Genomic DNA, 72,089 nt, shown 5'->3' on the forward strand with positions numbered 1-72,089 from the left:
GTCAAAAATACACGGTAATTGACTTTGCATAAAATATAGTTAAGAGATTAATTACTTTTCTGTCAGCTCAGGAATCAATTCGGAACCAATTTGGATCGTATTTAGTTCATTTTAAGCCTAGCTGACCTTTTTTAAAACGCATTAGGTTGCTAATCTATCACAGGGAAGTTTATATTGTCAACTCTAAAAGCTTGTTGCGTCGTGAGCCTGTGGAAAGCAGATGATTGATAAGTCGGCCTCCACAAAAAGACTCAAAGTTTTTTTTATCCATATGCCTCTGTTATTTAATCTATTTGATTTCTTTGATATAAGCTTACTTTCTGACATTTTTTGTCTTTTATAGTAATATTTAGTTATTATTTTTTTTAGGTTACAGTGGAGATGCACTGCTTATTAACTGGCAGACAGCAAGTAGTCTACAAATCGGCAGCTCGCTGTGAATGTTTAGCATGCAGGTGATTGGTTAGCGCCAACCTTTGAAATCGCCGACTACAAGAACTGGCAATGGACTAAAACATAGTCTCTCCCATGATTCTTTGCACAATTCAATGGCGGGAAGTTTTGGGTGATGTTGGGCTATGTTGTGTGATGCCTGGTGATGCCAAGTGATGCATAGCTACCTAAAATAAACAGAATTACATCTACTTAAGCTATTCAATGCTCTAACGCTAATTCTGTTCTCTACTGAAATACTCAATTTAAGAAATGACACTCTTCTCTATCATCAACAGTGTTCTCCGTCCACAATACGTTGTGTTAACTCATTTTTCATTCCAAACTAGATTTTCCAATCATAAAGTTGAGCTGCTGTTTAAATAAATGAATATATTTATTTATTGTTATTTATAATAATTTGATGCTTCCTTGGAGTTTTTTTAAATTGGTTTATTTTTATATGTTGGAAATATATATATTTACATGAGCAATACAGATGTAGCTTATATGACAAATATTACGAAAGTTTGAGTAAAAGCTTAAATCCCTCATTACCGAATCAATTTTTTACCAAGACGCAATAAACTATTGGATAAGACCTAATATTTCACCAGGGTGCATATAATTTGTCGTTATTTAAACCACACGGTTTATAAAAAAACATATTAATACCGAATTAATCAGCATAAAACTTTACATCGGCTGATGCCTTAAAAAGAATACAAATAAGTTACAAAATGAGCCCGGATAGTTTGTCAGCCACTTTCGCTACTACCATGAGCGTGTTATGCGTCGGATGAGTTATCAATATTATAATAGTTTGCGACAATATTATTACTGCCAAATATAAAATAATCTCTTACAGTAGTATTGTTGTTCAATGATAATCACCAGAAGTTCATTTATCGAAATTTAGTAAAACCTCCGTAGCTAAAATGTATTTAACACGGCTTGTCAATGCGAATACAAAATTGCAATAAAAACCATTTTTGCAAAGATAAACTAAGCTCAGGATGGGCTGCAAACATACATGTACTTGCTATTGACCCGTTTCAAGCAAACGATTGTTTCTTTTGGTTTAAGCACAGACACGATAGGCTTACTAATATACTATTCACTAATCAGAAAACATTTGTGCTAGAGCCTCACCAAGCGGCTGTTGGCCATAAGCAAATGCTGGGTCAAGCCACACCACGCGGCTTGTGGCATGCAAAGAGTTGAGAATAGAACAGAAAATCACAGACTTCATCAATTTTATGCTCTAAAATCACCAATATTGGTCCTGCAACAAGCTTTTAAGTTTGGCTGAAATCACTGGAAACTAGCTTTAATATGAAACCTGCAAACTTGTGCTGGACACAATATGGTAAATAGCTAGTTACATTTATGCCTTCTGAGACTGATGAACAATCTATTACTTTTTATAAAAATATACTGCCCGTTAAAACTGTTGCCATTGCAATTTATCCAAAGAAATTCATAATGCGACTTCAAATTCTGTATGATGCACTCTTTTTTCAACCAGCGACCGCTGCTATGGACACAGACAGACACGGCTCTATATTATAGTCAAGATTTTATGTTGAAATTATGAAGAAGTTAAATAAAAATAATTTGTGATGCTGTAGGGTACTGATTCACACACGCACTTGTTCCTTTGACTCATGACCTAGCCTCAGGAACCACTGCTTTAGAACAACTGCTGCTGTTTTTGTTCTGATATCATTGAAATTGATCAGAGCTAACATTAGCTGAGACATTTCTATTGCATTTCCTAGTGGAACAAGGATAAACGACTCCGTTAACCATTCTTTTTCTTGTACACTCCAAAAAGTGTTGCTTGCAAATTCTCTGTAGAGATTTTTGTAGATTAGCAAAATAGCATGCCTATTTTAAGACTGTAATTGACTCAGGTATAATATTCTTTGTTGACTGCAACAAATTGAGTACTTTCGGAGTGCAAACAGTCTGTATATAGTTTTTGAATGTTTTGAAGGCTGTGCTGTCCAGGTAGATGCGACTCAGTCTGCCTCACAAAAACTCGACTCATTTTAGCAAATAAACATTGACTTGAAACTCTCTACGCATGTAACTCGCTGATTGATTAGTTTATGAAAAGACCTAGTCATCTGCAACATTTTTACAAAACGCATGAAAAGGTTAATCGAAATGGCAAATGACCGAGCTGTTTTTCGTAATTTAACCAATTCTGGCTCAGAAAATATCTCCTTAAAATTTAAACAGTGTACAAAGTTTGGTGAATGGTAAATTGCCACAGTTTTTCTTTATTTCAAACTAAGCAAAAATGACCACAATTTATTTCATTTGTTATACTAGTATATAGAATGTATATGGAATATTATAGAATTTATTAGAATGCTATAGCATATATAGAATATGCTATCATAAAATATGTCATCATAGAATATACTGTTATAAATAATGCTATCATAGAATATATACTAAGTTTGTGTAAATATTAGCTAGTAAATATCCATAAACTTACTTTCAGAAAAGTATCAAATATTTATTTCTCTCCCCTTGGCATGATGAGAATGATATGATTAAAATGGTTTTTAATTTGATCAAATTAATTATTATAATCTATAATATAATGATAGTATTTTAGGTAATTTTTTATTATTATTATTATTGTTATATCCCATCATTTAGCCCGTAATTAAACAAAAATTAAAAATAACACGTACTCTCTGCCACATGAAAGGTTTGTGCCTTATCTGCTGTTGTTCTCCCTCACAAAGAGAATACATGAGCAGCAGAGTTCAGTTATATAATAGCTTGATACAGTAGTAACAAAAGCAGTTGATAAATTAGTTTCATGCGCATTAGAAATAACGCCATAACCAGTAATACTTTTTTCTTCTGGTCACCTGTGGTTGTTTTATCTTTGAATTCTTAAATATAACCCTGATACAATACACAGAACTAGTGTAGCGCCCCATGGAGACATGATCCGCTTGTCAGCCAAGTGTAGTAATTCAGCACTGGCGTATCCGGGTGTAGCTACACTATCACAGTATAGAAACTTACCAGTAATATTATCATAAAATATGCCATCATATGATGTACTACCCTTGACTGTTCTCATATAACTTTATGCACACACAGGGATCATAGGCTATTTTAAGTTTTACTCTCGTCCTGCTCACGGTGAATGCTAAACTTGTTTCCAATTATTCAGCGGCAAAAAATATTTTTTGGTGTTTTTCTGGTAGCTATTGTAGTAAAGGCTGTGTGAAAAAATTGGTTTACCATACGGGTGACATAGAGAGTTAAAAAAGCAGTAACAGGCTATCTAAGATCATAGACTTTTGTGGAAATGATCATTGATCTTTAGAGATCCTCAAACACCGATCCGTCGGTTGCAGACAAGGTGCTCTATTTTTTAATATTGTAAAGGACAAATTCCTGTTAAAAAATATTAACAACAGTTTTGGGTTTTAATATTTTTGATTACAATAAAAGGAATAACCTTGTTAGGTTGTTATTAATGGTGCTTTTAAAAATTTCAAGGCTAGGATTTCACTCTCGAGTCTACGAGCAATGAGTGTGAAAGATAATAATGATGCAGAGAGCTAAAAGTTCTGTGTGTTCTTGAGAAAATATTCTCAAGGTAATACAACTGGTATGGCAGCTAGGTAACTGCAGCTGCCAGATACATGATATTAACCGCTTCAAAAGAACACTCTTTAAGGTTACATGACATAATGAGTGCAGCCAAGCTAATATGTGGTAGATGTATGCAGCTGTGTAATTGATTCTGTGTAAACATGTCTCTCCAGGTAATCTTATTACACTACAGATTATAGGTTTACTATCAAGGTGTTCAGCAATTTAGAGTACAGAGTGTCAACTAATTCGAAGAAGATGTTCGCATAGATTTAATGTATTCATTTGCACTGAGTTAAATTGAAAGAGTGACCGGATTTAACAAAACAATGATTTACAGCAGTTAATTGTCTGTAAAAATGTGCAACCGTAACTGTATAGAACTTTTTTATAATCCACCACGTGTGAATTCTGCAGCTACAAGTGTTGGCTGGTCAGTGGCAACATTTTTGATACTAATATTTACAAACTTCAAAATTTTTTAAAAATAAATTGGTTAAATAAATTTTCTACTTCGCTTTGCTCAGTTAGCTGTTATTAGCTTTAAATCCTTGATCAGAAAATTACTGCGAGGAGACAAACCTCACTCTTCTCAGCTATTTACTTTATGAAGATTCTACCGCTCAACGAGTGGTCTGAGAATTTGTCTTTAAATGAATATGTTCTAAAATTTTGGTTGGTAATTTCTTGCTTAGTCTAGTTCGAACTATAATTTTTGGACCTACACATAGCTTTTCAAAGAATGCTGTGCAACACGTCTCTATTATAGGAAGTAGCAGTAAAAGAATAGGCAACTCCGGACCAAGGCAAAATCACTCCGTGCCTAAATAAAATTGAATCAACTTGCCAGTCTTAGGATAAAATAACAATTTGATTTCTCAACATTTCAAAAAAGTCTGCGCCCACTAATAGTCATAGAATGCCTAGAATATGTTTTCAATAAAAACTGGTACAGCAGGCGATGGCCAGGCACATGGTCAAGAGGAGCCAGCATGACCAGCTGGCGATGCTGAGATCAAGAATCCGGCTTGAATGGAGAGCAAATAAGAGACTGGAGCTGGTTCTTGACCTGGTACCACTATATCTTAACGTGCTACAAAGCCATAGCCAATTACGTATATGGTGAGTCTATGTCCTATGTTCGCAATGAATTTCATATTCTAACTAGATAAACGCCCGGCATTGCACGGGTAATAAAAAAGTTTTTGTACAAAAAATTGATTTTTAATCAACATATTCAACATTTACCATTCTAACTTTTAGACAAACCTGCTAGTTTATTTCTGTGTACTCCGTTTATTTCTGTTTACTGTGTTTATTTCTGTGTAATTCATACCATACAGACTGCATTGCCTCCTATAGATCTGTCCTGATTGCAATAGTATTGTTGGCCATATGAGTTTAAGCATTTTTCTTTACCTATTGGCATGTATTTCTTTCTGGCTTTACTCATAACACAAGCTGCAGTGTTTCACGTGAAGCCATGAAAAATTGGCCTTTATTCCAAGTATGTGCCCAATTTACTCCATGGTATAGCCAGCTGGAAAATGCGGTGCATTGGACAAATGGATGTACACGGAACTGGAAGTTGTGAGTTCAAATTCAGTTCGCAGTGAGTTTCGCATTTTTAAAACTTTATCTCTATAGCTGGACAGATGGATGTACAGATGGACAAACATTAATTTTTATATAGATACATAGCAAGGGTATGTCAATATGATGCATCTATAATAATCTATTATAAATTAAAGATTTGTCTAAAAAGTGTATCTGTCTATATTATACAATAGGAACACGTATATGGAATATTTATCCAAGTGCCCTAAATTTCGACGTATAAGTTGAAAATTTAGCCCTAAATTTCAAGCTTAAAAATTCATCCTTGATGTATAAGGTGGTCACATTTTTCATGGCACGAATTGTAGTAAAATTCAACATCAAAAAACCATCGCAAATCAAAATTCCATGATACGACATATAGGGATTTATTTATAAAATAGTAAAATACAACTAATCCTACTGAAAATTAAATGGATCAAGCACAATGTCTCATTCTCTACCATTCAAACATCTTTGCTTGAATTCTTTTCTGAAAGAATATGTTTTTTTTTCAAATTTAATGCTTTTTCGTAGTATTTTCCCATAAGCCCACCCTTCGGTAATCCATTTGACACATCCTTTATTGTCCATCAATTCTTTTTCTTGTACATGAATCATGATTCATAGAAAAAATCTGTGTTGCGGCTTTTCTGTTACAAAGGCACATATTATCAAATATGGCAGCTTAATTCTGTTGGGACAATATGATGACGAAGTATTGTTTTTTGTGCCTCGTGGTCTTCACTAAAACTGCCGTATTTTGTTAATTGTCGTACGTATTGCCAACGTCACAAAAACATTGGCATTTTGGTGATGGCGTATTTGAATGCCATTTCCTCAGCTACACATCGGCCACCTCGGAGGCCAAATGAACTATTAGCGAACAAGCAATTTGAGCCAGAGAAGAAGGTTGACATATACCGCAAGTACATGTCAAAACCAGAGATTTTTAACCAAACTTCAAATCTCGACTTATACACTGGGTCAACTTATACGACATTATCTACGGTATATATCACCGGTATATTTATAATAAGTAGGACCTATACCTTTCACGTTACAAAACAAAGAGGAATACATGAAGTAATTCTTTATAGTGCACATATAAAGATATGTATAAAGTGCAAATATACTTAAGTTATAAGCTTAACACAAGCTAGAAAGAGGATACAACAGAGACATATCTATAAGGTGTCACTATACTCCATGCCTACAAAGTGTTATTTAAACTTTCTATTATGTGGTAAGAGCCATAAGATGTATTTTGATTCTATATGTAGTATACAATCCAAATATATTTATAAAATGTAGCAATGAAACAATTTAAGTCACAGTCAATTTTTTATTCAAAAGGAATTTTGTTGGCACTAGAAAGTTACAAGCACCCAGTTTTGAATACATACCTTCTTGTTCGTTTTTGTTTAACTTTGACCTTTACACTGGCTGCCTGATTCACTAGACAACCTTCAAACCACATTCCTGTCATCACTGAATGATAACAATTCCACACACCACAATGCTTTAAAAATGTCTAATCCAAATATCACCTTTGTCCAAGCTCATATAATGAGCATTTATAAAATTATGAACGTAGCAGGCAGCAAAGCATTGTATTGTTGTGCAGCAAAAAACCATGTCTAAGTACATTTTTGTGGTGAAATGGTTAAACTGTGCACTGGAGTTGATTGTTGTTATCAACATTGCAAGGCGAGTTTGAAGATACTTTAAAACGTGTGTGTAAATAAAACAGTCTTACTTCATATGGGTTGCATGCTTAGTTCATTGGACAGCTTCCCACACGGATGTGTATGTTCAAAGGAAGAGCTTGCTCTCTTGACTGGTTATGCTACTGATAAAAGCATTGTACTTACCTAGTCTGATGGTGGGCCATGCCTAAATATCTCTATTAAAGTTTAGAGCAGAACAGAGGAATAATGTCTCCGACAGAGCAGAATTATGCCTAATAATTATGGTGTCCTTATCAATGTACCTGAAGAAACATTTCTCTGTATTCTGTTCTGACATAAACGACTTGTGCGCAAAAACACTCATTACATTTGCTGCTCAGACTCAAATCTTTTTAATCAGCTTAAAAATTGGTCTTTATAATATATTTTTATTGTAGCTTGTTGAAGGTAGATATTTTATCATTATTGTTATTCTTTACTCCATTCTCACAGAGCACAGTGCAGAAAAAGTAATGTCACAGGAAGTATAAGGAGACATATTGGTTCCAAAGTTGCTACCTTGGTGACATTACTTTCTTTGTACATTGCTCGACTTTAGCTGTGATTGCTGGTCTTTGAAGAATAACTAGTCTTGTTTTTGGAGCTGATGCTTGCTGTACTGATCTGACTTGAACCAGTTTAATTTTCAATTACTTTAATTTTTTTTATTTGTTTTGTAGGCAGTATTTTGCTGACTCTGAGAAATAAAGGAAATAATTTCAACAGTCTAAAACACTTAAGCAGTCCCTCTTACACCTGAGCTACCTTTTTCACACAGTTCTTGCAAAATTAACCTGTTAGAAGTGGTGTTAAAAGCTGTGTTCTCTCATTTAAAATCTGCTTACTAGACGTAATCAAATATAATTTTTTTGCTGAACAAGTTATAGTAAACTATATACATCACACAATGTTCCATTCAACAAAATGGCAGTACCAAAACTTGAATTAAATAGTCAGCAAAAATAAGGATAAATACAAACTAAAGTTTTATTTAAAATGGTTGGGAGTGGAAAATAATCACTTTACTTTGTATATTTCATACAAAAGTTTACTAGAGTCTTTCTCTGGTTGAAAACCTGACTTTGTCATTTTACCAAGAGAAGTTTGAATTTCAACAAGAAGTGAATGCATAAACAACCCAAGAAGATGAGAAGTTGGATATATGAGAATTAGTGATACATATGTACATAGCAAATCATCGCTTGTTTGGCTGAGAGTTTCTACTATCTATTATTCTGGCACTTCTAAACCAGGTCTACAAAAAGTTTAAGTGATTCTTAAGTGATTCACCCCGTGTTGCTGTTTTTAGATCCAGCATTAAGCCAATTGAGTTCATAGAAATTAGTGGGAAATAATTGTTGTTGGAGCCACTCTGGCTAATTGCATAATTGCAGATGATCCCCTAACCAAAGACAAAATCAGCTACACCGACAGACGAGGTAGCGACCAATAGAAAATTATAGAGGTTATTGGTCGTAATTTTCTTTTAATCTTGCACTTATTTCAGAACCCTGGTTCAATTTGCAGGCTTTTTACCACAAATCTTTAATATCCTACTTTGTTATTACGTCTAATCCAATATTTCATGGAAAGCTTAATTGATTGCCTAATCAATAGAGTGCGTTTATTGTTTTCCTTGCCAGCATTACAACTAAAACTTCAGGAGAATCAGGTGAATAAGAAGATATATGTTCAATCTTTTAGTTATGTGTATTTTTAGAGTGGTGGGGACCGAATTATATGTATGTCCAAATAAGTATTCTAATCATATAAAGGTAATAGTGATTTAAACATGCACAATGATTACAATAGCTCATAATTGACTTTCACCAATGAGTTGAAGTGCGAAAAGGCTGGTGAGTTGGCTCTGCGGTGAAGTTTAGACTGAACATACTAGCTTGGCATCTTAGATTTTCTGTGAAACATGCCACATCATAAGAATTGTATCTACATGTATGTTATAACTTCTTCGTATGTGCTAGGTAAAGGCTGGTTCACACTATTTGTCGTATGTCAGGGTTGTCCTCTCGCTGATTATTTGTCGACTATGTACACCACAAACCTATGACATCACCGAGGCTACACAGGTACGTTGGGAAATATTGCAGAGCTATCAATTCGCAGCTGTTATCGCAGACAATCACCGATATATTGAGAGATTAATGGCAAGATACTGCGATACAGTGTGAACCAGCCTTGAACGAGGAAGCCTTCTGCAAACTCATCTTAGTAAAAAACAAATTTACTCTCCGCTATTAATTTAATGTGTTGGCTATTGTTTTAAGAGATTTAGATGAAATTGATCTTATTAAAATTTTTTTTAAATCAATTTTAGCTATTTCCTAGTATTTGATCATGTGTACTAAGATGATCATAGCAGGATTTACAAAAGGGGTTTTCATAAAAGGGCTATTTATAAAAATGGCTCTCTGCAAAATAATGCCATGTGACATGATGTTTACTTGACACTTTTTCAGGGCCTGCATGCAGCAAACCGAAGGTATCCAAACACAATGGAAAGTATCTGAGCCTGTGGTCAAACGCAATCTGTTATTTGAAAAATAGTAATAGATTACTTTATGATACATGCTTTCCCTAAACATGGACGACCAGCTTGTCACGAAGAAATCGCAGAATGCCATTTGGCTTAATTAATGCTTTTGCTTAAAACCTGAGAGTCACTTGCGTCAGTGTGAGCAAGTAATCAGCATTTGATATAATGATATTGCGCATGAGTGAATACGATACAACTTGACACGCATGCAATTTAGTGTTGCTAGCTACTGAAAAATACTTCATATGAATGTTCATGATGTATGGAAAGCTGTGCGAAATTTAGGCTATGCTAAAATCATTGAATTGTTTAGACCTGAGTAATGTATTAAGTTTTTATTGCATGTGTGCTTGTTGTTTCCTAAAAAATTGCTGCTTCTTCAAATATGCTAATTTCTACAATAATTCTTACTGCTACAAGAACAGCTTTAGCTAGTTTATCCTCATCTTTCACATGTTTCTTTGAACAGTTCGACAGCATTTCAGTTTATTGTTGACATTGCTTCAAATTTCACAACAAATGATAACGAAGCCAATCTCGATTGTTTTAGTATACTTAGGTACACTAGCTTGCAGCAACAAGCTTGCCTATCTGTTGTACAGTGGAACCTCGGTTCTTGAACGCTTCGGTTCTCGACCAACTTGGTTTTCGGCCAAAAAATTTAAGATTTGTTCGTCTCGGATCTCGACCATAAATTCGGTTCTCGACCAACTTGGTTTTCGGCCAAAAAATTTAAGATTTGTTCGTCTCGGATCTCGACCATAAATTTGGTTCTCGACCAAACCAAAACACGCGCATTTGAATTAAACACTCGGAACAGCTCAGGAAACAGCATGTTTATACGTTTAACGACGTTGTTATGAGCCACTTTCAGAAGGTTCTCAAACAAAGGGAGAAGTTTCGCGTCATAAATTCTTTACAAAAAGGAGCCATCTGGGATGACGCCACCTCTACCGAAGAGGTTTTTAGGGACACAGCTCCTCCAGTTGAGTTACCCAAAAAACTGTTTTGGAGGAGGACTTTTCTTCAAAGATTTGAAGTAAACGTGTCATTGCTGTTTCTATTTTCTTTTACACACAACTTTTGATGTAACTGATCTGTTGCATTTTTGCTGTGTCATTATCAATTTCTACGATTTTTGGTATTGTATCGTAATCTTTAATGTTTTCGATGTTAAAGCAAAGCATACGAAATGTTTACTTTTTGTTTTCTTTTTTCATCATCATACATAAAAAATATTTTATTAAAACTAAACACAATCTATATCTACCCGTTTTTATTTATAGTATGCAGTATACAGTACAGTTTATGGTGTAAAATGTTAAAAAATACTTTACCAAAGTTGTTAAATCGACTTGGAACGGATTAAAACTTACATACATTAATTCTAATGGAAAAATTTGTTTCGGATCTCGAACAACTCGGTTTTCGAACAACCTTCTGGAACAGATTGTGTTCGAGAACCGAGGTTTTACTGTACTTGTTTATGGTATAAAGACCACTGAGTGTTTTTAAACCAATTATGGTTAAACTTCAAAAGAGAACTGACAAATGGGTTAATTATTTTTAAGGAGGCTCATCTTATGGTGCCGTTTTTAGGTACATTATTGAGCCACTTAAGTGCATAGAAGTTTGTGGGAAAAAGTTGTTGATGGAACCCCTCATCTAATTGCATAACTGCAGAATCAAGACTTAAGCAAAAACCTGTCAGAACTGCAGCTTTGGTTTCCATATACGTAGGATTACGACCCATCATTCCATCCCATGGTTGAACCTGTGGAGTTGGTCACAAATCTTTTTTACGATTTCTCCAGAGTAGAGTAGCATTTGTGAAAGTCACGTTTATAGGGGAAATAACAGAAACCTAGGAGACACTTGTTATGTGCTAAGCGCATAAAAAAGTAGAGGGTTAAAGGGAAGGGATAGTGTAGTCCTGGTTTACCTCTGCCTTAAGTTAAAGACAAAACATGGATAGGGTCTAGATCATCAACCACCCATTAGAATAGCAAATCTGATCATAACCTGCTGCTAAATTATGAATTTTAATGGAAATATATGTTTTTTGCAAATGCTAATGTCATTGAGCCTTTATTTAGAAACAATTTTTACCAAAAGAGAGACAGCATTACTTTATAAATAACAAAGCAAAACAATGTACAAACGAAAGGAAAAAATATGTGCACGGAGAGAAGGTGAGTGATAACACAAAACCTTACAAGTCTACGAGGAAGTCATCTAAAACCTGCAATGACAAATGTGGGAACAAGTTTAAAAAATTGGGGTACATAATCTATAGACGCTACTCTAGGTCAGGGTCAAACAAAGTAGATCATTATGTATAAGGCTAACCGCGTCATAGCGAATCTCTTTTTTTCAAAACAAGCCAAAATGCTGACTTTCTCATGACTAGGTAACATTTTGACCAGGGAAACCTCTATGAGCACCCCTAAGTAGCCCATTCAAGTTATGCAATACCACAAAATGCAAAAGGCTCATAATTATGTAGATCTCATCCAGTAATAATTTTACTCCCAGGGTGCTTCAGGCTCCATCATGTTCTAACGGTCTAACCAATTACATCGCACCAAACTGGGTGAAAGCCCATCGAATAGAAAAACTTCAGCACTTGTTTGTTGTACAAACAATAGGTTCAATATTACGCAAATAGTTGCCATACAGCCCGTATCTTCTTCAGTTTACTGGCTAGTAGTTTCCTGTTAAAGAACAATATAATCTCATTCTGTTTCTAGGAAGGCTTTCATTACCTCTTCCATTGCTTCCCAAGCCTCTTCTCTGCTAAGTCCTTCAAAGCTTAGATCATCCACATCTTCACCCGCAGCCTCCTTTCTAGCTTTTTCCTCTTCCAGCTGCAAAATGGCTAAAATCATGTAAGACGTTCCCATAAGCTACTTCAACTTTCTAGAACTTGGAAAGTTGGAAAGAAAAAATTTGGAAAAACTTTGTCAAAATTGGTTTCTTTAAATTTATTATTACTACAACTCTGGCAGTTTGGTGTGCCATGAGAGATCATCATGCGCACCGATAAATTGCAGAGAATAAGTGTGTTCATAGTTATTCATAAATGCTAGAAGGTGGTTGATTGGTGTGGTTGTTAGAGTGTCGGACAAGGAAGCCAAATATCACAAGTTTGATTCTTCTATGAAGCAATATTTTATTACAGCATCTAACAGCAGCTTCAGATGGACGGATATAGTTCTTACTATAATAAAACTAGTATGCTGACAGCCCTGCATGCCGAGTCAGATCATTATGTTTGATCGATATGTTCATAGTTATTCCAAAATGTGGTAAAGCTGGATATCCGAGTTCAATTCCCTTGTGACACATTTTTTTAACAATCTTAGCGTGGCTTCAGATGTATGAATATGGATCTTATTATAAAAAAATTTAATTTCATTTGAAACAAAAAATGCAACTACAAAATTTCATGAACGTTTCTCTTTAGTGTTTCTTGGACGTGCTGAACACTATTCACCATTTCTTTTTATACTACAAAACGAGTTCATCTTTGGCAATGATTCAAAATACTTTAACTTTTTGTTTTGAACACTATGGCCCTATACATAGCACTACCCTCAATCATATGCCCTGTTCTGTGCAATGAATATTATCCTATGGCTGCACATCTCTATTAAACCGTGCAGAGCAAATATGACACATTCATGTGAATCATTTATTTTTCTAATTAAACTCTTACACCCAACTTGTTTCCACACGACTTCAGGGTTGCTTTTTTATTAACTTCTGAGTTTGTGTAAAGGTGAAATGCTTTATATTAATATTAGGCTAGCACCAGAAAGGAGCTAGTTGCGTTCATTCCATGACTACCACACAGGCACGCTTCTACTATAGCAACTTGTAATGTGTTAGGTTAAAACATAATTTTGATATATATATATTTTGGTAAACAACAGCAATATAATTTATATACAACATAATTTTAATATAAACAACGGCAAGTTGTCTCGCTAGTGCCAGCTGATAAATAATAGTGACTAGAGCTCAACTAATGCTTATTCTTTTCGCTTAACTCTACTGCTTAACTCTACTGAAATGTGTTGGCAAGCAAGGCAAGAAAACTCCTGGTGTTGCAAAACATAAATACACCTTGTCTCTTAGCTTACCCTGTTCAGTAGATCATCTTCTTCACTCTATTTTAAAAAAAACACAAGGAGAATATCATAAAAAATAAAGAATAAAAATAATACCTATAGACAGAAATAGTTTGAGGTAAGGATCTGTACCAGAAGATTATATAAAGTTTTTGTTGCACCCTGTCTTGTGATAGAGAGTGGTGGAGACCATCTGACAAGTGAAGATATCATGAAATTGTGCTTCTGTTCTCAGAGAACTAGAGCTATTCAAGTAACTAATGTAACTTTTGCCTAATTATATGAAATATATCTGTACAGGGCACAGTGGCAAGATTCAATTTATTTGAGAATGGAAATAAAGTAATCATGCTTATTTTTATTCGTTAAAAACTAATGCACTGCTGGTTCAAACCTTGCACATTAGTTGTAAACTAGAGAAGGTTTTAGCAATGTCTTCCAAACTGCACGTTGCAGATACATAATGGTGTCTTACGAGCTTGATCATCACTTCTGATAGTTTGATTGCTAATATCCTGCTTAGCGTCAAATGTTAAATTTTCTCCTAAACTTGACTACTTGTACAATTTAAACATAAACTTTATACATAATTGAAATTGCTATAAGCTTTTTAGAACCTGAGAAAAAAAATGTTTTGGCTAATGCAAGTGATATTAAAAATAACGTGAAGCCTAGTGTGAGACCGTATTTGATATAACAGAATATCAAATTGCCTATGGTCAGCGCCTCACTATGTCTTCCTGTTCGTCATTGTCTTGAAAATTCTGTAAGTTTAGAAGCCAAAAAACAATATTTTGAGGCATAAATTAACAACTGAACCTTTTTACGCTCTTCCTCTTCTAATATGGCGATCTCTTTCAGCAAAGCTCTTCGAAGAATCTTATGTTCTCGATTTCCTACTACCAGCTCTCTGCAAAGGCAGAAGCTGATTACTGATCTTTCGATAAACTTATCAAGTACTCACTGTGACTCATGATACAGAGTGAGCACAGACTGATCAGGTACTCACTATGACTCATGATACAGAGTGAATACAAAATGACCAAGTACTCACTATGACTCATGACACAGAGCGAGTACAGACTGATCAGGTACTCACTATGACTCAGGTCACAGAGCAAGTACAAACTGATCAGGTACTTACTATGACTTATGATACAGAGCGAGTACAGACTGATCAGGTACTCGTTATGACTCATGACACAGAGCAAGTACAGACTGACCAAATACTTACCATGACTCAAGACACAGAGCAAGTACAAACTGACCAAGAACTCACTATGACTCTTGACACAAAGCAAGTACAGACTGATCAAGTACTCACTATGACTCATGAAACAGAGCGAGTACAGACTGATCAGGTACTCACTATGACTCATAATACAGAGTGAGTACAGACTGATCAGGTACTCACTATGACTCATGAGACAGAGCGAGTAAAACTGATCAGGTACTTACTATGACTCATGACACAGAACGAGTACAGACTGATCAGGTACTCACTACGACTCATGACACAGAGTGAGTACAGACTGATCAGGTACTCACTATGACTCATGACACAGAGAAAGTACAAACTGACCAAGAACTCACTATGACTCATGACACAGAGCAAGGTACAAACTGATCAAGTACTCACCATGACTCATATCACAGAGCAAGTACAAACTGACCAAGTACTTACTATGACTCGTGAAACTAAGCAAGTACAAATGAGATTATTCCAAATGTGACAGCGTTGAAATTGAACCATAATTAGAGTGCTAGTAAGCCGGACAGTGAAATTGGAATAACGTCAAATCCTTTCAAATAAATGGTCAAGTTATTGGTTTTTGTCAAACATACTTATTTAAGAATGTCAGAAATTCTAAAATTTTTAAAGAGTTGTTCACTCTTTGATTTAGTTAAGACTATGAATATATTACAACAAGATTTTTTATTTCACTATGTCATACTAAAAGCTTTTTACTATTAAAACATGCATCTCGCTTTTCCACTTATGAGCTTTTCCTAACCTCCAAACTTGACTGTCAAAACAGCGATGTTGATTTACAGAGAAATTTACAGCTTTATTTCCGGGATAAAATAAAGTTAATACAAGTTACTTACAATCTTTTGTGAGGAGGCGAGTGGTTATGTTTAGTTTGCTTACTGCTGTGATTTTCCATTGAAAGTAATATTGTTAGCATCTTACTAGCTGAATTGTCAATCAATGCTCAGCCTAATCTAGTAGTTCTTGTGCTCTCCTCTATGACGGCCTTCTGACATTGTTAAAGTGAGTGCAAGGTTGATAAACAAAAATAATTAGCATTCAAAAGAGGAAAGATCTGATCAATATGCTTTTTGCAGGTATAAGGTTTTATCTTGATTCATTTTATTTAAATTGAGTCATGAATCAGCGAAAAAGGTTTACAAGCTTAAAAAACGAGACTTGAATTGGTTAGCTTAAATTTACTAGTCAATTCTAAAGAAATTAGATAGTTTTTTAATGGTATTGCATTTTGTAAGCTTATGGTCACATGCGGGGCCACAAAGAGTGAGAGATGTATGAGCACAACACGTAAGCCAGAAAATAAAGGGATATAAAGGCATGCCATGCCAGATTAGGGAACACAAGCTATCCACAGGCTAGCTCTAAGATTTGTAGCTATGAGAAACTAAGCGTCTAACAAGATTTATGTTCTTCTGAAAGAAACAGCTTTGAAAAAGCATATAAACAGGTTTGCTTCTAGTAAATGGTGACAATGCTGAAAGCTAGGAAATTAGGGTAATGCAAGTTGAAGTACCTGTTAGGATCTGTCACTGACCTATACAGTGAATATACAGTGACATATCAATTTCTAGGTCTATTGAAGTATCAATAAAACAAAAGCACAAAGACTTGTCACTTTTTTCAGAATTTGATGTCAATATCGTCAAGACCTGGTGATAAACAAAACCAATAGTTCCTGCTTATGGTAAAATACGATTACCTTAATCGCTAAATTAATCCTTCTACTAGTTTTGCAGCCAATTAGTGACTAAATCTTTGGTAGCAAGCATAAAGAAGACATTGGCTTTACCTTGTGCAGATGCAGGCTAATGTTCCAAAGCTAATGGTTATGTGTAATGTTGAAATATGGCCAGTTATGCAATCTATTGAACTACATGTAGCTAGCGACACCTCTCGTTTTGCATTGCCTCAGCAACCCATGACTTTAACAAACACGTTACTCCATCAGAATAAAACTACAATCAATCAAACAACACTCACTGAAAATCAATGTCTCCGCTTTTATCTGTATCCAGCAGTTTAAATGTTTTCATGATGTCTGTATCTGAGAGCTCTATGTTGTATTTCTAAAATTAAAAAAAGTTTTTCCGCTCTTCCAGATGATATATAACTTGTCAAAAAGAAAATCAAATGGTTGAAGTGGTAAAAAGTGTAGGACATCAAAAAATATAGGCTCTAAGACAGCAAGACTTTTCATTGAATATAATACAACCACAAACATCTTTTCAGTTTTTCAGATTATCTGTAATGTTGTTATGTCAATAAATGCACTTTTGAAATGTTAAGCTGTCTCTTTGTCACACAGAAACAAAAAGTAGCAACTAGACCAAAAGTAAAAGTAAAGAACTAAGAACCAACATTGATAGAGACAACATGTAAATAACTAGTTTTTCATGTATGAGTAGGTGACGAAGCCCAATGACGAAGCAAACAACTTCTTGCACGGCACAGCGTAACATCTAGGGATCATATACATATACATGTATATCATATACTTGTATCAACTAAAGGGATTTTCTTTGTGGCATTCCTAGCTAGGCATGCTCAAATTCTCAAGTTTCAACCATCCGGGTGGCGTACCTCACAGCCTCTCTTCAGCTCATCATAACTAAGGCTATTAGAGTTGTCCTTGTCCAACTGTTTGAAGAAATCGATGAGCCTGAGTCCATTTTCAGTCATGAAGTCTTTGATCTTGGTGATGGGGTTCTTGAGCAGCAGGGCCTTAAGGTACTCCTTTTTAGCTGCCTTGTTCTGCGTACAACATTTTACCTTTAGTTGAAACACAGTCTGAGTTTTCAGCTTAAATTATGGTAAGCACATGTTCTGTAGAGATTTCAGTGAAAATATTTCTGAAAACAATTTGTGATAATGATTTTAAAAGTTTTAAATTTAAAATAAAAAATCAATCATCCTTTACACAAGGACACAAGTAAAATTTGGTAGGCAGAAGGTTTATTCTGTCTCCTAACATCTTTCTTCAGTAGTTAGCCATGTCTACATGCTATCAAGAATAAGCAAGGCTTAAAAACAAAACAATTTTTCGGAAACATTTGTTGTTTTATTGCTTAGACAAGTGGCCTTCTGTAAAATGTTTTTAACACCTAAGAAGCAGCTAAAGTGATAGTAAAATAAGCGCTGAGTGGCTACAATATGCTACAGTAAAAATGGGTATTTTCCAAGATGAAAAAGAAAAGCAGTTGCACTCAGCTATTTCAAACAATATTTTTATTCAAAATATTTAACGTTTAAAAATTGTATAGATATCTTTCTGCAGCAACCATTGCACTCTATGGCTACGGTCAAAAAGTGTCACGGCCGCAGTGAACCAATCCCTAGCTACAGAAGAACTTTTCAGTATATTACATTTTTCAGTAATTCACAAGACATCAAACACAGACTTTTCAGACTGACACAAAGCAGGGATATATATGACATACTTGTGGCTATTGTGTACACATCTGATGAATAAGCACAGCAAAGGAAAAGTCACTTGTTAGCATCACCTCATGCTATGTATTCTTGTTTGCTCGTAAAAAGATTTTTTGTAAATATTCTTTGCAATTAATTTATGTACATCACACAAACATTGATTTCAATCAGGCACAACAAAATCACACCATAAGCAGATTTTCTAAGCTCTCATAACCTCTCATGACCTAAGATTAGACATGCAAAACCACAAAAGGAAACCAGAGATAACAATTAGTAACAACACACCAACAATGTAAGACAATTGGCTAGTTTCCAGCCAATGGATTATAACTTGGATTACATGCTGAGAATTAGGTTAGGAAGATGCCACAAGCCACCGGGACAGAGTGAATTAAAACAACCATATTTGATCCAGTTTATGCAGCTTTGCGCATGTAAGGAGTGTATTTTAACCTGAAGTTGGAGTTTCCAAACCTGAATCCAAACCTAATGGAGTTTCCAAACCTGAATTTAGTACAACGTTAGCTTTTGGACACAGTTAATAAGTCTGGGTATGAATACTTACCGCAAACAAACCAATATCCGAAAACTAAGGAATACTTTGCAAAGTTACCCATCAGATCCACTCACATGTATTAGTATTTACAAAGGATAGGATAGACATCAGCGTTTAACATTGTGAAATTAAAATAAGAAGTGTTTTTGACTTGGCTTTGAAAGTTGCAGTAATATAATTTTTTGTAATACAGGTTTAAATCAAAAACCATAAACCAAAGTATAGAAGCATGCACTGCACGGCAATAATATATTCATGTATATGCTGAACTTATACCATATATAATAGGCAAGGGAATAATATATTCATGTGTATGCTGAACTTATACCATATATAATAGGCAAGGGAATAATATATTCATGTGTATGCTGAACTTATACCATATATAATAGGCAAGGGAATAATATATTCATGTGTATGCTGAACTTATACCATATATAATAGGCAAGGGAATAATATATTCATGTGTATGCTGAACTTATACCATATATAATAGGCAAGGGAATAATATATTCATGTGTATGCTGAACTTATACCATATATAATAGGCAAGGGAATAATATATTCATGTATATGCTGAACTTATACCATATATAATAGGCAAGGGAATAATATATTCATGTGTATGCTGAACTTATACCATATATAATAGGCAAGGGAATAATATATTCATGTGTATGCTGAACTTATACCATATATAATAGGCAAGGGAATAATATATTCATGTATATGCTGAACTTATACCATATATAATAGGCAAGGGAATAATATATTCATGTGTATGCTGAACTTATACCATATATAATAGGCAAGGGAATAATATATTCATGTGTATGCTGAACTTATACCATATATAATAGGCAAGGGAATAATATATTCATGTGTATGCTGAACTTATACCATATATAATAGGCAAGGGAATAATATATTCATGTATATGCTGAACTTATACCATATATAATAGGCAAGGGAATAATATATTCATGTGTATGCTGAACTTATACCATATATAATAGGCAAGGGAATAATATATTCATGTGTATGCTGAACTTATACCATATATAATAGGCAAGGGAATAATATATTCATGTGTATGCTGAACTTATACCATATATAATAGGCAAGGGAATAATATATTCATGTGTATGCTGAACTTATACCATATATAATAGGCAAGGGAATAATATATTCATGTGTATGCTGAACTTATACCATATATAATAGGCAAGGGAATAATATATTCATGTATATGCTGAACTTATACCATATATAATAGGCAAGGGAATAATATATTCATGTGTATGCTGAACTTATACCATATATAATAGGCAAGGGAATAATATATTCATGTGTATGCTGAACTTATACCATATATAATAGGCAAGGGAATAATATATTCATGTGTATGCTGAACTTATACCATATATAATAGGCAAGGGAATAATATATTCATGTGTATGCTGAACTTATACCATATATAATAGGCAAGGGAATAATATATTCATGTGTATGCTGAACTTATACCATATATAATAGGCAAGGGAATAATATATTCATGTGTATGCTGAACTTATACCATATATAATAGGCAAGGGAATAATATATTCATGTGTATGCTGAACTTATACCATATATAATAGGCAAGGGAATAATATATTCATGTATATGCTGAACTTATACCATATATAATAGGCAAGGGAATAATATATTCATGTGTATGCTGAACTTATACCATATATAATAGGCAAGGGAATAATATATTCATGTGTATGCTGAACTTATACCATATATAATAGGCAAGGGAATAATATATTCATGTATATGCTGAACTTATACCATATATAATAGGCAAGGGAATAATATATTCATGTGTATGCTGAACTTATACCATATATAATAGGCAAGGGAATAATATATTCATGTATATGCTGAACTTATACCATATATAATAGGCAAGGGAATAATATATTCATGTGTATGCTGAACTTATACCATATATAATAGGCAAGGGAATAATATATTCATGTATATGCTGAACTTATACCATATATAATAGGCAAGGGAATAATATATTCATGTGTATGCTGAACTTATACCATATATAATAGGCAAGGGAATAATATATTCATGTGTATGCTGAACTTATACCATATATAATAGGCAAGGGAATAATATATTCATGTATATGCTGAACTTATACCATATATAATAGGCAAGGGAATAATATATTCATGTGTATGCTGAACTTATACCATATATAATAGGCAAGGGAATGCAAATTTGACCAACAATAAATAATTTGGTAGCGAATAATACAACACAAGAAATTATATTGTGGCCATGTACAAGAGTGAGAGCACCTGTCAGTGGGCTGAGGTGACACGTGTAGTTTTTTAAATTTTAAAATTTAAAAAACTTTTAAAAATATTTTAAAAGTAAATAAATTTTTTCTGATGATAAATGTAGAAAAATTGAATTTACATTTTTGTGTAGCTCCAAATTTTTTTTATTTTTAAATTAACTATTCCGAAAATCCTGAAATAATTTCTATTTTTTTAAATTTTTTCAAAGTTCTCTTTTATTTATCCTCTCTTGTTGCAATGCATACACAGGAATAACAGATGTTATTTTCATACAATTATTTGTAAGTAGGGTAGGTTGTTATGCACTGATATGGAAGATTTGCTTTATTAAAATAAGATAACTCCAACAGGAAAACTAATCAAACAACTTCAAAACAAAGGAGTAGCGAATAACATATATACTAACGTTCGCAGCACCTCTTTTCTATTGCATGCAATAAAGAGAAACAAGGTTATTTGCTATGGTTAAACAAAAACGAAATTACTACATGAACGTTAAGTACTGGTATTAATGAGTTGTCTTCTGATGGAACAACTCTAGCACAATAACTACATCGAATGAACAGGTGATGAGTGTGTATTTTACATGTATAAGCGCAACTAATGTGTAGGATTCGTGGTAAACTTATTACAGAGCTACACACTGCTTGACTTACCATTGGACTTACAGTTAAGTCTAGATCATCTGAAGTTTTGTTCTGTGTATATTATGAACAAACATCCTCAAAGGTAGTCCAGCATGTTTTCTTGAAAATTTGCTAGCTAATGGTTTGCCTATGACCATCTATTTAATTTGCGTTTTTTTTCAATTACCATGTAATATTTTGCAAGTCAAAGAAAATTTTAGAAGACAAATGTACTAGGATTAAGCAAAAAAAATATTCTGCAAAACATAATGACATCTAACGTCTTGAAAAAATGTGACAAGAAACATAAACCCTCAGGTAATCACAGAAATAATCTAACAAACGGAAGCAAGGTTTACGCACCGTTCTTTTGAATTCTGCTTCCATTGACCCATGTATAATCACAATATCTCTCTCTCCTATTAATCTGTGTTTCATGTCCATGAAGTCAAGGTTGACATAGACATCTGAGAGGTCAATAAATTTGATTTCGGAGTTCTCGTTGCCTGACACTGCAGCCAATAAGCAGAGAGCTCCTGCGGCTGTTAGCGGATTACATCCAAGCTAAGAAAACAATCATCAGCAAATTGATTGTCTAGAAGATCAGCAGACACAATAAAAGTTTGCTTAGTACCAAGACTTTCCAAAATTACTAAAACTCGCAAAATTCTTTAAAAATGCTCAGAAAATTCTTATATAGTCAATCTTAAAGGGATTAGACAAGCAAGATACGCTGCAAATAAGATTAAATCGCATATACTCTTAAAACTGAAAGAGCTCGTCTAAAATAGATCGTGTTCTACAAGTTTGCTAGTTAAAGCCTAGGCTAAAATAGACTGTGCTCTACTCGGATGTTAAATCAAAGCAGAAACTTTAATAAATGTAGTTTTGCCCAAACATTCATGTTGTAAGTTTAATCAAGTCAGCATGTCAACTCTCATATGCATGTTCTAGGTGTTGCTCAAGTTTTGGCTTACTGGTGTGAAGGAGGACAACTCCATGGTGAACAAACTTTGCTACTTTTAAAATGGGAGGTATCTCTAAATCAATGACCAAATTTGTCTATTTGATGTCTCTTATCTTGTCATATTAAAAACAACTCCTGAAGCTATAAGAGGGTTTTTAGCTGCTGCAAGCTATCTGTTACCTTAATGTCTGTTAGAATCTCATTGCTGTTGATGCCCTTGCCTAGCGCTACTGCACCCGCCAAAGGGATACGATTTGAGCTAAGGTCTAGGTTCATAAGGGTCCTATTATGCATGAGTGCATGAGCCATAGCCTTGGCTCCTTCTGCTCCAAATCCATTCATTCGCAGGTTTAACAGCTTCAGTCCAACATTTTCCTTGAACAGAAATTATAGATATATGACACATCGCAACCTCAAGAAATCAATTAATCAGAAACAAAACAGTGAGAACATTTACACCGCTTCTCCAAATTTGGAGAAAGTTTCAGCATTTACATTTGACTAATTGTAAGGTGGCTGATATAAAAAATTATTATTGCTATGCATCAAGGTTTTGCAAAAGTTTTACATAGCATATTACAGTTTGATATTAAATAAACATATTATTGCTCAAGTAAATATAAACAACCAATATTTTAGAAACACCATAGCAGCCTAATTTTATAAGCGAAAACTTTGAATTATTGATTTTGATTCAATAAAGTATTCACATTCCTTGACAACCTGGAAAAAATGAAAATATAGTTTTTTAGTACAAGAAGGATTCTATTGAATTTATACAATTTCGATTAATAGCTTTTACAGATTGAATTTTCTTTTAGTTCCAGAAGCAAGAATTAGTTGGTAAGGCTGGTACCTTGACCCCATCAGATATAAGAATAGCACCAGTGGTTCGGAACAGATTCCATCCAAGGTCAAGGACTTGCAGAGTATCATTGTTTGATAAAGCATCCTTGAATACTTGACCTGATAAGTCTCCAAAGTTATTGTAACTCAGGTAGAGGCGCTTCAGAGTAATGTTTTTCTAGACAAATAAATCGAGTTTGCTGTAAATTAGCAACCAGCAATCCGCACAAACAATAACTGCTTTCTTTTTATCTACATGTAGGAGACAGTGGCAGACTCTAGAAAGAGTTTATTTCAAATTTTGGCAAAGTGCCTAAGCTGTTTCTCTAGGTTAGTGTTTGTTTATCATTCTAAGTACAATATATATTAAAATTCGATAGCTCTGATAGATAGGAATAAATATATTGTTTTGAGTGTACATAGTTAATCTCTTAAACAGTAAGGCTGCAATATGTTATGTAACTCGTTTGAGAAAAAATTAGATTTAATAAATTTTACAGTGTAAGCAGACTTTTCCTGTAATAAAGCAACCTGAAGCATTTCTCCAAAGAGGACAGCATCGTGATCCGTAAGATGGTTTCCTGACAAGTCTAAATGAGAAATTCTGTTGTTGGCTACCATCAGCTGACACAAGCAACTCGCTCCATTTGCTGTGATGCCATTTTCAGCCAAGTTCTGCAATATACCAATTTTATTAGAGTTTACTAAAAGTTTAAATTAGAAATCGTTGTCTTGATTGCTATGCTCAAATCAATTCTGATCTTTATCACTGATAACTTGGCAGTTATCTTTTAGAATAAGTGATCATTTGGAATTTTGAGTGATTGTCTTCCCTTACCTACAATCTAAAAGCTCCTAGAGTAATGGCACCAGATAGTGAGCATTACACATAAAATGTTCAAATTTAATTCTTTTCAGCATTATGGTTTTGTCAACAATAAAGTAAAATAAAAGTACAGCCATATTTTAAAGTTTTTTCTTGGCTTAGTTACCTCGCCTCAGCTTTTCTTATTGCTAAAATAGGTATGGTAAGTTGGCCCATTGTATTCGTAAAATAGCTGTAAGAGTTTTTACATTAAATGCACTTGTAAAACTGTTTTTTTTAAATAGTCTAAATTGACATTTAAAGATCTGGTGAAACAACTACACAACATCATCAATTAGTAAAATGTGTTATAGCAATGCTTTTTAATTTATTGCTAAAAACATTAATCGAGTACTTAAATATTTAAAGGGATTATTTTATTTTGTTTATTACTTTATTCTTGTGTGTTAGGCATGTGATTTGAGGAAATATATTATTTATCATTTTAAACAGTGATTCTTGTAAGACTCTACCGACTTAGTGGCTATAAAAGTCACTAATTTTACACTAAATAACAATTTATAAGTGTGTTTTATAGTTACAGCAGGTAGAACTTATCATAACTGTCATGAGACAACTGAGAGATAACTGATAGTTTTGTAGATGAATTGTGAGAGTGTGTGCGCTTTATAGCATGATCTAAAAGTTCTATCATAGCAAAACATCTTGCTAGTTGCTCCGTTTGTCCAATGGTTCAAATTTTTACAACTAGTATAAATTTAGTAATTGTATTTTCAGGGTTAAAATTGTGAAAACAAACCTTGAAAAGCAGTCTTTTGAAAGTGTAATAGTTATTAGTTGGGAATAGCTGGTGGGGACGTTTTGATATTCTACAACTTTTTGAAGTAGTATTTGAACTAAAGGCCAGTAATAATGAAACTTAAAGCAAATACATTCACACATTAAACCTTATGTCTAGTGCATCAGAGCTTATATCTTTAGAAATAGATGTTTCAAGTATGCTTTCCTGATGAAATTTTTGGCCAAACAATTGTTTACAAGGCAATTGAATTAGCAGCAATTATGGTAATCAAAATATATCAAACGAAATTTAAATATAGGATCCTTCACTCACAAAAGCTAGCCACCAGACTTAAAGATACCTCGTGTGAAATTAGGTGATCTGTAGCAAATCATAGCCTAACAACAGTTGTCAATTAAGACTAACCATCAGTTACAAATGAACATTAACCTGTGTAATGAGTTAGTCAACATTCAACTTTTACAGAAGTGACTCACCAACTCCGTTATGTAGAGGTTCTCTGATAGCATCTTACAGAGAGAAATAGCCCCTTCAGACTCAACGTCATTCCCTTCAAGGTTCAACTTGGTGATGTATGTATTCTTCTACATGTACAGATATCTACTGTAGGTGTATGTATTCTTCTACATGTACAGATATCTACTGTAGGTGATGAGCAAATAGAACTAATGAAATCAAAAGTTTACCTCACAACAAATGCAATAGTAATGGTAATGCATGTTATCGTAGGTGATATTCTTAATAAAACTTCATGTAACATCAGTTACTATTTTGTTTATAGCTCATGGTTGATGCAACGATGATCATGATAATAGAGAAGGGAGTTGTAGCACCTTGAAATTTACTCTTACGCTGTTGCACATTTGTTGGAAGATGAAACTCGATATTATCAACATTATAACATTCGCTGTTATTGCTATTATTAGATTATTAATATGCTTGGCAGCCCGTGCACTATGAGAGATTGTCATAAGTAATCAGTATTTGGAGAATTATCCAGTGACTACTAGGGCGTGTGAGTGGTGTAATAGTAACATGCTTTTATTCATACCGGATGTCCTGGGTTCAATTCTTCTGTGAAGTGATTGTTTTTTCTAACGCTCTTCTCCAGTTCAATAAAACCTAATATTTGTCAGGGATGAGTATAAATCATTATAACTTTTGAACCACACTGTCTATAAAAATATTCTGATACCAAATTAGTCGTCATAAAACTTTATATTTGTTGATGCTATGAAAAAGATCATAAATGTGTTGCAGAATGAGAACGAAGACGTTTTTGGCCACTTTCGAAAAGACTGTGAGCATGTTCAAGTTGGACAATTTATTCATACCATTACGGTATACGGCAATATTATTACTGATAAAATTAAATAATACCTCTCAGTAGTACTATTGTTCAATAAAAATCACCAAAAGTCTATTGATCCAAAATTAGTAAAAAGTTCGTAGTTGTAGTGCAAATCAGTCTAGCATGAGTGGTCATTGCTAACAATAAATTTTGAAACAAAAAGATTTTGCAAAGTGAAACTACTCTCAGGATAGTTTGTTAACACATTTTTATTGGCTCAACGCATGCAGATAATTGTTTCTTTTCGTTTGGGAAGAAATAGCATAGAGTAATTTAGTAGTGTAATGGTTATAGTGCTGGATTGTAAACTAGGGTACTCGAGTTCAAATCCTGGGCAAGAACATTTTATTTCTAACGCTCTTGCCGTGGCAACGAGCGGATCTTGCTTCTATCATAGTAGAGAGCACTATAATTGTAATCATACCTTTGAATAGTATGTGTACATATTGCGATTGACTATAAAGGTGATACTCCAACAGAATTAATATGTCTATTATAGTTTAGTATTGAAAGAGAATTTACTTTACAATAGTCATGAAATATTCTTTTTGACATACTTTCTAAAAACCTTCTAGAACTTTTTGTAACAAATTAGTTTGTTTTACAAGTTTTAATAATAAATACCGGTAACAAATATTCGTATGAACACAAAATATGACAGAGAGCTATTTACATATATTACTATTTTGTCACTACTAAAGTTATAAGAAAATGGAAATCACTTTCCACTTTCCTTATTTCGATATCATTTGGCACTCACTTCTAAAGGAATACACAAAGCCTGAGCTCCACGGCTTCCAAGCCCATGGTACCTCATTACAAACTGGGTTCTTTTGTGATGCCGTAAGAAAAATTGAACAGGGACTACCCCAACTTCTTGGCAATGTCTCACGTAATGCAATGCTCCAGTAGTGTCATGTTTCTCCCGTCTCAGATAAGATCTGTCTCCAAGTTCTTATGCAAATAAAAAAGCAGCTGTATAAACACAAAAAGTTAAAATTACACTCTTTTCTAATAAAGAACTGGCAAGTCATTGAGATAGTTGAATACTTAGAAATTTGGCAGCATAAGACTAGTAAATTAAAACTGGCAATAAATTCACACAGAAATTTTAAAAAATTTGTGTTATTTTGAACTCAGCCGATGAGTGACCAAAATTCTGTGTGCCAGCTCAAAAATGAAGATTAACAAAATGAATAACAATGGTACAGAACAAAGTAGGTTTAAATTAACTCTCTTTTTAAAACAAACAAACACAGAGGATAACAGAACTGCTAGATAATGAACAGGCCTAATGACTTCCCTCGGCAAACCGATAATTAATTTTCTTTCTCTTATAACTTTCAGCACTTTCAGCTTTAAGCAGCTATTGTCATTATTATTATTAATATTGTTATTAATATTATTATGATTACTTTATAATTGTTATTAATGTTACTATTATTATTACTATTATTGGTACTATTATGATTATTTTTATTATTGTTGTAAAAGTTTTTCTTCACAGTCGTGTGGTGGTAGGTGACTTGTTGTTGTCCATGTTGAGTCCGGGTCTTAACAAAAGGCCAAAGGATCCAACATCTTCCTCAACTCCACTAAGAGAGAACCTTCCTCAAAATGTGAAATGTTCCTAAGATGCCCGTCTTCTGTATAGTCTCAAAAGACATATTCACTTCCACCTCCGCCAAGTATGCTATATGTCTCATTGATATTGTTCCGAGTGCACCAATTACTATTGGTATCACGCCGGTCTTCACCTTCCACAGTCTGTTTATCTCGGACCCAAGCTCTTTGTATTTACCAATCTTCTCATCTTCCTTCTGTACTACCCTTGTGTCTCCAGGTATTGCTATGTCTATGACCTGACACTGTTTGGTTTCTTTATTTATTAGTATCAGGTCTGGTCTTCTAGCTTCAATAACCTTGTCTGTCTGCACATTGAAGTCCCATAGCAGCTTCACTTTCTCGTTCTCCAATACAGCTTCTGCACGGTGGTCGTACCATTTTTCTGTGTGGGGCAACTCATGTTTCTTGCATATGCTCCAGTGCACTGCACTTACCACTTTGTCATGCCGCCTTTTATATTCTGTCTGTGCAATCTTACTGCATTCGCTGACTATGTGGGACACTGTTTCATCTTTCTGTTTGCACAATCTGCATTTCGGATCGTTTGTTGACTTTTCTATCTTGGCCTTCCTATAGTTGGTTCTTAATGCTTGATCCTGGGCAGCTATTATTATTATTATTCCTGGGTCATTATTATTATTAATATTGTTATTAATATTATTATGATTACTTTATAATTAGTAATATATTACTATTATTAGATTACTATATAATTAGTATATAATTGTAAATATTACTATTATTATTACTATTATTGGTACTATTATGATTATTTTTATTATTATTATTGTTACTATTATGATTATTTTAATAGGACTGAGAAAGAGCTGAACTAAACATTAAAAATAAAAAGAGAATATAAAATCTCATTAGCCAGAAAAGTTACTGAATTTCTCCCATGCCGCAACGAGTTGTTTTAAATCCCAGTTAAAAATTTCTAGCTAGCAAATCTAAAGTTTAAACGAGTCACTTTTATCAATATATTGGTTTGCGGTAAAAACATCGTTCTTTTTATTGTTACTAAGAGTAACCTCACAAGTATTTTAAAGATAGCTAAATTTTCCATCGAAATAAAAATTAAGTTAATGAAAAACAGCCATATGCCACAAATGCTGAGGAATAATGCTGAGGAATAATGCTGAGGAATAATGCTGAGGAATAATGCTGAGGAATAATGCTGAGGAATAATGCTAACACCAATAAAATATCACAGACTGGCAGCTTTGTGTAGCCATAAATGCTGAGGAATAATGCTAACACCAATAAAATATCACAGACTATCAGCCATATGCCATAAATGCTGAGGAATAATGCATAACAATAATAATAACACCAATAAAATATCACAGACTATCAGCTTTGTGTAGCCATAAATGCTGAGGAATAATGCATAACAATAATGCTAACACCAATAAAATATCACAGACTATCAGCTTTGTGTAGCCATAAATGCTGAGGAATAATGCTAACACCAATAAAATATCACAGACTATCAGCTTTGTGTAGCCATAAATGCTGAGGAATAATGCTAACACCAATAAAATATCACAGACTATCAGCCATATGCCATAAATGCTGAGGAATAATGCTAACACCAATAAAATATCACAGACTATCAGCTTTGTGTAATTTGTTAAGTCTATAATATTACCTATAAAGATCAATAAGATCTGCTGAACGTTGTTTTGTTAGCTAATCACGACAGGATATGAAATTTTGTGATATTGCCGTGAAATGCCAGAGAAGTCTAACACTGCTGTTGGTTATGATTGATTTTACGAAGGCTACAGCAAGCAAGAAGGAAACCAGTGAAATATAGCAACAGAAAATCAATAGAGTAAGCGTTTTAACGGCTGCACAATGCAATGAAGGCGTTTTTATCGTTTTAACATCGCAGTACCCAAACCGTAATAATTAAGCAAAATATTCGATATTTGGCTTTAGGCCTAATCTACATCAATTTGTGCCTATATTTTATAATATAACAAACAAAAGTTTGATTTTCTACTACCCATTTTCTATTTTCTATTATGATGTTTCCTGTTTGATAGCTGTGGGTATTAAACAAGTTACTTCAAGTTTAAAGGGTACTAAATAAGAATGGTTCCAATGTTTCATGGCTTGTTGTAAACTAATCGAATTTAGCATCATTTTGTAGCTAAAAGACTACCTTCTTTGGCCCAAGTAGAAGTTTTTTACGTAAATGCATATTTATGGTAGTTATTACTTAAAGCTAAAGGTGTTGGTCTGATAAAATCTTAAGCTTTGTCTGCTCGCAGATGAAATTCAATAACGATACAAGATTTTGAGCTCTTCTAGAAAAAATTTAATATATGTTAATAGTTATTAATCAGAGAGTCGTCTACCTTCATCATCTATTTCCAGGTCAGTATCATAGTCCCTGTCATCGTAGATATCGCTACTTTGTGTCTGCTTTGGTTGTAATTCGTCTTCTGGTTTTCCTGTATCATTGAATTAGAGCAATTTGTTTTTATCTTTTTTATCTATTTTAAGCAAAAGAAGAATAATATATATTTTCTTAAAACTTGGGATTCATTTATTGGATGCCAGAAATACAGTGATGCCACAAACTCTAAATGTTTGTGTGAGCTTACATGCATTCTCACTTAACTATCTATATGTACAATAACTTTGCGTAGGTGGTCAGGTACCTGCTACAGTTGCCATAAAATGGTCTTTTCTATATATTACTAATAATTGAGTTTTAATATTTGTAATTGACCTGTATTCTTTAACACGGGAATTTTCTTAGTAAAAGAGTAATGAGAGCAGAGTTTTCTGTACTTAGAGAGTTTTATGCCTAACTGTGATAAATATTATATATTCATCATAACTGATACTACTAGTATTGCATAAAAATTCTACTAAATTATATGCTGAGTGTTACTAAAAGATAAGGCTGATGAACAAATAGTCCATATTGTTGAACTCGCTCTTATACCATAATAAAATTGCAAAATATTGCTATTTAATGGTAAAAAATATAAAGCAAATTCATCTTTGCTAAATAACTTGCATGAAAATTGCATTGGAAGCCTTTAAATTTGGAAAAATCAGCAATTTCCAAAGAAAATATTTTTCTCAATGAGAACTAGTTGAAGAGTAGGAGGGATGTAAATTCTCTGATAATATGCATGCGTACCTTTGACAATGCGATCAAGTTCTTGGACTAGTTCAGGGTTAATCTCACTGATTTCTTGAGCTAAATCTTTCAAGAAGCTGCTTTTGCTATTAAATACATCAGCTGGCTCATCCGCTCTAGACTGAGTTCTTATGAAATGTGCTGACCCCTAAAACAATTAGACAACAAAAGTTCCTATTAAAGTGTTTTGCAATTCATGCAAAAATTGATAATCGCTTGAAAAGAAATGTTTATATTTTACAGATAGTTGCTTATATACTTAATCAATTACCGCTTGTGAAATGTAAGTTTGCTAAAACCTGAAGAGTTGAAAAGAAGCAAGTAGGAATGCTTCTGTATTCATCTCACACAAAATAATCACAAACCAGCATCTCAGCAAAGCTCATTGCAAACGAGCACAACAAATACCTATGATTACAAAAGCTTTCTTAATTGGAAATTTCTTGCGTATCTTTTACTCTCAAATAAGTACTATAAATATAATATAATTTAGCAAGTTCAGTGTTTACCTGATTTGTCATTCTGAGAGAAGCACAAGAAATTTATGAGTCTAGTAGCGAGTATTTAGTAGAGCACAGGCTATATTAGCTACAGTAAGAAAACTGTAAGCTTGTACAGAAGCCATTATATCTTTAGAAGAGGAGGTAAATGACAGGATTTTATCATCATTTCTTAAAACTATAAGATTCTTTCAGGTCAGCAAATGTTTAAAAAAATATGCTATAACTTATAAGAGATACAAGTTGTTATGTGTATCGTAGCTGAAATAGTAGCTTTTGTTTAAATTGAACAGCCTTCATATGAATGGTACGTGAAATACTAGTATGATGGTTGACACATGATAGCGCTTGAACTCTCTCATGCTAATTTAACGCTGGGTTTCCCAACACTGATAGTAATGAGTTGGGATTACTTCACACCGAGTATTCAACTTAAACCAAATAGTTTAACAAGCGAGTGATGTACCTACAGAGTTATCTTCTATTACTTTTTACAAGGAATGCTTAGGGTATGCTAGCATTTGACCTCAAGCTAGAATTGGCCAGTGTCGCTTGCTATGCGAGAAAATGAGGTCAGTACACGCATATTTACTCAATAGGAGTAATGCAGCTTTGTTATATCATTTGTTGACAACCCTGTCTAGTCATTGGAAAAAATGGGCATTCTCAAAGAAATAGAAATTGCTCACGGGAAACATGTGTGATTTTCTGATTAAAACTGAAAGACTGACACTTCTGATTATTTTATGTGACATTCATAGACGGTTATTACTTAAGGCAAGACAACTTCCATGCCTTTGTGTATCTAGTTGCACTTAGGTTCCTTTTTTAATCTTTCAGATTTTTTTACTTCTAAAGAATCTAATTCAACTAGTAGGCAGTTTTGTTGACACAAAAATTGCTGCTAGCATAATTATAGAAATGGTATCTTACAAACTCAAGTCTACAGGAAGAAAACAAACATTTTGAAAGTAGCAATTTTAAATGCAAGCCAATTAGTATTTCAAATGTTATTGTACAAGGCAGCAAGTGAAGCCAATTGTGTTGAAAATATGTGAGCGCAGTAAATAAAGTGTGATAAGGTGAGAACAAGTCATAGCATTAAAAAGCTTTAGCTGAGTAATCTCAAAGAAGCAGTACTTACCAAATACTTTTTCCGAAAGTATTTGCGCTAGTAAATATTTACATCATATTATGTGAATTGATCTCAACGACTTCTGATGGAATCACTCTTTAGTAATGTAATAGAGAGTATAAATAGGCTTCAAATCAAGAGGCTTATCTTTTAACATCGAGTAGAACATTCTTAATGTTAACAAAGTCAGTATTATTAGTAAACAGATTATTACCTTAACCATCATCTTAAAACAGATTAAAATTTAGTTTCCACACACATTAGACAAGTAAACATTCAGCTACCAGCTGTCTAAACACATGTACTAGTTCTGCTAATTGAGGGCGGCTTTCAAAGATCAAAATATGGGCCTCTCTGAATGTAACCATGGCTCTATTACGTACACAGAAGACAGCAAACATTTTAACAAGAAGACACGAGTGTGTCATAATTACCTATACATGTATGTAGAGGGTATATACAGTTACATGCGGAATGCTATTAATGTAGTTCGGTGTTATTTTACATCTATTAAGGGCCAATCGAAACAAGCTTAAGTGAATTGATTGAAAATAATAAGTGACCAGTATATTAAACAGAAATTCCTTTGAGCTATGTAAAATCAATTTATAGATTTGAGTAAGTTGATATTTTTAGGTTTTACAGTGTAACAAGAAGAGAACATGAGCCTGCGCATGATCTGACTTGTAATAGTTCAATAAGTACCTACAAGTGCTGTCAATTAATCCTCCATTACCACATTTGACTCGCCTTCAATTCAGTGTTTACATATCTAAAAGACCTTTAATCAATGGTGGCAGGTCCCTGTCATACACAAATTGAGAGTGTATTGCATAATTTATACTAGACTTTTAAAATTACAGCAAATGGTGAATGTCAATTGTAAGAGGCCTGTTAGTGGACACTTTTTCCATATGACAAAAATGGAAAAAATCAATTCTCATGAAAGTGTTAGACTTTGAGCTAGACATCAGGCTTTAGAACTATTTTGGATTTGTGGAGCTTATAGATTTCATGAATTGTTGGTTGTGCTAAATATGGCTAACACAGGGGGTAGAACAGTAGCTGATTTCTCAGCGTAGGGACATACATGTAGATAAATAACAGAATAAGCAAACCAAAACAAAAAAATGATGAATGAATAACAATGAGCTAGCCCTTTGTTAGACTTGAGACTAGCATAGGCGCTCACTAGATCTTTATAATAGAGAATGTTCTAGGTCATTAATTTAGCAAAGTCCAATGACCAATACGATCGGTTAGGAAACATTCTGAAACAAAAACAACATAAGACCAGCATTCACTACTCAACTTTATTTTGCATTTCACGCCAAGAGGTATGTAAAAACAAATATACACTATGAACGCTTTGGCCACATCATGAATCATGGCATTATGAGCGAGACAATGAAAACAAAAGTGATATGCAGACTTTTAACAACTGCTAGCCAAACTTATGGCTGTTTTGTTCTTTAGAGGTTGACTTGCAATAAAATTTGCATTACATGTATTTGGTATCAAAAGATTCACCATGTTTTACTCTGCTGTGTTGTAAGTGCAAAATATGTGGAAATGTGATTACAGGCTCTTAAAAGCTCAAAAGTGAACAGTTAATTGCAGCCATCACGAAAACGCCGTAGATTGGAATCCCTTTTCAAAACGGCTCAAATGGAATGTAATTGAACACGATGGCTTCCGTTTATACTTTCAAGCAACCTCATTCGTCGAAATATTTTCACAAACATACTTCACACATTCAATAAAATCATGTATATTGTCCTTACGCGTCCATTTCATCATCATCATAATGCTGTCATTTTGAGCACTGATATCTCAAAACCTACCATAGAAATTCGTTTAATTTTTTAACCTTAGCTCGAAGGAGTGCATATCATCCTCTAATAAACATGACGAGCCTATTGGTCACTTGTGATAGTCAAAAAATGCTGCAGAAATTGTCCGCGCTGTTTGGCGGGAAGTATGGGTCACATGATCAGATTATGACTAGGTGACTAGACAAAGCCGAAACAAAACTGTAAAGTAGCGAGCGGCTATATTTGATACGGGCTTTTCGGTAGAACTCGAAGTGTTTGCCATAAATTAGTGTTATGAGAAATTTTATATTGAGCGTTTTATTGGCTTTTAATTTGACGTGACAACATCATGTGTCAAAACAACAACCAAATTTTTTGCGAACGTCATCGAAATAAAGTGATTCCAAACTACGGAGTTTTCATGACGGCTGCGAATAACTGTTCGTTTTTGAGCTGTTAAGAGCTTGAAATCACATTTTCACATATTTTGCCCCTAAAATACAGCATAGTAAGACATGGTGAATCTTTTGATACCAAATAACTGTAATGTGAATTTTGTTGCGAGTCAAACTTTAAGACGTTGTCAGAGATTGGAAGAGTTTACCAGATGAGTATTTACCTCTCTCTGCTAGACAAGTACTTACCTCTACATCGTCTAGAACTTGAGTTTTAAACACAGGCTGTTGTGGGAGGACATCCATATTCCCTTGGAGCTGGAATGCAAAGTTTATGTTAGTTCACATGTATGGGTCACGAACAAATTACCAGTAGTGAGGGCTGTGAAGTACCTTCCCTGGCAACTATCAGTCCTCACGGTTAATGGTCCCTAGGTGATACTTGAAGATTATTTTCAAATACTTGCTTAACAATGCCATGACGTGTAGTCTGTAGGTATATTGGTTTTAAGTAAACCAGAATAAGTTATCTGCTTGTTTTTACTAGAAGTTAGTAATTAGGTTGTGATTGGTGAACAAAGTGTGCCACCTTATGCGTAACAATACTTATATGGTTGGTTTAGAAATGCTCTGAAACAAGAACAGTATAACACCTCCCTTGTATCAACTGTCAAAGTCAAGCAAGGTATAACATTGATTAACTTAGTTTAACTGTTCAACAACTTTGTGTTATCATTGCAAAACAACTTCTCTAATTTAAATGTGATAGCGTATTTAACACATTAGTTTAGCTGTGTGCAAAACTTAACAAATCTTATGTTGGGAAATGACCGATTTTTACTGATAAGGCTAGCTCAAACCAGTGTTGTAAAATAGATATGCACAGTAACCTACCATCAAAATAAAGCCTGTCCTGCAGCTAACATAATTAAGTTTTAGCCTCCCACAAAACTACGGAAAAAAGAGTGATATTACACGTTTTTGTACTACATTAGCAACTTCAAAACTTGAACCTTACATGGCAAGATTTAGCTTAATCAAAGTATCATAAGCCAAGCCAATTGCTATTTGCTGCTTGACGGACAGAGAGCAACTTTTTGGCTCTTTCCACATTGTGATAAAGATTTAGGATCATGTTTTGCGCTAGTGTTTGCCTTCAGACCTTTAAACATCTAAAGTCCTTTTAGATTTACACAGAGTTGAAACAACACTGACTGACGGATCATTGCAGAGACTTTGAGCAGTACATAGATGTAAATGGAGACAGACCCTATCACTAGAGCAGGAAGCAAACAGTTATATGAATTTACCTTTCTTAAGAATAGCAAGCTTTCCCCAGCTGGCAACCAGCGAGCAGCAGCGATAAAATCAGCCGTATAAATAGCTAAAAGATATATAGTTTGAAAAGGTCTGTAACACTGAACGAACAAAAGACTCCGGTCGGCAGCATTTGAGAATTGCATATAAATGAAAATAATATCGGCTTTCTGTTGAAAGGTATTGAATTTGCTTTAAATTCATAAGAATCACGCTGAATGTGAAACAGGATTGTGTGTCGTAGGCTATGTTTGCGCTACGCAATCAAATACTAATTGAAATAGTCACGATCTCACATCCCTCAATTGTGTTGCCATTTTATTGGGGGAGCTCGAGGAGTATGTATAGAAACTCTAAACACACGAAGGAGATACTAGAAGTCTAATGCAGTGCTTCAAGAATCCAATTAGTATATTTACAATAACATAAGTATAAACAACATGTTAGCACTTGATAAAGTTGTTGTTGAAGACTATAAAGCTGTGAGATAAGTGCTCTGATATCTCGCAATGATTGCACGGGTGTTGACAGGGTGCAGGACTAGTCTCTAGATCTCCAACTTAAAGAGAGTTATTATTTGAAGGTGATGCGACATCAAGTTTAACTGACAGCAACAGTTTTACCAATATGTTATTCGATGCAGCCCTGAACTGTAAGCTGCTACAAAATGATGGATGTCACTAAGATTAGTTCTGGTCTACTAAATATTTAGCCGCTAGTTTTTATGATGATTATAAGTGATTTACTCTATGAATATCAACAACTCTTAATTATGTCAATCATAACTCATCGCTATTGACGCTAGCAAGAAACTATTACATAGATAGATATTAGCTTTATCTACAACGGTTAATGGCGTTTAGACCATGAGACAAAAACATATGTTGTCAATAACATGTTTTATTGAAAATCTAGAGAAAAAGGTTAAATCTCGTAAATTTGAAAACACTCCAAAAGGGCCACCAACCTCACACATAGTATACGAGCTCCGGATAAGTAAAATGTACTTACTAGCTTGTTCAACAGTCTCTTGATCTTTTGAGTCAGATGGAATATACTAATTCACATTTCAATCGGTCTATGTGCATTTAACTTTCAAAACACCCTTCAGTTCTTGCCTATTATCCGATGGGTAAAAACAATATCTAGCAAGTTATATTCAGGCTCACACCTCTTTGAGTACAACCCTTTTAGCTAGAAAATTGTCAAAAAGGTAATGAGTAATTGACAGGCGTGAAAGGCAGACAATGGAACAAAATTCACAGTCATAGAAATTACACGAATCGATGATTAGCGGCGGTAGATTTATGCGTATGTGAACAATTACTCAACCAGATAATCTCTTGCTGCCAAAACAAATTGTATTGATCAGGATATTGGCAGACATTACAAGGCTGAGGCGGAGCTTAGCAACGTGTAATCAACGTGTACGAAACCTCGTATGTGATCAGGATATTTGCTGGAGTTATGTTTCATATGAGTATAATTGCGGCAGCGAATGAAGCTGACATGCCTAGAGACACCAGTAGATAGTATCTATCATTGGAATTATCTATTCCTTATCCAATTAGCAACTGCTGCTAAAGTCACCAAAATATCTATTATAACAGATAAATATGTTGATTGCCTTCTACCTTTCGACGCTCACAAATACAATGCCTTATCGATACCTATATGCACCTCTAAAACACAGCCTAGGGCATCATCTCATCATTTATATTCTTGACAGGGCTAACTAACCAGCTTGAACAGCGTCTAATGTAACACAACAAAAAACTATCTGTGAACATAGCCACTTTAATATTGAAATATGCAGCCACAACCACAAAAAAGACAATTACCAATTTCCAAGCGAAGAAAATTACTAATTTCCAAGTGTACTGTAATATGCTCAGACAATATGCAACCTTCAGCAGCTAAAATTTATATGGATGAAAAACATTCACCCAACTATAATTAGTAACTTGCAGTAAGTCCGTATTGAACCGGAATTTTTTTCATTTTCAATGAAATAGCCTGCAGGGGTGTTTAACAGGCCGGTTCTCAAATCCAGATAGAATTTTAAAGCCAAACATTTTGAGTAATCTGAAAGAAGCTGCAGAGATTATGCATGTGAAATTTGGACAAATTATAGAACAAATATAGAAACGCATAGTGTTTACACAGATTAGCAGACAGAAAAATACAATAACAAGGTGGGAGGTATTATTATTAATATAGATTATCAACATATTGCCCAGATATATAATTGTAGAAGAAAGACAGAAATATTTTACAAACCTTTACAGACACCAGTACCCTGTTATCTACCCGATGGTACAGAGACTATGAGAATTCAGCACCAATCGTTGGTTTTCTGACCGCAACCCACCGTAAAGCTCACATAGACTGGTCAGTAAGCTTCCACTGACCAATAGAACACTTTGAGATAGAATGTGCACTCAACTCCCGATACATTAATATTTTACTTTGTTTTTAGTAGCATCCATTTAGTAGCTGACAAATGTCTGCCCCAAGAGTACCAGACACGCAATGAATATTTATTCTAGTCAATGCATTTTAATGTGATCAAGAAAATCGTGAGATTAAGATCAAGCGGGAAAAGCCTTTGCATTGCATTTCGCAGTGCATTGCACCTTTCTAATGCGCAGTAGACATTTATTGCAACTGCACTACTACTGCCACTTGCTCCCTGGGAGCTACTGGGCATTTATTTCGACAACGCATAACCTGAAATCCGGCAATTCATGAATACGGCGAATTCTTCAGAACATGAAATTGTGTGTACTGCAGCTGCGCATTAGTATGGAGTTGATACTCTGAATCAACTGACACTGCTGGCTTTTCAAGCATCTGTACATCAATGTACAAAATTGTTGGATGCTGTGTGTAGCAATCTCATGAGCTCTCAGGCATTACCTCCTTTCCGATGAAATTGGAGTTTTTGTATAGTATTACCATTAACATTATACATTAACCTATTAACGCTATACCTTAGCCCATTAACGTTATACGTTAACTCATTAACATTATGCGCTAATCCATTAACATTATACGTTAACTCATTAACATTATGCGCTAATCCATTAACATTATACGTTGACCCATTAACATTATAAGCTAACCCATTAACATTATACGCTAACCCATTAACAATATACGTTAACCCATTAGCATTTTACGCTAACCCATTAACATTATAGATTGACCCATTAACATTATATGTTAACCCATTAACATTATACGCTAACCCATTAACATTATACGCTAACCCATTAACAATATATGTTAACCCATTAGCATTTTACGCTAACCCATTAACATTATAGCTTAACACATTAACATTATATGCTAACCCATTAACATTATACGTTAAAACCGTAGCAGATTCCTATTTCAACCATAAACAACATGCTGACTAAGTCCTCCATTTTTCTGCACAGCCATACTCAAGTTTGAGCAATATCAACATCTTACAATTATGTTGTGGTTGCATCGAAGTCCACTGACACTTCATTCTGCGAATATTTTTCCGAGAAATAAGCGGTGCACACATGCGCAGTGTAATGCAAAATTTCCTGTATAACTTGGCACTGCGAAATGCATTCTAGCAACACTCCATGGCATCCAGTACTGCACACTGCGGAGTAGGTAATACTATCATTGCACCAATGGCACCTACTGCGCATTAGCAAATAATTGTAGTGCGTTTATACTGCGTACTATGCAGTGGCAAAAAATGTACAATGCAAATACACTGCATGGCTGTGACATGCTTACTACTGCACTGCTAATGCAACTATGTAGATAGATTACCAGGCAACAATTACTGCAGCTGTAATGCATTTTACATCTGGCATTAGTGAGTACTTATCAATGTGCCATTATGATTTTTTGTAGTGTCACAATCCTGGCCAACAAATGCTGTGCATTCACAACCAACCGATGAGGTTAGTATTACTAAGGACATAAACTGCATCCTTAAAAGTAGATAACTTCCAAGTACTGGTATCTAGAATGCCAAAAAGCTGCATTTATTATGTGGGATTAATATTTTGTATTAAATGTTACACTCTGAATAAAAATCTATCTAAATATAGAAACTTGTAATATAATAATCGTCAATTGGGCACCATAAAATAATTTATTTCAACATAGAATGACAACCAGAGAGAGTTTCTGAACTTTAAATAACAATCTTAAACAGCTTTATGAAAATAATTGTCATCATGTTGACTGTTTAAGTTCTTCTCTCAATACTAAACCTCCTTGATAGATAAAACACTATAAGTTACCAATGCTCATAAAAGTCAAACTATTATTGTCAGGAGTGGACAACTCCCATATAGAGTCACTAGCAGACGCGCATCTATGTTGATTGAGCATAAATAAAAAAACATAATACTCACCATTGAAGATTTCTGGAGGGAATCCTATTAATTGCTTTCATATACTCCAGTTAATATAATATAATTAGACATGTCTCTTTAGGCTTTATATTTTTCAAGCTTAGAAGGATCATTTGTAAGCAGGCTAGTTTTAGGAACGTCTACTTTGCTCTTGAGGCTTGGAACATTTGTTGGGTCCTCGAGAATGTCTGCTACGCATCTGTCCTCTCGACTCGCCTGCCAAAGGAGGCAAAACTAATAGGTCAGCCATTCTGTGTTTTGACAGGTAGTTCCATAAACTATAGTTAAGCTTGCATAGGGTACTTTTCAAAAACTAGGTTTTATACAGGACAGAATTGAAGGCAGCTAACTTAAAACAACTGAAAACAAAATGATGCATTCGGCATCATGAACCATGCTCATTACAAAATTTGAAAGGCTTTCATTGATGATTCATATACTATTTCTGAAAAGCTTAAATAATAAGGAGACGTATCAAATCCTTACAATTAAAAGCAGTGTACGTGTAATGGCATGTACATAGGTACAGGCGCTGCTATAATATGAACCTCCTTTCACATAAATTCCACTAAACGTAAATAATTTATGTAAAGTTTTTGCTTCGTATTACGTAAAGAATTCCATACATCGTAAAGCATCAAGTCGGCGCAAGTTCTCCAAGTTCAGTTCTAGAGAATGACGTATAGGGGCATCTGGTGTATACATTATTTTTCCACATGCATTATACATGTATTGGTTTGTATTGTGCTGTAAGAGGTCATCAAGTGTATCGATAAAGCACAGAGAATAATTATCTGCAGAATTATTCAGAGATAGCACAAGGCGGTCGATTCAGGTATCAGATACATTGCACTGGCGCAGACCTTATATTGACAGTCTACAAAGGTCTACAGTCTACAGATGTCATGAGTTTTATGCTAACCTCCAATCCTGGCTTCAGGCAGACAAATAGACATTGTCCGCATTACAATAAAGATTTTTTTACTTTGTTATAAAAATACACAATGTTTTTATTCTTTTTCTTGCAACACAGATCTTACTGTGAAGAAAAAATGATTTAAATCGACGCTGAAGAATTTTTTCTAAACGCAACATAAAATTACCGAAGCCGTGGATACTAAACCGAGTAAAATTGATAAAAAAGGAAAAGGTTGTCAATACCAATAATACCCCAGTTACTTTATAGCCATTAAATAAATTAGCTCAGTTTTTGTCTAAAAACATGAAAGCGTCTGGAAAGATATCAGAACGGATCAGGCTATTTACAAGCATTTCATGCTTTGAATAACGTACAATCTCTATAATGTGAACGTTTTCAGAACAAATTATTTACGTTGTAGAGGCGTCTACTGTACTGTTTTTCGTTATCAAATTGGTACAAGATTCGCTTTGAAATTAATTACAAACCAGTACAAAGGTAAGTATATGATCATGTTTTGATCAATTAAATTTGAAACTAGTTTAAATGTTTGCGCTCTAAGACGATGTCGCCACAACAAAGGCTGCTCAATAATGATTATTTTATTGACAGGCTAATAATCAACAACCATATATATAGTTAGTGATATATATATAATATAATATCATATATATCCTTATATATATTATATCTGATATTATCTAATATTGTTATATAATAATTATTATAATATATACACACATTATATAACAGTATATATTATATATCTGATATAAACAATATACCTGATATTATATATAATATCAGAGAATATTATTATATAACAATATCTGATATCTGATTATTATCTGATATTATATATTACACATTAATATGTAATCTCATATTAATATATGATATTACGTATAATCAAATAATGTATAATATAATATCATATATTAATATGTATGCAATATAATGCAATATGTATTACATATTAATATATATATTCATATATACTGTACTAGCTGCATTACTCGTGTTTGGGAACAGATTTACGTAAATCAATAGTTTTATTGAGAGTTGTCTTTCATACCGTAAAACAACTCCAAATATGCAATCTACTGAAATTTTTGTGCTGATCTGACTGCATACACATATGCAGTTGTACATGTCAATAATGTTGGAGAGACCAATAGAAATATGCAATGTGTTTTACAGCTAGTCTACAATGCATCAGTCTCGAACCACTCAAATCGGAGTTGTCCTAATTTTGTACACAACTGATAATGAAATTGACATTGCTAGGCAAACTGACATTCTTCAAACTGGCAGTATTGAGAAGTTTTACATATTTTAAGAAATTCTAGAAAATATTTTGCTATTGCACTGCTTAGCTATTGCCAGCATTTATTGAATTGAGACTTCTGCATGCTTGAAACACTAATCATGACTCACCAGTTCTTCGTCTATAGCCTGTGTTTTGACATTGTATATACCAACTGTGCAGCAGTAATGCGGTTGTTGATAAAATTTATTATCAATAAAATCTACTATATAAACTACATATATGGCCTCTCGCCTTTCCAACGTAAGGCATTACATTTGGAGCATTTTTGGACATTCGTCCCATAAAAAAATTCAACCCTATACTGTGTTGCAGGACTGTAGTCAAGTACGAAGTTTTCTGTCCATAAACGGCGCCTGGTAGCAGCTGCTGTAGTGAGTGCATCTCGCTGTTGTCGCCGTTTCATCCGCTCTGAAAATTCAGCTCGCCGAGCAGCTGTTGTAGCTAGTGCATCATGTTCTTGTCGCCGCTGCATCCGCTCGGAGGTTTCTGCACGTCTGGCCGATGTAGCGGCTGCTCTGAGCCGTTTGAGTTACTGCTGGGGTCGGTTTAGTAGTCTCTGCACTTCTAGCGGCTGCAGCATCTATTCTGGCCCGCTCTTGATGTACCCGTGTTTGTTCGGCGGTTTCTGCTCTTCTAGCAGCTGCAGTAGCAGTTCCGTTTCGTTGTGGGCGTAGCTGCGTTTGCTCTGCAGTTTCTGCTCGTCTTGCTGCTGCCTTGCGAATTCGATCTCTTTCTCTACGGGAATCAATCTGTTCTTGCGTTTGGGCAGTAGGCTTTTTGAAAGGCATTGTACTGCTTCAAGCATTTCTAAAATTGAATGAGCTGGTGTGCTTTTTTGTAATATACGCTGCTCGCTTTCTTCTCACCGTCGCCTATCGCCAGGCTCGGAGTGCCCATGCAAGTTCTGTAGTAGCTGTAGTTCTGTAGTGCTCGTAGCTGGAAAAAAAGTAAAAGTAACTCAGCTGCGGAAGGAAATGAACATGTTTATTATCACAAACAGTGGCAAATCCAAAGTTTTCAACCCTTTCACTGAAGTAGACTCACTCATGCGTTTTCTATGGTCGACCGCCGTAGACACATTTTTGCGACTTTCCCAGCGATCGCTAGTAACTGAATTTTATTATTCGCTGATAACATAACCAACGATCTTTAAGACTTGTATGGAGTGACAGTGTTGTCCAAAGACTTCTCTATAAAATTAGCCTAAAACTTAATTTTAAATCTTTGTTTGAGAATTTCCAACTTTACCACTTAGGGTGCATGCGCCGCTATAGCGGCTTCGAGTATATTCTTCTCAAGTTCATCAGCTAGTTTTTAGGCTTTGCGTAGTTGCATTACTCATCCATCTATATTTAGAGCCTGCTTACAGTTACACTCTATCTACAAAGCTAAGCATGGCCTTCAGACATGTTTGCAGACATCGGACTGGTCAAACAGCTATGATCAAATGAAAGAATTTCGAGTAATTTGCGTTCAAAGTTCAACATCTCGATTAGTTAGTAACAACGCGTAGTGGCTAGTAGTTGATGTGTATAGACTTCTATTCAGCGATAGAAATGGCAGACTTCCAGTAAAGTGGTAACAAAGATAAGTTAACAGCTATGGAGGAGACTGTAGATTGCATCGTATACACAGTATAATGTTTTAATTGTTTGTTATTATACTTACTTTTATACATTTTCATGCTACCCTTATTAGTCAAAAATGTTCGTAAAACACCAATTTTAACAAAACCGCTATTTCATGCTACTTTCAATATTTATCATTTTTAATTTTTGAAATAAAGATAATACGATCAGATACAGAATTTTCTCTGCTTTCCAAAAAGTATAGGTGTTCTACGTAAAAATGTGAGTGCTTCTACGGTTAAAATGACTTTTGTTGACCCATGTCATAATCTGTAGAGTATCATGATTTAATTGTACCTGAAGGCAAAATTGGATTATGCAATTGTACCCGAAGTGGTTAAAAACAACCATTTTTGTGTAAGTTTTGAAAATGCCACCGAGTTAGAAAACAATTACTTATGTTCATAACATAGCCGATTCAGATTTGTGTGATTACACATATAATCAAAATAGCAATAACACAGTAAATAGCAATAACATACAACAATACTAACCTTTTCGATGTAGAAATTTAGTAAGTAAAACGCAGTAGCAGTACTCGTGCAACTTCCGTAGCAGCTGTAGTACTCGTAGCTGGAAAAAAATAAAAGTAACTCAGAAGGAAGTGAACATGTTTACTATCACAAACTGGCAAATCCAACGTTTTCAACCCTTTCACTGATGTAGACTCATTTATGCGTTTTCTATGGTCGACCGCCGTAGACACATTTTGCAATTTTACCAGCAATTGCTAGTAACTGAATTTTATTATTCGTTGATAATATAAACAACGGTCTTTAAGACTTTTATAGTAGTGACAGTGTTGTCCAAAGATTTCTCTATAAAATTAGCCTAAAATTTAATTTTAAATTTTCGTTTGAGAGTTTCCAACTTGAAAACGAAGATTTTTTGTGCGAGTTCATTAAATGCGTCCGAGTTAAAAAACAAATCACTACCTATGTTGATGACAAATGACAGATAATTAAAATGCACAAAGTATAGATACAACGAATTTTTTGTATAGCAGTGCTTGTTAACATGTTGGCAAAATGAAATATATAACCAAAACAAACGTTATAGATAGAGTTTGAAATATCGTATACATATTAAGCAATATCGGCAAAATGGCTGGCAGTAGGCCGATAGCTAAATTTGTACACGGACGCAAGTGAAAGGTTTATGTAGTGGAAGTGTGGCAATTCGTAGAAAATACAACATTGATTAAGGAATACTTACCTTTTTTATGTAGAAATGTAATAGGTGAGAACTGCGTTTTCCAGTGGCCGCAAGAAACCAACGTTCGCGTGACCTTCTCGGTACACGTTGGCAGTAAATATTAATCGCATGTAAATTACTATTCATTAATTTAATTTATTTAATGATTAGTACATATGTATAGCTGTATAGACCGCCGAACTCAGGACGGCGCTTTCTAACACGACAGCAATTTTGCTGTTTCAAACGAACCAATGTCGTTGGGCGCCGTAAAGAGGCTCGCTAACCAGATATGACGTTTCCGTGTAAAAACGATGATGATTAGGTTATGTATAATAGAGGCGTGTACTAACCGGAGATTCCCGTTAACGCGCCCAAGATACCTAGTAGTGGGTAATAGTCGGAAAATTACGGTACTCTATAAGGCGGACAATCAATCAATCAGACAGACAACGATTGCCGTTTATATAGTAGATATTATTATGTAATATATATAATATATTCTGATATATATTCTGATATTACATATTAATATGTAATATCAGATATATATATATATAATATATATCAGATATACCTAATATATTTGAAACTATATACAATATCAGATAATATTTCTGTATAATAACCTTATCTGATATTATATATTAATATATATTATATTAAAATATAATATCTTATTATATATATTGATTGGTTTTCATATCATATATATAACATGATATTAAATATTAATATTATATATTAATATATATAATATCAGATACAGTGATTATTTCTCGATGTTTTTTAACAATCATCACTTATGCTGATTAAAACAAATAAAACTCTCAAACCTTCATCATTTCTTCCATCATGGTAATATGAGAATGCAGCAAAGCTTTCATATTTTCTTATATAAAAAAGCCGATTTAATCCATTGGCCACTAACATAACTCAAATGCTGCAACTGAAGCCAGCATGAATTACCAGCCATTGCATAGGCATCTTTGCACAATAATATAAATTTTTCACAGGCGATCATGTCAAAACTGTCTGAACACATTTTTTTAATGCTGAGGTTTTCACAAGTCAAAAAATCGCAGAAAACAATTTTATTCTGAATTGCCTAACAGTCAGCAGAGAAAAACTGTTTGTGATGCATTTTGTCTTGCTTTGCAGCCATCTGTCGCTTATAAATTGGGAAAAACCATAGGTGAAGCGGAATGCTTGCTCCTACAATATACGCCCGGCAAAAAACCAAAAATTTTGTGTGTGGTTTAATACAAAACTTATTCAGGTAACGAGTGGCATTGGCTGTTAATGCCTACTCACATTGATACTGCGAGTGTCTGGCTCCTCTCCCTTCCTGTAGATATCTTCCAGCTTATACCCGATATAGCCGATGGGTATTGTTAGAGGAAGAAGCAATTTAACACCATACCTCTGAGTGATTCTCCACACGAGTCGCGAATAAAGCATCAGAAATTTATTGGCTAAAACAGAAATCACTTACAATAATACTGTTGCTTTGCTTGTCTTTATGATCCCTCCTGATGTAGCCCTCGATCTTATAGCCAATAAACCCAACGGTGATAGAGAAAGGGAGAAGTACAATAGGTCCAGCTTCTACCGCTGCTGCCCAAATAACTGGAAGCATGGCTGCAATTAAAAGCTCTCATTACAGCAGTTTTGCAGTGTTTGTCAGTGGTAATAAATGTTCATAGCAAACTAAAACTGTCGGCCCAAAAGCAACAAAAAAGCATTCAGGGTAGAAGCCTAAAATTTTAAAGGTTAACTTGCAACAAAATTCACATTACCGTTATTTGATATGAAAAGATTCACCATGTCTTACTCTGTTGTGTTGTAGGTGCAAAATATGTGGAAAGGTGATTACAAGCTCTTAAAAGCTCAAAAGCAAACAGAAAATCGCAGCCACACGAGAACGCCGTAGTTTGGATTCTCTTTCCAAAACGGCTCAAATGCGATGTAGTTGTGAGGGAGGGTTTCTGTTTACACTTTCATGCAACCTTATTCGTCGAAATATTTTCCCGAATATACTTCACGCATTCAATAAAACTATGTCTATTGTTCTTACGCATCTATTTTATCGTCATCGTAATGCTCACTTTTAGCACTGATATCTTATAACTTATCGTAAAAACTTGTTTATTTTTTTAGCCTTAGTTTGAAGGAGTACATATCATTGTCTGATAATCATGACAAGCCTGTTGGTCACTTGTGATAATTGAAAAGTGCTGCAGAAATTATTTGCGAAGTATTGAGTTACATGATCAGATGACGACTTGCCAATTAGACCAGGCCGAAAAAAAACTGTAAAGTAGCGAGCATCTATGTTTGATACGGGGTCTTCGATAAAACCCGAAGTGTTTGTCATAAACTAGTACTACGATAAGTATTATATTGAGCTTTGTATTAGCCTTTCAATTCACGTGAGAACATACGTGACAAGATGATCGAAATGAAGAGATTCCAATCTACGGCGGCTTTTCGTTTTTGAGCTTTTAAGAGCTTGTAATCACATTTCCACACAATTGGCACCTACAACACAACAGAGTAAGACATGGTGAATCTTTTGTTACCAAATAACTGTAATGTGAATTTTGTTGCAAGTCAACCTTTAAGGAATGTCTAGCAGTAAGCTTGCGATGCTCGCAATTATTTTTAATTTAAATGATAGCTCGCAGGTCGGTGCTTAAGCGGCTGGTTTTCAGAAACCAGACAGAGTTTTGAAACCAAATATTTCTAATGACCTGGCAAAAGACATGGAGCATTTTAGGTGAAATTTAGGTGAAATCAGCCAAAAATATGGAAATGTATAGCATTTAGGGAGACTAACAGACAGAAAATGACAAAGTAGGATTTATTAATATAGATAAAGAATAGTCTGAGTTATAAATAACTTCACATTGCAACAAGGTTGGTTTCGTTTGAAGGATCATCGATATTGCAAGCACAGTTCTATAAATTTATAACTGTATACCAAATTATTAGGTTGGAAAATAAATGGCGACAGAAAATAGAAGTAGTTTTGTAAGTGCACTTCAGTTGGCTAAAATTTGTATGTAATGACTAAACTGCTAAAGCTATAATAATCCTGTGCTTAAAATGAAACTGATAAATAACTTATATTCGGCATTGCAGACTTTTTATTGACAATATATATGTGCATGCCTACAACTTGAAGAATTCATTCCACGTGCAACATTTCAACATCTGGCAGTTTGAACATAAAATTTTTCGGCTTCTTGACCATTTAAAGGAATGATAAAAATTGTTGAACGCATCGCTGTACACCGAATCTTCTTTCCGTTAGCTCATAGTATTGTCCCTAAAAACCATGACCTTAAATTGCTTACTGACTACCTAAACATGATCACCGAGGCAAAGAGATACAGAAGTTTGTGAATTGTCACCTTTTCAACATGATTTCACAGTCCACAGATTACATACTACCAAATAAATATATGTTAGTGAACACGTTGCAGCAAGGTCTTCCTGTGAATATCAAATGAAATCAAAGTTAAGGTGAATTAGGAGATCTGTAGAGATAGTAATACCTACAGGATTTTAAAGTTCAGCTTGCTTATTTGTTTTTTTTTCTAACACATGAACAAGACATTGGAATAAAGAGAAATAATTATGATCATGACTTTTAACTAACAATCTTAAGCATTGCTTTGTGCCAAAACAAACAACGAATGGTGTTGTTAAAGATTTATTTCACACTTTTGACGTATGCAAATTCTTCGTTTTGTAGTTTTTGGAAACTGGTCCCAAACTGATGATGTTGCGCAATTGGTCAAGTGCGCTTTCTTCTAAGCTATCCAGCTTAACAAAAGTCCTTCCTGAGAGATGAAATGTTATTTTTTGTGTCTGCATATGTCTTTGAATAACTAGGTAGTGGTAAAAGTTCTTAAAACAAAAGAGTTGTTAGTTTCATTACATTTAGACAAAGTGGTGCAGCTTGACAAAGAATAGTGAGCTGTAGAGCCTATGGCACACATTATACAATGCCAGCTAGCACAGTCGAAGTATTCAAACAAACTTCGACTTATTTAATCAATTTTGGGTCAATTGAATCAATCAATCAATTGAATCAATTTAACCAACATGTGGGAGTTGAACGACTGCTAATTCATGTTGACAGATGATGCTTCAGTTCCTACATAAAAATATAACTTTCAGAAGCCATATTTAATTCTGTGTTCGACCGGTAAAAAAATTCGCTTAAATATAATATCAAAAGAAATAAGAAAACAAGAAATGCAAAACTATCACATGATGGATTTCAAGTAGGCCTAGTTTATTTTTAAAGATGTAGAGTAAATTACAGCAAGATATACAGTTTTAACAAAGCAGTACTTCAACTTGTAAAATAAAAGTGCCATTAGCCTCAGTTGTTAATTAAAGTTCACAATATCTCCATAATACTACATCTGCTGTAATTGTCTAGGCTATTAGTTTGTGTATATTCCCCAATTGTCAGTTGATGGGCTACTGGATAAAAAACAAATGAGTAACTCTATAGAAATCATTGTTAATATAGCATTGATGTGAGTGAAATCTCATTTCAATTACACACACATTAATCATTTGACTCTAAAGTTTCTGGTTTGCCTTAGATGTAACCAGCCAGTAATTCGCAAAGCATCAACGAACTAAATGAAAGGGCAAGACACTACTCGCTTAAGAGCAAACTAGCCATCATTGATCAGAATACCAGTTAATTATTATTAGACTAGAAGCCATGGTCTCAACTAGTCAGTTACATTTGGGAATGCAGTGGTGTCTTGTTAATTTGTGTAAATTTAAAAAGATTACTGAAGCCAGTTTTATTTTCACCACAAAAAAAGTAAAAAACGTTTTTCTTAATAAATATTTAATGTTTTTATATATCTATCTAAAGAGCGGCAGCATTTGTAATTTATACAACAACGCATAAAACACTTATCTCAACGAAGATCTGTTTTTGCTCTCAAAGTATGGTAGTTGTAGCAGTTGTTTTAGACTGTTTTTACTATTGCACATACAAAGTACTCAAAATATTTAAATTTTATAAGAACACTGCGTAAACATAACAATATTTCATAATAATATGCCACTACATTTCATATGCTTCAATGGTATAATTCTGCGGATGTATAGGCCTAAGTAGATACGCCTAAACTAAATAACAAAACTGCAGTGCTAACATGTATTCAAAATTTAATTAATGCAATTTAAAAATTATTATCACAAAACCATAATTATAAGTAAAGCCGGCAAGTTTATAAAATATTAGCGTTGTGAAATAAAAGATAATATTTTTTATTATTGCGTCAACTTTCGCGAGCTATGTTGAAACTGCAGAAATCCGGCTCGCTAAAGAGTTGTTAGCTTTATTGCCGGCGACACATGAGTCTATTGTCCAATTATAAGCTATACATCAGCAAAATCACCAATAACAAGCTAGCAAAGTTTTGCGCTCAATAAAATACAAAGACGATAGGCTATAAATATGTTTAAGTACGATACGCTAATCTTACATTCTTACATGATTATGCTTTACTTTCTATCAAAATACTTTATTCTGTATTTTGATAGAAAACCTTTACCAGATTTGCATGATTTACTCGCCAAAGAGTTTGGGTCAATAGCTAGTATGCATAGTTTGTCTCATGAACGTGATGCGTTCTAGATTGCTCTTCACTGGAGTTGCCATGTTTCATCACAGTGTATATTCAGCATATTCGTGGAAAGCTTTCCTTTTGTAAGCTATGGATAATTATAGTTACGTTGTAGGCTGAGATCTAGGGTTATGTTTCCTTCATTACAGTAATGTCAACAGGAGCAAAGATTGCTTTTGGAGCCTCCATTGTTTATGCAATTTCCGTGGTAACTCTTGTACACTACAACCAACATTCAGAGCGGAAGGTAAGATGAACTAGTTTCTGGTTGGTGATAAATTGATAATCGCACAGTCTAACTTACATTCAAAATCAGCTGCTAAGGGTGACACAATATCTAGACTGTGTTCCATGCAATGCTGCGAGTTAGGGCTCCTATGGGGTTTCTTGAGTGCATGAAAGTCAGCGAGTTAGATGGTTGACTCAGCTTTCCAATTAGTTACCATCAACTACAAGAAGTTATCTTCTTTTAAATATGAAGGTCTCAGCTTTTTTGCTAGCTGCTTAGCTGGGAATAAAGCCTGTGCTACATAGTAGAATGCCACACATACCGCTATATAGCATCTTTCATGGCTCATTTGCTGTAAGAAATTTGGAGCTGCTAGCGGTTGCTGGAGTGAGTTGTAAAACCTGTTTATAGAGCGTATTATCATATCCATAGAGATATTAACCTTACAAAGTAATCATGCTCACTATGAGATTACTAGCATGGGACTAGCACCAGCGTAAATTGATTAAAGAATAATTATTGTGTTAGAGTTGTCATCACCTGTTATCTTTTGATTACTATTGCTATAAACACGTAATTTACTAATTTGCTGCACTGCTATTTTCAGCGTCTGCGTGAGGGTGTAGCAAATGACATTCAAAGACAAGCGCAGGCCAAGGAAGAACTAACAACTTCTCATTGAGAAATGGAGAAGGGCTTTGGCTGAGAGAAAATCTGCGAGAAATTCTTGTTTTTCACATGTTATATTTGCTAATGACTTTCTGTTTTATTAAAAGCATATAGGCACGAATCTTGCTCTCTAATCTGTTGTTATAAATATCAGTTGATGAATGAAGGCCTCCATGTACTACATATCAATATAGCATCCGGATTTTTTATTATGATCTCTCTTATAAAATGATTCAATTGAGAGTTGTCTCATCAATGTTTTTGATTGACAGATGATTCGTGCATTTGTTCTGTGCATAAGAAAAGTGGCTAATCTGCGCATATGCCGGCTCAGAGTCTTCACTCATTAAAGTCATGAACTTGAAAACGCATTTTCAACTTTCTCTGTCGGCTTGTATAAAACAATTTAGTTTGTGTAGCTTTTTGCCTGTGTTTTGTACTATTTTAAATATATTGGCAGATCTTTTCACATAAATATCACTTTTTTCAAAACAGGTTTTTTCCAATATTGAAGATAACATAGCTAAACACAGTAAGCACTTGTTACTTTCTGTCTCATCTTTAGCATCTCAATATATTACAGGTTTTCAATAATAGCAGCTCTATAATTCCTTTCAGGACTTATGTGATTTTGAATAATCTCTTGTCCAGCGCAACGTAAATTTACATTAAAAATAAAAATCTGTCCTTTCAGGACAGACTTTTTATTTTTCCGTGACACCAAAAACAAAGAAACTTGATAGATCAATTTGGCAATAAGCAAGCTATTATCATACCAACCTACATTAGATTAATGACTAGGTTCAGGAACCAACTCTATACTAGTTTATGGTTGATCAGAAGCTCATAGAAAATGTTGCTGCTAAAATTTATTCAGCTACAAGAACATGTTTTTTAGCGACGAAAGAAAAAGGCAAGCGAGTCAGTTTTGAATGCGGTCTTTAGGTAAAAGGCCATGGTAAACCAAATGTGGTAATTATAAGCTACATTTAATTTCTCTATAACTGATTCATAAGTCATAGCATATGAACTAGATTTTATTTGATGCATGCACAATTTGTAAAGTAGATGCATGGTCTGTTTTACCTTCTAAACTCTGTAAGGAAAACACAATATTTGGCCTACAGGTGACCATGACCTGTGTCAAAACAAAAGGTAGATGTGTGTAGGCAAACCCCTGAAGATTTACACTGTGCTGGACAAGTCATTTTTTGAAGACCGAAGTACTTGTCTGCAGCCAGTTGTGTTTGCGATATTGGTCAAATAATAGAAATTATGGTTTTAATGATGATACACTGCTATGTATGTAACGGTTTAAAAGAAAAGATCAAGTAAATTGGCAATTTTGAAGGGAAAATAGATATCTGTAATTATTTTTATTATCTTGAGATACACGTGTGTGCATGCATACCAATGATAATTTGCACAGTGCAAAATTATGTTAATTTGGGGTTCCCATTTGTGTTTGTTTATTTAAAACTTCATGAAAAGTCACCAAGTTGTCAGTGACTGGAATAATGTTATTTAGTTTTGGTTAAAATAATTACAAGGGTTGTCTTATAATTACCAAGAAGGTGATAATTATAGAAATAGCTCACCCGGTAACCGGTAAAGAATTAAGCAACCAAAAAGCCTCAGTTCACCATAGTTTCAGCACTGATTAATATCAACTGCAATTAATGAGCAGTAACTGCGGAGTGCGTTACGTAGTGTAGTGGTAGACAGTATCTAACTAAGCATTTAAAATATGTCTGGCTTGTTTTGTGATACTTGAGTTGAATACTAGCAGGATCATCTTTTTGGTGCATTAATAAAGGCAGAAAAGCTTTCTACCATTGCTGTTCTCTCTCTGTATGCAAGGAATAGCGTATATCTTAGCTCACTTTGACCCTGAGCTATACTAGATAAAAAAAATTAGGCAGCTCATATTGGTAATGAGCTGTTCCTAAGTATGCAACTTTGAATGACTGCACGCTGATGCCAACCTTGACTAGGAAGTATACAAAAATGAGTGTGATTCCAGGTTTGCCAACGTGTACAGACAACTTCTTGCAAACTCATCCACAAAATGTAAATCTTGTATTCCATGTCCGACAATTTATATAAACCATGACTGGGAGACAAAGACTAAAGCTGACTATCATTTACTTGTGTAAAAAGTTAGCGCTTGTCTTACCATTGCTCAAAGGGAATATAAGTGGTGTAATCCTGCCCTGCAGAGTCAATAACTTGTGGTACTAAGTCACTTCCTGTAACAATGATTATTACTGCTATAATAGCTGATTAATTCTGAATAGTATGGTTAGTTATTGATTATGAATTTATTAATCTCCTGACTGTTTACTGGCCGTATATAGCAAACAACGGTCAAGTGTGGTATCATATAATCTTTAACTATGACAACTAGATCCGATAGACACTGACATTACGTGCGCATACAAAGATGCGAGTTAAATATAATACTATATGTAAAGCTCATTACTAGCGCATACAATAAAAATCAAACAATCTATTAATTTTTGCCATGAAGTAACTAGTATTCCATTTCAAGCATCTCAAGCAGCCGCTCTCCGTCATCAGCCCTGACAGTACAGATGTTGTCTATTTGACTGCAGTATCCAGCTTCTCTTCCAATATCACAGCAGTCTCTGTGCCTGCGACACTGCAGTAGACATCGATAAAGCAATTGCATGTCAATTTACACCGGATTTTTGGTTAGAAATATATCAAAATTACTGTACATGTAATATAGAGTAATAACACGGTGTTTTAACATACATGTAATAAATGTATAGCAATAGTATCATGTATTTCGATGGTAAAGTAGAACATATAAATGTGGCTCTTGGTTTAGCAGCACCATATGTCAACCATCAATGTGGTCATCACATGTCAGACCATTTGTTTAATTTATTGGCTAACTGTTCTCCTTTTTGTTCAATTATTCTGGTATAGCATAACTTGGAAAAAATTTAGGTTTGAAATGTTATTGTGAATAAAGTAATAAATAAATAAATAATAGTAGCAACTGGCATTTGATTCTGTGACTGATTAGACCAATTTATTAAAGATATTACGAGCATGACTCAAAAAAATATCATAATTAAAGTTTGAATGGCTTCTGTTGTTTCAGCTCTCTGGTTGTTTTATAGCTGATTGTTTGTTAAATCTTTCTTTAAAGATTTGTTTGAGTTATTATTTGAGATCAGCATTTTCTATGTTTGTTATGCACTGCAAGATAGCAGTGACCTTGAGCAAGTACAAGTATTCTTCTTAGAAAGATAACGAGAGAGCTTCATATTTTAGACTTCAAATTATCAAAACTTGCTGTTCTTCCTGATTTTTTTCATTACAGGTGTTTTTATTTTGAACTCTTATAAAATGGTTTAACTAAATCCTGCTCAATGGCATTCTGATGCTTACTATAACTTTTGATATTGTTTGTAATATACCGTACTTGCTTGGGCAGCAGGTTTATGAGAATTAAATTATTTTACTAAATTTGGCTTTTACTAATTTATTTTCTGCTTGCAGCCCAAAGACTTTCAAAAATGTATTATAAAAACATTTTGAACCTCCAAAAAATTATTTGCTTTTTTTTCAAAAACCTTTGTGTAAAAACATCTAACCAAGGAGGGAAAGTACTGTACAATACATTAAAGTTGTTAGATCTGATGTGGCTGAATATTAAAGTAAAACTTACCCCAGACCCTTCTGGCCTACACGGACTATATTTTGGGCCGAACGGGCTGCAACGCGCATCAACACAGTTTCCCTGACAGCAATCACTGTGTGTTAAACACTGAAAATGCAAGTGGAACCAAATAAAATAATGCAAAAGAATTTCACACAATTCTTGCAACAAATCTTAACTCTTTTGGAATCTAACCTTTTTTGAAATAGCCTCAGTGTCTAATAAGCTACTACTGAGGGTGCGAATTTAAAAAACTAACATTAACTTTAAAACTTTTAGTTACTGTCACAATCATCCAAGTGAAATGCTTCCTCCAGCATAATACTCTTCTCAGTATTAAAAAGTTTGGGATTTGGAATGAAAAAGGGAGCATTATACTTGGGTGATTACAGTACGAGTATACATTTTAAACTCGCAATATACAATACAGCACTAAAATAAACTGAGTTCCACCATTCTGATATTTGTTTTACAGAAACAGTAGGCCAAGTCTCATCAGCATGGACTGATGGTGTAGCAAGCTCATGAAAAGAATTAAGCATACCTATAGGAAGTTATACTTAATTAGCCCTACCTGATCAGATATAGATATTAAAGATCTTGAGACAGATTATTAATCTGGAGATTTCTTATCTATACCAAATTACTTATCTTCATATATTCACCTTCATGATTTTATTTGATTCTTGGCTTACCCTCTATTTACCATTTTGATATCCGTTCAGCCGGCTTAAATCTTGCCAGAGCTATGTCCAAATGAATTTATAATTCAAAATCAGATTTATTAATTGAATTTGACACAATCAAATCATTTTGCATACCAAACAGAATCTAACACATAAGCCAAATTCTAAATTACCAAATAATAATTTGGGAATGTTTGACAAATAAAATAGTACAGAAAACCCAAAGAAGCAGAGAAGGTATTGAAGGTTTGCCAACTAATAGCACAATGTTATTATGACTAATGCCTCTGGTAGGTATACATATATTTTTAGTTTACCTCAATTAATATTACTGAGTATTTCAGTTAAAAATTAAAAACAAAAAACATTTTTGTGTAAAACAAAACTGTGATATACCGTGAAAACTGTTCAAATAGATGAAAACCATATTGCAGCAAATTCCATGAAAACCAACTGAGCAAATTCACAGAGTTAACTTCCCCACTATTCTTGTCTGCTTTTTTGTCATGGAAATTCCTCAGCAGTGTGTATACTGCATGGAGTGTCATCGACATGACACAGCATTAATTATTTCAATAGGCCTTATAGTTTTATTACAATCATTTTACTTAAATACTTTCGATGTGATTTACAGCAGTAAGATGAAGCAGCAAGGTTAGCTTTAGATTCCCAACAAGTTGTTTATTAACACGGTTACAAGGAACATGTTTTTGAGAATTCTATTAATTTCTTTCTTCCTAATAAAAATTACTGTATTTCTTTTCAAATAAATTATAACTCACTCTTGTGTTTGTTCAAACCAGATGCATATTAACTCTAATCTTTTAAAATGTGATCTTCCTCAAATGTCCTGCAAGGTACTTCACAGCAGAACAAGCCAGTGTTAGAATTTGGTTTAGCAAAAGAACCTAAAATTATTGTTGGCTTTCCCAATAGCCTTAGGCCAACTAAGTTGAAAAAATTGTACATAGCATGCAATCTGAAGATTCCTACCTATTCTGAAAAATTATGGCATACAAACTGAAAATGGCATACAAAACTTTAAATGATTGCTTTTTACCCACGGCTGTAGATCACAGGTTATATTTCCAGCACATTTATAGCATATTGTTCAAAGTAACTCAAGCCACAAAAGTTGCTTACCCTTGCTCCATAGTTAACATCACAGAAGTGCGGATCAGGTCTCAAAAGCCCATTACCTGCAGCAAAATATGGGCTTGGCATTCCCACAGACATACAGTAGATACCACCTACCACTAGAGTTAAACAGAGAAATATACTTCCAAACCGATGCATTGTTGCCTCCGTGCTTGCTTACAAAAGGCTACTTGCTTTATTCATTGAGTGACAAGAAATGAGGCTCCTGCTGCTGTTTTATCAGCTTTTGTAGATGCGCATAACTGAAGTTGAAGGAGTCACTGCACATTTATTGATTGCTTCTTGCTTATTCACTTCTGGTACTTGTCAATGGACGTCATAGGATTGGTGACTCACTCTCTTTAGAATGCTCTTAAAGGTTGACTCGCAACAAAATTTACATTACAGTTATTTGGTATCACAAGGTTCATCATGTCTTACTTTGCTGTGTTGTAAGTGCCAAATATGTGGAAATGTGATTACAAGCTCTTAAAAGCTCAAAAATGAGCAGTTAATCGCAGCCATCACAAAAACGCTGTAGGTTGGAATCCTTCTCCAAAACAGTTCAAATGGGATGTAGTAGAACACGATGGGTTTCTGTTTACACCTTCACGCAACCTCTATAGTCGAAATATTTTTACAAATATGTTTCACGCATTCAATAAAACCATGTCCATCGTCGTTACGCGTCTATTTCATCATCATTGTAATAGTGTCACTTTGAGCACTGATATCTCAAAACCTGGCATTAAATCAGTTTAACTTTTCAACCTTAGCTCAAAGGAGTACATATCATCCTCTGATAAAATGAAGAGCCTGTTGGGAATCTGTGATAGTCGAAAAATGCTGCAGAAATTGTTCGGGCCATTTGGCAGCAAGTATGGGTCACATGATCAGATTACGAATAGATGATTAGACTAAGCTTAAATGAAACTGTAAAGTAGCGAGCATCTATATTTGATAAGGGCTTTCCGGTAGAACCCGTAGTGTTTGTCATAAACTTGAGTTACGAGACTTTTATATTGAGCCTTTTATTGGCCTTTCATTTCACGTGATAACATCACGTGTCAAAACAACATCACGTAACAAAACAATATCGACATAAAGGGATTCCAACCTACAGCATTTTCGCGAAGGCGGCGTTTTTGAGCTTTTAAAAGCTTGAAATCACATTTCCACATATTTTGCACCTACAACACAGCAGAATGAGACACGGTGAATCTTTTGATACCAAATAACTGTAATGTAAATTTTGTTGTGAGTCAACCATTAAATATTCTGTCTCCCTCTCTTTTTCTCTCTCTCTCCCTCTCTCTTTTTTCTTTATTGTAGTCAGATGCAGGGACCAAGACTGTCTATGGTTATGGCTTGCAGAAATTGTTATATTTGCCATTTGTTTTATAGAGCGATTCTTCTATAGAAGAATTCTATCTTCTTTCTATTCTATAGATTCAATTACACTGTTGAAAGAATTTCTGGTTTTTGCTGGACTAGATTTGTTTTATCAACAGGAAAAGAATGGAACCCAGCAGACAGGAACAGGTAGAGACTTGCTAACATTACCATCTTGTTGCAGTGACTGGTCAATAGATAGGTTTCTTTATCCTTGTTCTTGTTCTTATCTAGTGACTCCGTTTGAAGTTGCTTGTCTTTCACCGTCAGTGAACACGCCTATTCTTTATTAAAGAACCCTTCCAGTAGATAAATGTTAACTTTATTTTTACTGAATAATGCCTGCTAGGGCAAAAAAACATATGCAACAGAAGAAATTTATCGCGCATAAAAACTTCAATCATTATTGAAACAGCTATGAATTATAATTAGAGCCAATAAAGCTGTTGGAGAGAAATTTTTATTGTGTTTTATAAAATGATAGCATTAAGCCTGATGTTGTCTAGAATTCCTTTGCTAGCTATCCGAATCAGATAGCCAGCAAATGAACATTTAAACGCTGGATCTCTGTAACCAGGTGAGTATTTGAAGCAAGATATTTTAGCTACCTAGCATAAGCACGGAGCACATGCATATGAAGTTTAAATGAAATTGCCCAAAGGATGTGGAAACACAGGCTAACAGACACACATGATGAAAAGTAGGATTTATGAATAAAGATTATTGTTTTTGCACATGTCTTTTGATAAACACTAATAAAACCTAAAAGCAGCCAGACTGCAAATACAGTGTTGTCTAGCAGCCTCAGCAGAGCTGCATGTTATGAATGTAGTCGAACAGAGCATTCATCCTATGGAGTGTATAACATAAGTTGCAGATAATATCAATATCAAATAATTAAGTAAAGCTGATATAACTCATTTTTATGTTACTAATATTGCTTTCGTAAAAGCGTGTTATTTGTAAAAATGTTTGAGAGTATTTCACAACTTTATCATACCCGGACAACGCGTCTACAAGGTTCTGAAGAGAGAGCGTAAGCGGATGAACACTACTTGAGTTAATACCACAGCGAGCTGTTATTGTGAGGTAGCAATAACGAGAGCAGTGAGCTGATATTGTGAGGTAGAAATGACGAGAGCAGCAAGCTGATTGTACAAAAACAGGAAGTGTGAAGGAAGTTGGGACACCATGAGTACTTTGTTATTAATCAGACACACTCAGCGGCAGCTTAATGAGAAAACTAATCAATTTTTACCAACTTGAATTTTATTATAAACACCAAGCTATTAAAAAACTTAAGAGATAATTGATTGCGTGAAGCAGCTGTCTATGCGTCAATCTAAATGGTGTCACGCCGTGACTACCAGCTTGTATAACAGACATGAAAGCAATTGCAAGCGTTAACTTGTGTATGCCAAAGCATGATGATATGCTAGCAAGGGTGTAGATCAGTGGTTCTTAACCTTTTTCAATGTATTTCCTACTTTGACAAACCACACTTCGAGATTTCCCCCTCTCTAACAGCCAAAAATTGTGGTACTTTTGCCACTCTCGGATTGCAGGAGAAGGCTTTTCAGATAGCATTTTGCTATACAGTCAAAATGAATCAATTATTAATGGAACTGTGGAAGAAATCATATTTTATGGATAGTTTGTCATGATATACTTTTTATTTATGGAAAATTAAAGTTCAAGATAAACACAAGAATAGAGTAATTTAAATATCCAATAAGCTGCTTGATACATCATGAGGCTTGGTTTCTGTATTAATACAGTTGTACCCACAATAAAAACATGTATCTGCACCATGTATGTGGTGAAAATACAGTAAAACAGCTATATCTTTGAAATGCGCGTAATCAATATTCTCAATCTGAAGCTTGAGAATTTCCTACCTCAAATTTCCTACTGGTGGGAAATTTCCCATTGGCTAAGAACCCCTGGTCTAGACATAATCCCTAGATGTGAGTCTAAGCCTTCATTTTTTATAACACCTATATCAAATTTGTTGGCTGTTTTTATGCACCACTGTTCTTGAGATTGTTCATACACAAACTAAACACACTTTTCAATCTATCCACATATAGTTTTGTTCAGAGCTCAACTTATGATTTATGCTGAATTATTTACCACAGCTAATGCCTTGCAATACAAGTTGCAATATACAACTACAAAAAAACCACTTTTTCTGTTTATTCATATAGACTTTTACACAGACATTTGAATGTAGTATGCTCTATAAATTTTCTTGATTTACAAATATATGAAAAAAATTATACACTAGCTTTACTCCAGTTTTTGCTGTCAAACAAGTATACAATGTTTGTGAAAAGGAAATACAGAATTGCGGGTAGTGACCAGTCTGAATGGGACAAAATTTCAAGGTTTAGAAGTGACTGCCCATTTCCCGATTTTACTTCTAGCCGTCTTCAATTCTCTGTTGCTCCTCACTAACTTACCATACTCTGATTTTAATAAATTGGGAGGCTTCTTGACCAAATTATATCCAACATCAGGTATATTGATGCTGATTATTTTAAATATATTCTGTTCATTCTGACAAAAAATCAAGAATACAATATATCCATAGCTGGTAAAAGTTGCCACATTTTTAGCAAGTGCAAAAACACTGCTTCACTCTTCAGTGTCAAGGTGATTCATTCTTATTTTCAGTGATTCAATTTTATAAAAAACTAAAAAGTTTACTGAACTTGGGTCAAGGGCTTTAAGAACTTGGCAATAGGAAGAAGGGCATTAGAACTGAAATTGTTTTTCTAAGAGAATACAATAATTGCTGCCACTTCATAAGCTTACTACCTAATTATAAAATATATTTCTTCTTGAAGAAAGCTACAATAATAAATAGGACATACAGTTGGCCAATCAGAACAAATCATATTCAAAATGTGACTTAAAATACCAGCATACCAAAGGCTAGTTTTCAGAACACGAAATCTTGGCAAAATTGAAATAGTTATGAAGGTTTCACCAAATTTGCGTCCAAAAAGTTGGTTTACCACCCACACTATAACTTTTTCTTGTCCAAGGTACTATAGGACTAATTGTGTTCTTCAAAGTTGACACTGCAGTTGACAGCCTGCGCAGTATGCCATCCTAGATGTTGACACTGCTGCTGACATCCTGCATGCACACTAAATCACCCCAGATATTGACACTGCAGTTGGCATCTTGCACACTAGGCCATTTTAGATGTTCACACTGCAGTTGATGGCCATTTCACTAAGCTACTTCTGATTTTGAGAACACAGTTGTTGGCCAACACACTAAGCCACTTTCATGAAACCGTAAAACATTCTTAAATCTTAAAGGTTATTTGGTAGGAAAGCAACTTGAAAAAAAGTACAGCTTAATTATTTGCAAGCTGTCTTATTACAGAGTTTTGACCATAAGTACGCTGACGTGTAATCCCTTTACACGCTGTGCAGATGATTTTATTACATTGGACAAATAAAGACAAACTAGGTCAAGCAGGTCGTTACCTGAAATTAGTTCACAGGTAAATCAGCTGGTTTATAATGTGTCTCTTGTACTTCCTACTTGCTCATCATTGTAGTACTAATGTCAAACACCAAAACAGAATTTTACAATTATGATGACACCCAATGTTTTGCCAAATCACCAGTTAACTCTCAGCGATAAGGCGAACAGATGAAAAGAAAAGCTGATGAAAATTGTTTACGTTTCCTCTTGGCCATCTTCACCCGCCTCTCCCATGATCTCACATATATCTAGTGACAGCTGATCGATAGTCACCATCTTCAGATCTATCTTGCTAGCTTTGTCTTTTAACTTTTGTTGAGTTTTCTCTTTGAAGTTGGAAGGTAAGAATGGATTCCTGTATGATGCAAAAAAAAAAACAAAAGATAAAAACAGCTGCTATGCAGAGTAATTTTTTCATCAAAGCCTATCGAGCATTTTTTATTTAATTACCTTTGAAAATAATAGACATAGAAATGGTTAGCTTTGAATATGTGGTAATAGATATAGAAATGATTTGTTTTAGTACAAGTCTTTGTGAAATACATATTTTACTCTGGGAATTTTCAACTAAAATAAATTTAACTTTGAAAAGTTTTTGCAGATGAAAAAATTAATCAACAGTTTTGAAAAACATACTTTATCAGTGAATTGTTAAAATGAAAAAATTCAAATTTAAAATTATCGTGTTGATATAAATTTGTTAAAAATTTGTTGCTGATGTGAACTTTTAATCACTAATAGATTGTGTGTTTTTAGCTAATAATAGAATTACATTGTCAAGTTAGTTAGACTTTCAGTTACCATACTCACAAGATTATATTATTTACTGTAAAATATTTTCATTTCAAAGATCTAAATTAAAATTTTGATATCTATTAAGCATTGAAACTTCGATAAAAAAAGTTTTGAAAGACATTTGGTGATGTCATTTAAACACATCAACGCACCATTCAGATGAGCAGCCCTTACTTATCTCTCACTTTTGTTTTATCTAAAGCTATTAAATAAAACAAAATCAAATGTTAGTCTTTTTTCAAAATAGGAATTATTTATAACATTTTAATAAAGTTGAAGTAAAAGCTAGCAATATGGTATAATGTAAGAGTATGATTTAATGTTTGTACTCCAAGAAGACAAACGTGCACTCAGTGGGGGTAGATATAACAAACACAACATGAGCGTGCTTGGATACAACGCAAAACTTGGCCTCAATATCAATAATGAAAACTGTTTGATGCTGAGAGACATTTAGAGCTGTGCCACTTCATAGCAATAAAGCTATCTTGTTGCATTGGCTTGCTCTTTGCTGCCCCATATGTTTCCCAGCATCACTCAACCAACTACATCCTTTATCTGAGTAACTGGAAAGTTTCCGACGGATGGTGAAATCAAACTCAGAACTTATAAGTGCTATAAAAGTATCATGTTTGTTCTACAGAAAATGTGAGCAGAGCAAATAGCCTGCCTCCCTTGGGAACACTATTTCCCTTATTTGAATACGGAACAAACAATATTCATCAGTGAATATAAAGAAGTTAATTATTACGCTGATTTGAGACTGACGCAAGAGTAACTTTGTCTTCAGAATAACTTACCAGTCTGTTATCATATCTGACACAGTTTTTTTGTTCATTTCTCAGTAGAACTTATTAAAATCTCCTTCAAGATTTTGCCACAAAATGGACAAGATTTTGACTAAAGAGAGTGGAGATGGCGATGCATGGTTTTCTTACAGCGCACATCGGTTTTATTCAAAAAGGTTTAAATGGACCCTTAAGCCTTCCGAAACCTTGTTTTAAAAGTGAAATTGTACAAGCTGCATTCTATAATGTTTTGCATAAGTACTAAATACCTACTCTGCAAACTAAGACCCAAATTAAACTTGTATCAGGTATCTACCATACCACTCAATACAATCCGATTTTACTTTAATCTAATAAAATTGATGAATTGTAACACAATTCATCAATTTTAATAGCCTGGTTAAACATTGTTAGGTAAGCGATGCCATGATAGCTATTTACCATATCAACAACATATACAGGTTGTCATTCAAATAAAAAGTATTTACTCTAATCAGAAACTCAGTTTAAAACCCCTAAATGAAACAATGACATGCTGATGATTGTGAGACATTTGCGAACTCAGCAGTGTTATGACTAGTGGCGTATCCCGGCTTTGAAAGTTTTGAGCATCATTCTCCAAGATTATCCCCATGTATACTATTCATTATCACTTTGTCATTGTGCGTGTGCCGGTCTGTTAGTCTGTTAGTCTGCGCAATGCTATGCGTATCCACATTTTTTGAATGATTTCATCCTAAATTCACACACATACGCTCTGTGCCTTTTGTCAGGTAGCTAAAATGGCTGGTTTTAAAGCTTTGCCTGGTTTCTGAACAGCAGCAACTTAAACAGCCATTTGGAAACTTGAAATGCACCTTCACAAGCATTAAGGACAATTACGGTCAATAAACAGGTTCATGGATTGTGAAATTAGTGTTGAAAATTGCATTGAGACCGACACACAGTATCGAATTGAAGTTGAAAAAAATCATGGACAATGCATGACTTACTGCTAGTTCTGGCCAAAACCATCAGAGATTGAAAGTGTAATGTGCTCATACCCTACGTTCAGTAGAATAGCTTCATTTAATCTTTTGTATGGAGCATGATCTTCTGAATTTAGTAGAAGTTTGATATAAATTAAGAAACTTAAGCAGTATATGACTTATCCCTTCAAATGATTAAATTTTTCATAATCATAAGACCTTCATTTTACATGCAGTTGAAAATAGACACCTGGTGATTTTGGGCACAAAACATAACCAACCTTTCAACATGGGCACAATACCATAGCAACTTCCTATCAGTAGGTAATGATAACTTTGAGCACAAAAAAATAAGAGACCTAAAGTTAACACAGACAGACTACTTGCCTTCTTTTATTTAACACTCTACAAACCAATGTCTTTTAAACAACTTAGCAGTTGTGTCTAAAATGTGTTTATAAAAGTGAGAGTGTTAGTGGAGTTTTCTAACAGATTTTCCTCTACAAAGATAACCCAACAACTAATGATAAGCAACCCTATTACTATAAGAAACAAATATTTAGTAGTAAGTCATACACTTAAAACGTTTTCTGATATATTTGAACTGTTTGAAAAATGGTCCCAGTTTCTTATAAACAACATAAGATAGGTTTCTTGAGCAAACAGGGCTATTCTATTTACTGTTCTAATCTCAGTGGGCTTACTTGAGAAGTTCACCATCATTGTGGGTGGTCTATGCTTTACTCTAGCTATTCACAGTAGCATACTAGTGCTACGGTTTATCTTTGTGTAATAATAATAATAATAATAGGATTTATAATATGTTGCCCCAGCTATATTATTTAAAGAGAGCCACAGCCTTATTAGTGCCTTGCTTGTATAACCATTCTGTTTTGTTGTGTACTGATTATAACTGCTGTCCCTTGGGGAGTCATGGGCTCTCTAAAGGTGTGTCTATAGTACGATTAATTTGTATGCAGAAAAATGCTGAGTCAGTCATTCCTCTAGTTGAGACTACTTACTAACAAACACATTATTCTGAGCAATACTGGTAGATAAGACCACACACACACAGTACTTAGCAATGCCAACTCTCTTTACAATTTAGGACAAGCTCTCTAATGCAGGCTTATTCTTAGATAGAATATATAATATAAGATCTGAGAAAAATTGTACTACTAAAATTTCCTCAGAATATTTTAGTAGTACAATATATTTTGACGGTATTTATATTTCATACACTAATCAAAACACAGCAATAATAGGTAACAATTGGCTTTTGTAAGTCTCTGAATAAAACCTTTTTTGTGTGACTCTCCATTTAGAATTAGTAAAGCTGTAATCACTTTTTACAAAAGCTGACAACCAAAGCAGCTGCATCCATAACACTAACTTGATAAAATTGTACTACTTATCATAGATGAACTTAGAGCAAATTTTAATGGATTTTATCAGAAAGTACCAGCACTTTTTTTATCATTTGCTATTGTTTTTGTGTTTAAGATGATCCGACTGCCAGAATGTTACAAAACCCCTGAAAATTGATATCTGTTTAAAAGCTCAGAAAAAGAAAATATGCCAAAATGGTGTCACTAGTTACGCGGTAGCTTATCTCTCTCTCGTTATTGATATCAACTATTGCTTTCAAGATGCAGCATTAGTGTCTCTATTCTGTTGGTCTCTTTGCTGAAGTGCAACTATAGGCATCATAATCACATTGCAGCTTGTATCTTACCGTTTTAACGCAATCTGGTTTTGTCAATTTTTAACTTTAAACTTCCTATAGCAGTCAGATAACCTCAAACACCAAAAACAATTGCAAATGGTAAAAAATACGGATACTTTCTGATAAATTTTACTAAACATAAATTCATCTGTAATTAAGCAGTGTTTCTATATAAGATTAAGACAAAATAGTAATCAATTCTTTCGTTCATGTAGTACAGAGGCTAAAGGTACAAATGGTAAAGGCCAAAACCATAGATCTCTATTATAATAGACAAAGTAGTTGCTTTACATTTAAGGTTGCATCAGCATAGGGGTTTATAGGCTATACTTTCTACAAAGTACACCAGCTATAAAAAACATGTCGATTATCAGATTTGAAGTAAAATTTATCAGTTATTTTGATTTACCTTCTCTTAATCTTGGCTTTTGCTGATGCCTTAACTGGTGATGCACCTGTAGTAATTACAACAGCTCTTGAGAGAGGAATTGCTAGCTCGCTGGGCTGGCCAAAGCTCCTTGCCTGTGGAATGTCCGACCGGGCTTTACTTTCTACAAAAAACTAACCTTAGAAACATCTGCTACTAAGAGGTGACTGACTACATTAACTAAAAAGTAGTATATACTGCTGTTGAAGATGCATGGAAACAACTTAGTAAAGCCAAACTTTACAAAGCTATGAAGCCATAAAGCTAAGAAAACTTCTATAAAGATATGACTAATTCCTGCTCGAAACTGTTTCAAGATGGATTAGTTTGTGATTCTATTGTATATGTTAGCATTTATTTAAGTAGAACGCATTTGTTCAAATGAATGGCACAAAGCATTTTGTTAGAAAATAATGCGATGTTTCATGCATTCTGGAGAATGTAGGATGTATTACTGTCAAATGACTAACTCTTTTTACAATTTTTATTATGGTCCTAACTAAACGGTTGGTACAACTCGGTTAGGATTTTAAACTCTTGCAAAAACAACTTTGTGGTAAAATAAAATTTTAAAGATTAGATAAGGCACTGGCAAAGTGCAAACATTGCCTCTCACATCTGAAATCAGAAACAATCAGAATTACACCGTTATTGGTAAAATGGACTGTGTATGAAGCTGCATAAAGTTCTATTTAAAAATATTAAATGCTGCAAGTTCCTTTTGAAGTTTTGAGCTTCAAACGTTGATAGGCAAAAAACTCATTTATGGCTATAAAGAAACATAGCTGCTTATTTCAATACAACTCAACATGGGTTAATTAGCATATTGATAAAAAATTAATTTGACTTGAAAGATGTGATTGCAAGACGAGAATCATTTTGACGAGAAATTTCAAGATTGCAGACAGCTTGTTTTATGAGCGATAATATTTATTTTGAACTATATAAAAAATTCCTGCTGATAATTGGCTAAAGAACATTTTTTATATTTATCGCTCATGGGTTCTTTTTATATGTATCACTATATACGTTAAAATGTATATAAAATGTAATATACTCGAAACTGAGCGTTTCAAAAAATAATCTCATTCAAACGCTTATATTTCTTGCCAGGGTTATTCTCCAAAGACAAAAATGACATCAAATTGTAGCTGATGTTTTAGCCTTTTATTGGTCTTAATTTTATTTCATCAATTTTTTTGACGCAATCACTTCTTTAAACAAGTTAGAAACAGTAGGTAACACACCAACAACCACACTGAGAGTTAGCATAGTTATGAGCTTCAGCAGAAGCTCTCACCTTCCTTAGCCTTTACGAGTCGCTCTATATACTTAGCACGTCTCTTCTCCCTCTCAACAAGAACTCCTGGTGGAGGATACTCTGGGATATCCTTGACATCTTCCAATTGGGTTGTTTTAAGTTTCATCCACACATTTATCTAACAGAGACTCAATGGTTACTGCTAATGCTGTTATCAAGAAGTATGTCTTATACAATGAGCAAAAATAATGAGACAGAGGTGAAAAAAAGAGAGGGAGAGATATAAAAAAACCGAAAAAGCTGAAGAAAATGGAAAGAAATAAAACAGTAAAAGGGCAAAAAGAGGAAAAGAACGATAAGTTAGTACGAAGATCAGTACTAAGCACTTAACATAAACCCAATAAGTTAATGTTGCTATATGATTTTTTTACTTTACTTTCATGAGATGAACACGCCTAATTCAATAGCTGTAAGTTATACGCAAAGGACCAAAAATTGCAACCCAGACAAGCTGAATAAGCAATCTTTGAGCAATAAAAATTGCTGATGAGACAGTTTAATATACAAGGAATGAGCTACATTAGAAACATCTTAGAAGACTTCAATTACAGACACCAATTTTATCCCATCAGCTGGACAGCATATTGTAAGTTTTTATAAACAATCTTTGCTTTTAATTATTGCGCAATTCTCAGTTTTGAGTCTTAGCTTTGATAGATTGAGAAGGTCACAAAGGATAAAGCATTTAGGTGATAATATCAGCACAACGAGAAGGAAGTACAGTGAAAACGATGGAAGTGTGAACCTGTTTAAGCATTCACTGAACGAAGTAAACCATTGATAACAGTCTAAAAACACTCTACGTTACACAAAGGAGACCGCATCATTCGAAAACCAAAGTTTTCACTCATAGGATAGCACAGTGTTGATCTCATATATATATTAATATTACTTTATTTTTTTTAAACAAAATTATTCTGGAGTGTTTTTATGTAATGTATTTTACACCGTTCAGTAACTTTTTCAAAATAACATTTGCTTTTAAAACAACCAAAAGGCTTTTGTTTAATTTAATAGTGCAATTTGACAGTAATGGAATAATTTACGAAACAACTTTGAAAATTGATTACCTTTAAATGATTGTATCTGATGTGATTAATATCTACAAAGCCGTGATATAATTATGAATTAAACATTTGAACTGTAATCATCTTACGGCATTTTCTGGGCTGAATAGGTTAGAAAAGTTTGGAAAGGCTTTATGGCCTCCAACCTTCTTGTAGGACTTGCCAAGGACGCTGCTAGTATGGACGCTGTGCTGATAGTCATGCGTTGGCATGGCTAAGTCTTGTTTCTTATCATCTCTGAGAAAAAACCAAAGCTATTCTTGTTACATCAGCAATAGTTGTGATTCTCAGGTTAGCTTAGAGCCAATTAAACCATGGAAGCAAATAGCCTATTGGTTGTTTAACATATCTAATTTGAAGGATTGAAGAGCTGCAAACTTTACTTTCAACGGTTTTGAAAATATAGTGCAAACATTTGCTTCTAAGTGCCAAAGAGTTTTTTCTTGATATTAACTACGACACACTAGGAGTACATTGACCTAAAATTTTTAAGTCGTTTAAACATTTGCTTAAAATTCTGTCTTCAACATAATTACAGCTTATGAATTGTAGAATGTAAACTGTCGACAACTCACTTCAATTCAGATTTGTCTGTCTTTCTACTTGAAAGTTTCACTTGCTGCATCTCTGGTTCATTAAGAATTGGACTCTTCCCTGTAAAATATTTAATCAACTTATTACGAGATTGAAGTTCCAATATGAGAACACGCGGAGTTATCTGCTTTATCACTGATAAATTGATAATTGGCCGAAGCATGTACATGTATCTCCTGCATAAGGCAGGTTTTTTTATTCTTTTATTAATACCATGACTTGTAATCACTGTAGGTCTAATCATTAGGAAGTGGTTTTATTGAAAGTAGCAGAAAAATACATCAAAAATTTGAACATTGCCGCATTTCCAGATGTTTATGACAAACACTAAAAAATCGTGAAAACATAAATAGCATAGGCAATGGTCAGGTCCTGTTGGAAAAATATTTTATAAAGGATTCAGTGTTTTCCCCAGAATAAGCTTAGTTAAAGTGAAGTATATAAAATATACTACATAATAAGATGTATTATTATATATTATGTAATAAGATATATTATATCGAATTATGACTTTGAGGTTAGTAAAAGTTTTCGGAATATGCTATTACCTTATCAAAAAATGAAATGACAAGTTTTTTTATATTACTGAACAAAATACAACAGAAATAAAAGATCTACATGTATATTTGCCAATGCTAAAGTCAATTTGTTTAAATTAAAGTGAAGTTTTAATACTATTTATTTAAATTAATATTGAAATTGTGTCATTACCTACTTAAATACGTTAGAGTTGATATTACCAGTTTTTCTTGGCTGAAGCTGTTCCACCACTCACGCAAGCTGGTATTTGAAAGGTGTTCTTATTTGCTCAAAATAGAATTGGTAGCAAAAAAAACACATTTAAAATTTTAGTTGGAACTTAGTTATTTGTAT

The 72,089-nt window shown here is 34.1% G+C and overlaps 2 protein-coding genes, 2 long non-coding RNA genes and 1 pseudogene across 4 annotated transcripts in view; 2 read left to right on the plus strand and 3 right to left on the minus strand.

Annotated features, from left to right (window-relative positions):
• LOC137400144 (thyrostimulin alpha-2 subunit-like) overlaps positions 1-918 on the plus strand; it is a 2,269-nt gene extending 1,351 nt beyond the window's left edge. Inside the window, exon 3 of the mRNA XM_068086460.1 lies at positions 370-918. Coding sequence (XP_067942561.1) covers positions 370-459 — 90 coding nt within the window. The 3' untranslated portion in view covers positions 460-918. The remainder of the gene's footprint in view (positions 1-369) is intronic.
• Positions 919-12,219: 11,301 nt separating this feature from the next.
• Positions 12,220-36,059, minus strand: LOC137400469 (leucine-rich repeat-containing protein 74A-like). Its single transcript, XM_068086792.1, has 13 exons — positions 36,003-36,059; positions 31,910-32,057; positions 31,113-31,208; positions 27,881-28,074; positions 26,246-26,353; positions 24,673-24,816; positions 24,152-24,319; positions 23,476-23,670; positions 22,692-22,892; positions 17,932-18,102; positions 17,332-17,417; positions 14,898-14,988; positions 12,220-12,812 (listed from the first exon to the last, which is right to left on the minus strand). The coding sequence occupies exons 1-13, from the start codon at positions 36,057-36,059 to the stop codon at positions 12,681-12,683; spliced, it is 1,791 nt and encodes a 596-aa protein (XP_067942893.1). The 3' UTR covers positions 12,220-12,680.
• A 5,061-nt stretch (positions 36,060-41,120) lies between these two features.
• Positions 41,121-48,196, minus strand: LOC137400256 (uncharacterized; annotated as a pseudogene).
• Positions 48,197-52,336: 4,140 nt separating this feature from the next.
• LOC137400245 (uncharacterized) lies at positions 52,337-53,581 on the plus strand. The gene is made up of 2 exons (XR_010979240.1): positions 52,337-52,466; positions 53,056-53,581. It is a non-coding gene; the product is annotated as an uncharacterized lncRNA (long non-coding RNA).
• Positions 53,582-55,353: 1,772 nt separating this feature from the next.
• LOC137401065 (uncharacterized) lies at positions 55,354-58,812 on the minus strand. The gene is made up of 3 exons (XR_010979284.1): positions 58,641-58,812; positions 56,821-56,919; positions 55,354-55,779 (listed from the first exon to the last, which is right to left on the minus strand). It is a non-coding gene; the product is annotated as an uncharacterized lncRNA (long non-coding RNA).
• Positions 58,813-72,089: the final 13,277 nt, after the last annotated feature.

Source organism: Watersipora subatra, chromosome 7, assembly GCF_963576615.1.
Source record: "Watersipora subatra chromosome 7, tzWatSuba1.1, whole genome shotgun sequence".
Lineage (NCBI taxonomy): Eukaryota > Metazoa > Bryozoa > Gymnolaemata > Cheilostomatida > Watersiporidae > Watersipora > Watersipora subatra.

Bases quoted from the DNA above. Each gene is read 5' to 3' on its own strand.
- LOC137400469 (XM_068086792.1), bottom strand. From the start codon at position 36,059: ATGGATGTCCTCCCACAACAGCCTGTGTTTAAAACTCAAGTTCTAGAC. The intron at 31,209-31,909 runs GTACGCATGCAT...TCAATGATACAG, and splicing joins ACTTGATCGCATTGTCAAAG to GAAAACCAGAAGACGAATTA. The intron at 14,989-17,331 runs GTGAGTGTTGTT...CTGCCTTTGCAG, and splicing joins AGCGGAGACATTGATTTTCA to AGAGCTGGTAGTAGGAAATC.